We start from the raw sequence: 71,753 nt of genomic DNA, 5'->3' as shown, positions 1-71,753 counted from the left end.
TGTCAAATCTGAAGCACACCAGCCCGTATCTTGTCCAAACAATTATCTAATCCATCAAGAAAAATATAGACTCTATCTTCCTGTAAAGCGGAGTTATACCTCTCTACATATGTGGGACACTCCATCGGGTTAGGGCAACTCAGGTCAATTTGTCTCCATAAGAGTTGAAGACCATTCTAATATGTTTCAATGGGCCCTCTGAGTTGTCACGTTCTAGTTACACGTTTTTTCAAATCATACACTAAAGAGGTATCATTTTCATAAATTAAAAAAAAAAATTGTGGCAATTGAACCCCGTAGGATTTTTGCCGTTGGAAAATAAATAAAATTGCTTATCAGGGCTAGGTCCATGGAATTAATCAACCATCCCTCCACATTTACATTTTCACCAAATAAATTCTAGGATACATGTCATTCTTCCTCCCAACTTGCTACATCTTCATAAAAATTCCACGTTACTCCAAAGCCCACGTTTAACGCCTCAGGCTATAATATAAATATTCCACGTTACTCCAATGTCCGCGTTTAATGCATTAGGCTATAATATAAATGGACAGACCCGTGTAATAACGCCTCATGCCATTATATAGTCTAGACCCGCGTAATAACGCCTCGGGTCGCTATAACCCGCGTTTAACGCCTCGGGATAAGATAATACACGGAACCCCGCGTTTAACGCCTTAGGATAAAATATGCTCTTATAAATACAAACCCCGCGTCATAACGCCTCGGGGTAAAATTCCGCACTTTTGCTCGATTATTCCTCATAAAGACCATATAATAACAATAATTCCTCAATCGCCCCTTCATATACCACACGGTTTCATATAAACCTCTCGATCGATCCATCTTCACCACCTGATCTTGCTAAATTCCCCGATTAGCAGATCGAGACCATACGATCTCACCAATTTTTCTCTAATAAAAGATCGAGACCACACGATCTTTCTAATTTTTCTCAACTGCTCAATCGAGATCACTCGATTTAATTATACTGAATAAATATTCGATCGGGACCACATGATTTACTCACGTTGAATAAATAATAAATCGGGACCACCCGATTAAATGACACTCAAGCCGTTGGTCAATCGGACCACACGATTAATTTATGCTACCACAAAAATTAATCTACGCCAAATAATTAAAATTATGCTAACGTAGCAATTAATAATCACCGTACGATCAAAATTATACTAACGTACAATTAATATGTACCATACAGTTAAATTATGCTAACGTGACAATTAATCGGGACCGTACGATTTAAATATTCTAACGTACATTTAAACTCCACCACATGATCTATCTTCATAAAGCAAGATGCAATCTAGGTCATCCAATTAAAGCATGATTCAATATCAACCGTACGATCAATCTCGATAAAGTCACTTTCAATCTTGGCCATCCAAATCCAATCATGGATCACTATTCACTTCAAGAACACAAACTCTCTCTCTTCTCCTCTAAATTTTCGGCCAAAGCAACTCCAAGCACAAATCCAACAATTTTTCATCAAAACTACACAATTCTATAATCCATTAGCATCCTAGTTACCTAATCAAAGTTTTGGATCTATCTTACTTCAAGATCTAGCAATTTCCTTTGGTGGAAAAGTTGAGAAAGCTTGGACCGAGCGGCGGTTCCGGCGGTGCTCCTCACGGCCGAGGCGGTTCCACGGCGATCCAGCAACCCCGGGTAGCTCACGGTGGTAGATCGGCTTTGGTGATTCAAAGTGAGGCCGGTGGCGGCTCGGTACAATTTTCGGTGATGGTGGGGTGAGGATGATGAAATTCAGCCAAGTAGAGAGTGAGTGAGGTAGTGAGAGAAAGCTTCAAGAAATTTTATGAAGAAGATGATAAAAATCATCAATATAATAGGTTAGGATATTTTAGGAGTAGATATTTTGGTCTTGAAAGGCAAGAAGGGCAAGTTCGTAATTTCCATCAACATTGACTAGTCAATTTCGGCCATGGGGGTGATTTGACCGAAATGCCATTTGGCCAAAGTGGAAAAATGGATATTTTCCAAGGGTAAATCGGTCTTTTCCTATTTCCGGTCCAAATTTTATTTTCCTGAACACTTTGGGGCGAACCGCGAAGAAATCGCACTCTGGATGAGGAAACGTCCAAAATTTAATTATTGGAACCCCCGAAGGTCCGACGTCAAATTCCGAAGCCCAATTCGCGATCAATCTCAATCAATTGAAATTTCAGAGTATCTCAAACTAACGGACGACTTTTAGGAGTTACGCGTATTGACCCGTGATTAATATCACGTTTAAGAATTTCTCGAGCCATGACGACTTTGGTTGTCATTCAATTGCAATGGTCAATCACTAGTCCCGATGGACACGATTGTTAGAAAATAATTTAGGGACGTTCGGAACCCATACAAGGTCAAACGGAATCACCCGTGATCCAAGCGTAGGGTATTACCCAAATCATTCCTTAACCATTCTAGGATCGGTCTATATTGGTCCAAAATATTCCCTCGACAATTTTCATGGCCAAAGAGTTAATCCAGGATCAAGCTCTTAGGTCTATGTACTTGATTTTCCTAGCTAGGCATTCCCATTTGGTTAGTCTGCTCAAGAGGGATCAATTTCAAGTGAGATTCGACTAAAATACATCAATGAGACATTTCATTCATTCCGAACTTCGAAAGTGAGTCGAAATACAGGATGTCACAACCAAAGTACGGCGCTCACGTAAGTGCCATAACTTTTTTTCCAAACACTTGAGTGCCACATAACTTTTCAATCGATCACTTGAGTGTCATAACTCTTTAAAAACATCCACCACAAGTGATATGCCACGTCGGATTTTCAGCACTTGGGTGAATGTTTTAAAAATAAAATTGACACTTAAGTAATTGATTAAAAGTTATGGCACTCAAATGAATATTTTTTAAAAGTTATGGAACTTAAGTGGTAAAAAAAAAAAGTTATGGCACTCAAGTAAGTGTCGTGCGAAAGTTATGACACTTGTGTTATACTTATCCTGTCTCAAGTATATGTTTTGCCCTATCATGATATATATGATCTTCGGTAAGATATATAGCACTCTGACTATCATAACGAACTATAACTACACCATGATATATATTGAGCTCTCCAAATAAGCTTCTTAACCATATGGCATCTTTAACTGCATTTATAATAGTCATATACCCTACTTCTGTAGTAGAGAAATCAATAATATGCTGTAAAGTAGCTTTCCAACTGATTGCACAACCTCCAATAGTAAAGATGATTCGGTCAAAAGCCTCCTCTTATCATTTTTACCAGCTCGGATCAACATATCTTATAAGAGGATCACTAGTTTTCCCAAAACTCTAAAATATAATCTGAAGTACCCTTCAGATATTTCAAAATTCACATTACAGCTTGCCAATAAATTTCACCTTGGCATGATAAATATCTACTTACCACGCTTATGGTATGTGAAATGTCGGGTCGAGTGCAAACTATAGCATACATATGGCTGCGAAATGCACTAGAGTATGGAATACGTGACATGCATAAACTAGCTGATAATATAAAATGAGTAGCAAGAGGAGTAATTACTGATTTGGCATCTTTCATGCCAAAACGATCTAACATCTTCTCAATGTAGCTTTTTTGGGAAAGATACAATTTTTCCAATTTTTAATCACGCCGAATTTGCATGCCTAAGATTTTATTCTTTCCACCTAGATCCTTTATCCCAAATTCAACGTTTAACTATGCCTTTAAATTCTGGATGTTAGACTTATCTTTTGCTACAATCAACATGTTGTTAACGTATAATAGTAGATAAATGAAATATCCATTTGGAAGTTTGCGTACGTATACACAATTATCATATTCGCTCCTACAATAGCCAAGTTGCACCATAAACGAATCAAGTTTTTAATACCATTGTTTAGGTATTGCTTCAAGCCATAAATATTCTTTTTCAATAGACAAACATCATCTTTTTTTACTTCAAATTGAAAACCCGCTGGTTAACCCATATAGATATTCTCTTCAAGTTCACCATGCAAGAAAGTTATTGTCAATCAAGTTATTCCAACTCTAGATCATGTATAGCAACTAACGCAAGGAAGATCCAAATGGAGCTATGTTTAATGATAGGTGAAAAACATCATTAAAATCAACTCCCTAAATGACTATAGCTCTTAGCAACTAGACGAGCTTTAAATCTGATGTATTCAACTCCAAGAATACATTCCTTTTCTTTTGGGAACCCGTTTTGTTACCCACAATTTTCTTTACTTTTGGTGTCTTGACAAACTTCCAAGTCTAATTTTTTTTTCAAGAGATTTCATTTCTTCATTCATAGCAACTAACTACTTTGCTGAATATTTTGAAGAAACAACTTCTTTGTACATTTTAGACTCATTCTGCTATACTGGCTCTACAATTGAAAGAGCATAAGCAACAAAATTTGAGTAGTCATATTTTTGTAGAGATTTCACTATCCTTTTCGATCTATCTCTAGCAATAAAATATTGTTCCTCTTCAAGTTCTTCAAACTAAATATTATTAGTGGACAACTAATCTGATTGCGAAGAAATTACTTGAGACTCTTTCAGCAGTACTTTTCATATTTTCACGACAAGGAACAGATGATTCCTTGTTAGGATAAAGCATAGCAGACTCATCAAAAGTAACATCTCTACTTATAATAATCATAGATGAATCAGAACACCAAAGTCTATGATCTTTTACACCGGAAACATAACCAAGAAAGATGCATTTTTTTGCTCTAGGCTCTAGTTTCCTCTCATTGGCATGTGCATATGTTGGACATCCAAATATTCGAAGAGAAGAATAATTAATAGGTTTATAGCCCGTACCTCCTCGGGTGTCTTGCACTTGCTAAATGTGCAAGGAGAACAATTTATCAACCAAGAAATTGTGTTAACAGTCTCGGCGTAGAACTCCTTGCCCAAGCCAATGTTAGACAACATGCACCTAGTCCTTTCTAATAAGGTTATACTCATGCGTTTTGCAATACCATTTTTTCAAGAGCCATAGAGGAGCCATCGTGTGTCGTCATTGCCTCGCTGTTGGCGGGCGTGTGCCATCAGCCTGAGACCCTTGCCGTCGTCACCGCAGTCCAACCATGTATCGAGGCTAACTATCCTACCGAAGGTCAAGAAGTTCTGTGGTCGTGAATCTCCATCGCCGATCGCCCGTGATCCATAAGCCGATCCACCGGAGTTCTAAGTTGGAAAGGTTATCCCTAAGATAAGGTAAATCCTTTATCTTATTTAATATGAATATTTGTTGTCTAGTCCTAGTTTATTTCATATGAAAAGTTAAAATAAAAAAAAAATTGCTTAGCACATGCTCTTTGCTTATATTTATCTGGAGTTTTGGGTGTTTTATTTAATTGATTGCGCACCCGGATTTTAACTTATGCACAAGTGACTTAGGTTAAAATCAATCAAGCTGCTTGCATAAATGTTTTCATAAAATGAAATGGTACCGAAAGGACATTAGAGTAATTTAGTGTAGCCAAGTTCTAGAATTCAAAATCTTTCATAGAAATAAAATAATTCTCCAACTACTTTATTTAGGTGTCTAATCGACATACTGTAAAAAGATTAGTTGCGACTCTAAAGGTAGATATTTTGCATGTTAAGGTATGACTCGTAAGTTGCTATTTGATACGGACTTGGGAGAGTCCGAGTTAGGTCAATTGAAAAATGAGCTTATCAATTCATTTGCCCGAATGACAATTTTAGGTGGTCGCCACATACACGTGCTACCAAAGATGAGCCAATAGAATTGAGGTCACCTGTAATGAAAGAAGAGCTTGTTCCGGGCTGAAGTGAACGCTGTACAAAAGTTATGGCACTTCTATTGTACTTTTTTCGAAAGAAGGGCTTGTCTACGAGGTATGTCACAGGCCTCTCTTTCTTGTCTGCAAAAGTTTCTTTATGGTACGGAAAGTAGTTTGCATCTTCTTGTTTACTTGGCATAACCGTTAGCAAAAATTACGGGCATCGAAGTGATTTTTGGAGCAATTCTTAAAGTATTCTATCAAAGAATATTTAATTTGGAAATGCGGCTTTCACCGCTCTTAGCTTGTTCGCATCATGTGAGAAAGATTCTTGAGTTATGAGCCCCTTGTGCCATTAGATTACTTGTTTCAAACCAATGCTAGGAATACTAATATCGGTATTCAAAATTGGTATGCTAAGTAATGTACTAGATTTGTAAGTTTTCATCGACCTAAGTCGGCCATACTCGAGACTCAATAGGAGTCCGTCACCTGCATCACTTAACATACTAAGTTTGGCAAATTAGTCCTGATGTACCTAGTATTATTCAAATGTTGTTGGACCAAGTATTATTCAAATGTTGAGAAGTGTACATTGGATTAACGGGGAAAAAAAAAAGGAGGACGTAATGGAAGCGGTTGTCTGTTTTCATTCACTATGCTACTGATGATTCTATGTGGAACAGAGATCGCTGTGCAACTTGAATTTTAGGAATCCACTGTCAATGATCGATCATAAAGACACGAGCTGCTTCATCTTATATCTGTTAGCATGATGAAGAATTAGGAAAACTATTGCTCGTTACTCTAGCCAGGAAAGAGAACATTGCAGCTATGTATATGAGTCGACTAAAGGAAATCCTAAGATGACCTTGAAGATCATTCTTTCGGCGCTCTTTGATCGTAAACTTCGCTCCTGAATCCGATGAATTTCATTCACCATCATCTGTCTACCGATTTGCATGCCGATATTTGTGATCAGAATATCACCATGAATGAGAGGTGCCCCTACGTCTGCCGAAATCCGTCGTTTTCCCAGAGAGGAAGATCCAGTGGACCCTTAAATGTCGAAGTACGACGCAAATGAAGCCAGCATGTTCAATCTGATGACACGCTCGGGCGTTTCCATTTGTGCCCCAACATGAATTGTGAACAAGCACAACGAGGAAACTAGTTATTCTGTATCATTTGTCTATTTGCTGCCGGCTGCACGTGGATTTCTCTGGGATCGTCAAAGGGTTATTGCTCTGTTCAGTATTCTAACTTTACTTCAGTCTATTTCCTTTCAGTTCTTGCTTGTACCTGCTCATTCTGAGAGTCCTTCATTATGACTCTTTTTGCCCAACATCTAGCGGACGAGCAACGCCAAATATTTTCAGCAAAGAGAGAGAGAGAGAGAGAGAGAGAGAGAGAGAGATTCAAAATCTTGTGCTTGGCCAAATATATATACACAAGCTGATGATGTCCATTATTGTTTGAAACTCGTGAGAAATAAAATAAATTCATTGATTTACGTATTTGTTCATGTACTTGAAATGTTTGTAAACCTTATTTTTCAAGCATAGTTGAGGAAGGAGAAAATGATTGATATTCTTTAATATCCTTGCTTTATAAAATAGCATAGATTAGCTATGTTAGATCACGCCCTCGTGTAAGACTTGTGTGTATTCCTATAACAACACTAAGTTGAACCGGGCAAGCTTAGAGGTCAAGTCCACTTTGCATTATATAAGCTTTTTCGATAACTATAAAATACTTTAAAAGCTTGAAAATCATATAAAAATGAGGGAAAAGCCACACACAAAAAAAAAAATCCAAAAGAAATCCGAAACTTCTTTGGGCTAAATTTGATCGATCAACGGTATTTTTCACCACAAATTTCTTAAAGACTAAATTACGGAGCACTTAAAGCTTTAGAAATTGAACTAAGACGTACTAAGGTGCCGAATCTAAATACGGGGCCTGCCGAAGCATTTGAAGAAAGTCTTTGGACTTTAATATGGTGGATATTTCATTAACGCATCGACTAATTGAGCCTAAGTAACACTTCATTATTCACGGGAAAAAAAAAGATTATTTTATTTGGTATTATAATTTCTTGGCCCAATTCACCCGACCCAATCTCTCAAAAGTCATCCATAAATAATGCATATGTTTGTAAGAAATCTGGTACAAACACTGACATGGACTCCTTCGACAGAGAGTTCCGGCATCTCTGCTCCCTGCCATGGCCGACTTCCGGCGACTTCTTCTAGCCGACAAACCAAGTATGCCCTCCTTAGTATGCCTCGTTGTGTAGTGTTTTTGCCGAGTACAAAACGCCGAACTCAATTGATGGGCTCGTGATTGAATCATGACAAACTGAGGTCGATTCATGATGAGTAGCATCAATTTTGAGCATTATGTGTCACAGTTAGGCCGAGAACTGCACTGAGTTTGAATCTGGAACTTTTACTCAACACAGCATATCACTTGTTCGATAATATGCTTGGATAAAATGCTAAAGCTATGTTCGTGCAATCGACGTTCGGAACTAGGTTGATACATGATTGCCTCGTCGATTGTTGAACTGCAACTAAATCTGCGTTTTTTCATTGGCGTTTCTGGCATGATTTCTGTGGTTCCCCGGAGCCGGTTGGGCACGAACATGTGAGACGGAGCTATTGCGTGTTTTCTGGCGATGCCTTGGGTTGAAGTCCCACTGTGTCAGTTCATTACTTCCTTTCTCTGATATGAATACGCAAACGTTGGCTGTTGATTGCGAAATCTTAGTTTGGTTGTCGGCGTTAGTCGTTTAATGAGTGGAATCGTGACCGAAAGTGTGGTCTGGCAGCGGCTGTGAATGGACGGCGGCAAAGGTTAGCTGACGGCAGTGACCGGAGGTGTTGGTCTGTAAGCGACGGCAGCCAGAGGAAAGGTTGCTCCGGCGAGCTCACGTTGAAGTCTCGCTGCCGGTGGTGGTTCTCGGGAAATGCACGAAGGGGAAAAAGAACCAGAGAATAAATAAAAAGGAAAATAGAGAAAAGGAAAAAGGATTAAAAAAATATGAAATTGGAAAATAGAGAAAATGAAGGAAAAAAATAGAAAATTAGAATTGCTGAAATGTGGGCTGAGGAGTTTAGGAGGTCGGGCCGGGCCTAATTCACAAAGTGGGCTGGAAAGTTTAATGGACTAAACGAGAATTGGGCCTGAATAGGCCTTTTTCTCACCGGGCCTTCGGGCCAGTCGTCGGGTCTAATTTAAGAAGTGGGCTAGAAAGTAAATGGACTGAACAAGAATTGGGCCTGAATAGGCCATTTTCTGACCGGGCCTTAGACCTACCCGGACGGGGCCGGATGCTAGTAGAGTGGGTCGGGTCCCCTAAATAATTAGATCCAAAAAATAGAGAAAAAAATTCAGAAACTAGATTGTAGTCAGTTTCTTTTTTCTAGATCTTGAGTGTTAATGAAAAATAAGAAAAAAAATTATAGAAAGTTTAGAAAACTAGATTTTTATTAGTTTTGCTAGATTTTGGCGTTAATTCTAGTTTAGAATGACATAAAATTTTTCTAGATTAGAATTCAAATTATTTTCGGAATTTAATAAACATTTTAGGCTTAGTACAAAAAATGTGAAATCTTTGCATGCAAATTAGAATCAAAATGGAAGAAACTCGCTTAGTGGTTTGGATGTTCTTAGAGACAAATGGTAAGTCGTTGTTTGTGCATTTCCATTTTGATCTTACTTGATTACGCGTTTTCAATACATTGATTTGTTTTTTTTTTTTAACCTTTTTAGCATGGTTAGGACATAATAGACCCAAAAACATTTGCATGGACACCTTAGCAGATGAGAACTTTAGGTCTCATAATTGGTAAAAAGACTACCTGGACATTCAGGAAATAAATAATCAAGTTTAGGTATCAAAAGGGTATTGGTTGGATAGTGTAATCAAGTCCCCGAACCCATCACAAAAGTAAAGTACTCTATACTTTACTTTGGTATATAATTGACCCAACAAAAGCTGATTAGTGGCGACTTCTATTGAAATAGATTTTGCATGTTAATTACCTTGAAAGTTGCGAATTAGTATGGGCTTGGGAGAGCTCGAGCTAAGTCTTTTTGGCTTAGTAATCCATTAGCTCTCCTTTGGGTGGTTCACCTTCGAGAAGGTCACGACGACTATGATTGTGATTTGAATCGCTGTGATTTACTGTATTGAGAGTTGTTATTTTTTGTAATCTAAGATTTGACTTGAGTACAAGTGTGTGGTTAGTGTTGAGTTATGAGTGTATGATATTCTAACTTTGGGTAGAATTGTACCTACTCAAGAGATTGCTAATGGATTTATGCCCGTCGATGGTTATTAGCGTGGGAGAATGAATCGTAAACTAGTTTATAAGTAGAACCACTATAAGATCTGCGTGCATCATCTTAATTATATTTATTATGCCATAATATATAATAATATAACTATTTATGATAGAAGCACCTTCGTCATGATATTATCAAACTGATTATGCATCTATCAAACTAAACCTCTATTATTTAGTGAAGAATTGTTAAGTTTTGTAAATCGACATGTCGGGCCTCTCTAGATTATATTGTTAGCTACAACAAGTTTGTCCATCTAGTTTGACTAGTAAGTGGATGACAAGGTGGGGCTAAAATAAGATGAAGAGCTTGGGCTTTCCATGTGTGAGAGAAGTACTTGATGAAAGTTGGAAAGAGTATCCCAAAGTAGTTTCACCATCAAAGAGTAGAGAGCGATGTGAGTAATCTCATCGAATTAAAGACGAGAGGAGCCAGCGCTGTAAGTAGACAGAAATCAGAACAGAAATTTGAATTTTGTTTTTATGGGTCAGAAAATAGATATTGCATATTGCATAGTGCTATCATGACAACTTACACAATAATACCATATTAGAATGTTTGGTTAACATCATCACTTCTTATTACTCCTCCCCCCAATTCCAATGGGGCAGAAACTGACATTGTGGCTCTATGTGTTTCACGGAATATGACTGATTTGAAAAATATATCTTTCTCACTACAAAAAAACGACATTTTAGCGACGAATTTTGCCACAAAAAATTCTGCAAAATCCGTGGCTAATTGATTTTTGCGACGAATTTTGCCACAAAAAAAAAATTCGTTGCTAATCTGGCGTCGCAAAATTTAGAGACGAAAATTTGAATTTTCGTCGCTAAATTTACCGACGAAAAGAGATTTTGTAGCTAAATTTGTCGCTAAATTTAGCGACAAAAATCTGATTTCGTCGCTAAATTTTTGCGATGAAAGAAAATTTCATCACTAAATATAGAGACGAAATAAAATTTTTGTCGCTAAATTTAGCGACGAAATGTGTTTTTGTCACTAAATTTAGTGACGAATTCTTATTTCCGTAGCTAAATTTAGCAACGAAAAGTCAAATTTTCGTCACTAAATTCTACGACACCATGTTAGCCACGAATTTTTTTCGTGGCAAAATTCATCGCAAATATCAATTAGCGACGAATTTTGAGGAACTTTTCATGGCTAAATTTGTTGCAAAAAAGTCGTTCTTTCGCATTAGCGAATTTTTTTCGTTTTTTTTTGTAGCTACACGGGCCTCGCTGGGCACTACGAATCGGTATGGATCGTCGGTGATGAGGTCAACTTCCACCGTTGGGTTACTCCTTCACCGCCATCGCCGGCGCCGCCGCGGCCGCTGTGGTGAAGGAGCACTTCACCCGGAGGGCCTTCAAGGATCTGGCCCTCGGGATCCCGGAGGCCGAAAGCCGTGAACTTTAGAGCGGTCTCGAGGAAATGAATGGTCTCTCCAAGAGGGTATTCACGGCGGTGGCGTGGGAAGCTAGGGCAGAGGCCGTTGTTGGGTTCTAGAGAGATGGAGTAAAGCAGGTGATGGGTTGAGAGAGAGAGAGAGAGAGAGAGAGAGAGAGAGAGAGAGAGAGGGTGTGTTTATAGAGGAGGAAAAGAGTAGGAAAGTCCGCCGAAGGGGGCGATGAAGAGAGAGGGAGTGGCGAGTGGAATGATAGAAGGAGGACGGGGGACCTTTATAGGCAAGTGTGAGAAGGGAAAATTTTAAAAGGAGCGCCATGTTGTAAATTAGCGACGAAAATTAGTGTCGTCGCAAATTTAGCGACAAAATTCTGTTTTCGTCACTAAATTAGCAACGAAAATCTGTTTTCGTCGCTAAATTAGCGACGAATCACTTTTTCATCGCAAAATTTGCGACGAATTTTTTTTTTTTTTGTCGCTAATTTAGCCACAAAATTACATTTTCGTGGCAAAATTTGCGACGAACATGGTGTTCATCGCTAAACCAACATCCGTAATTTAGCGACGAATTTTTTTTTTTTTGTCGCTAATTTAGCCACGAAATTCCATTTTCGTGGTAAAATTTGCGACGAACATGGTTTTTGTCGCTAAACCAACATCTATAATTTAGCGAAGAATTTTTTTTTGTGGCTAATTTAGCTACGAAATTCCATTTCCGTGGCAAAATTTGCGATGAACATGGTGTTCGTCGCTAATTTAACGACGAAAATATGTTTTCATCACTAAACCAACATCTGTGATTTAGCAATGAATTTTTTTCTGTCGCTAATTTAGCTACGAAAATCATATTCGTCGCTAAATTAGCGATGAAATTCCATTTTCGTGGCAAAATTAGATTTTCGTCGCTAAACCAACATCTGTAATTTAGCGACGAATTTTTTTTTTTTGTCGCTAATTTAGCCACGAAATTCCATTTTCGTGGCAAAATTTGCGACGAACATGATTTTTTTCGCTAAACCAATATCTATAATTTAGCGACGAATTTTTTTTTTTGTAGCTAATTTAGCTACGAAATTCCATTTTCGTGGCAAAATTAGCGACCAAAATCTATTTTCGTCGCTAAACTAACATCTGTAATTCAGCGACGAATTTTTTTTTGTCTCTAATTTAGCCACGAAATTCGATTTTCGTGGCAAAATTTGCGACGAACATGGTTTTTCTCGCTAAACCAACATCTGTAATTTTGCGACGAATCACTTTTTTGTAGCTAATTTTGTGACGAATCACTTTTTCGTCACTAATTTAGCGACGAAATATACTTTTCGTCGCTAATTTAGTGATTAATAGTTTTTATCACTAATTTCATCGCAAATTAGTGAAAAAAACATTATTCGTCGCTAATTTCGTCACAAATTAGCGACGAATTTTTTTTCGTCGTTATTTTCGTCGCCAATTAGTGATGAAAAACTATTCGTCGCTATTTTTGTCGCTAATTAGCGACAAATTTTTTAGTCACTATTTTCATCACAAATAACGACGAATGTTTTTTTCGTGGCTAGTTTCGTTGCAAATTAGCGACAAATTATTTTCGTCGCAAATGTTCCGTGGCTAAATCCTTTTTTTTTTGTAGTGTCTTAAAATGATCACTTGAATCGCTTACAAAAGTAATAGAATGAAAGTTTTTTCATCATATGTGAAAATATTTAGGTATAAATTATTATCAATAATGATGATATTTTTTATTGACTAATTATTTCAAGCGATACAAGTGGTTATTTTTAGAAAAATATTTACCAAATCATTCATTTTCCGTTAAACAAGCGTAGCATGGGCTTGGATCAAATGAAGGCAAAACGCTGTGAGGAGCGTCTCTTGGTAAGAATATCAACAACTTGGTCCATGGTACTAATGGAATGAACATGCAACTGAATTCTAGATACATTCTAACAAGCAAAGTGGCAGTCAATCTCAACATGCTTCGTCCGAGTATGGCAAATGGGATTAGCAGTAAGGTAAATGGCTGAGAGATTGTCACCCCATAGGATCGGAGGATGCAGGAGATGGAGACCCAACTCATCTAGCAGAGAGTGAACCCAAATGGGTCTCTATACTTGGACATAAGTCTCTAACCTCTTCTAAGAGGGCTTTTAAATGTTCAATTAGCACTGATCCACCTGAGATAACTCTTCACCTTTTGTCTTCGAATACCCTTCAAAAGTCAGCAAGCTCCAAATTAGTTGCAGCATTGAGCAAGGTATCACCATTGACTAATTGGAGCCTATGGAACACTTGTTCATTTTTCATGGGAAGAGAAGTTTTGCTTAGTTCATTTTTCATGGGAAAAGAAGTTTTAGTGTCTTCTCTGATCCATGTGAGATAAGTCTCCAAATGAAGTTTGAGATGACGACCGCGGTGACCCACTCGAGGGAATTCGTTTAGTCTCGAAGGGGTTTTGTTGGGCGCAAATGGAATCTCTCGTGAGGTGGCGCTTGCGTTTGGCACGAACTCTTCTAAGCCGTCCGATACAGTTGGTTCTCTCACCTATTGTACCTTTTGATTTTAAATACGAGTCACTAGTAACCTATTATGGCCAGTTTTGGGCCCAATAAAACGTGGAAACCTGCCTTACTTCTACGGATCAAAGATTCTTGAATTCGGGAACTTAGTTGCGCTCATCTAATGCCCGTTTTTGGAACTTTTTTCTCTTTTATAAGACGCTTCTCATGCAAATCTTTTCAATTTTATTCCATAACATGCATCTAAATGTTCTTGCATAAGTGCTCAAGCAATAAAGTTTTTTTATTTTTTTTGGTCAAATTCAAGCAAGCAACAACGTTGAACAAAGGTGAAAGACGGACAAAAAAACCTCGGAACTTTATAAGGCCTTATATAAAACACCAGACGGAAAGTTAAATTTGCTTCCATCTAATTGTTTTTTTTTTATACTACCACGTTTGTTTTTTACGCATTTGCATATAACAAAATGATACCTCGTTTGTCAAAATCTAACTTATATGCTCTCGGATTAACTATATGTTAGTTAATGCTAGATACTGAGATCAATTTAATCATGTCAAACCCTGATATTTCTAATATTTACTATTGATCTCATCATGATATGTGGATCCATAAATGAAAATGTAAAATTTTGATCGCAACACGATCGAGTAATGTGGATTCCAGAATTCCTAATAAAAAGAAGGTGAACTTATTATGACTACACTCTCTTAAACATAGAGTAACAAGCGCACCGGAATTGATAACATTTGAGATTTTTGTTGGAGGTTTTGAAGCAACTTGGACTAATCCTATAAGTAAATAATTGAACTTTCTCTCTCTTTGGGGACATTTAACATTCCATTACTGAGATTGGTATTTGAATATTCTTAACTGCGGAATCTGTCCCAAATTCTAAAGTTCCTCTTTTCTTGAATGTAGGGTGTACATCTATCTGTACTATATTCCAGTTTTCTAAACTTCTCTCATCGTCTTTTATCATTATTTCTTCCAAAATTATTGAACCATTTTGCCTATCCATTATATATTTCATCCATTAAGCGGATAGTTCTTTTTCGATGAATTCCGACGAAATGGTCTAATCGGCATAACGCTTAAAGTTGAGAAATTCGGTGTCGTGTTTAGGATATTCTTGTCACATAGATATTGATTTAGATATTTTCGTGATACTAACCTAAAAAAAATTAGGGTAATTCCTTCTGTTGATTACGCAGGATTCCCCGTTGTATTTCCTTTCTCTATCTTGGTTTTTGTGTGATGCACAAGGGGACAAGGACGCAGCCCGTGGCCACAACACGTGGAGTTCATCAGACCCCAAGAAGATCTGTCAACACAAGAGCTTTGTCATGTCCATGCAAAACATTTTCTCGACGTCTACAAAAAATCTCAATCGTAGTTGTTCTGGTCGGATGGCGAAAGAGCTTTGGTTAACAAGGAGCGAAGCCGAAAAGAAGGGGGAAAAAAGAAGAAGAAAATCTGCGGTGTGTGATCCGAGAAAGACTTCGAAATCTGCCGCCAAACCTCCACTCACCACCACCAGTTTGCTGGCTCTTTGTGTGGCTCGTGTTTCTTCCTGTTGGCATGTAGATTGCTCTATCATATTGTTTTCTAGTTTGTACAAGATGGGAGATTACTTTATTCCGATGTGCTAATTCGATATTATTCGTGTTAAGACGCGCGTGTTATGTTAGAGAAGTCCAATATCAAAGAATTAATATAGTGTTGAGCAGTTAATATATCATAATTAGTCCGTAACTTATTGGTTTAAGCTTTTGAGTGAAGATATGTCTAACTGGATATATTGAAGGGCTCGGATTTGAGCTCCCTTGGCACTCTCCTCGAGCGAAGGTATCAAGCTTCTGCTGTGTGCTCCTAACAAATGGTATCAAAGCCGATAGTTGATTGGTAACCCACTCCCAATACGTATCGGCCTTTAGAGAAAGGGGGAGGGAAGTAAAGCCGATGGTTGATTGGTGGCTCACTCCCAATATGTATCGACCTTTAGAGATCGGGGGAGGGGAGCAAAGGCAATGGTTGATTGGTGGCCACTCCCAATGTGTATCGGCGTTTGGAGAATATATTAAGGAAGGAATCCGGTGATAATTCCGCATGTTTGGATTAAGGGGGCAAACCTAACCCCTAACACTAGAGCTCACACGTGAGGGGAATATTGTTAAGATGTGCGTGTACGTTATGAATGTAGTATTGAGCAGTTAATATATCATAATTAATTCGTAACTAATTAGTTTAAGCTTTTGAGTAGTTAATATATCATAGTAGGTTTGTAATTCTTTAGCTTAAGCTTTTAAGTGAAGCTGAGTCCAATTGGATATATTGAAAGACATAGACTTGGGCTCCCTCTTGACCATCTCTCCGTCGAAGGTATCAGATTTCTCTTGCGTGCTTCCAATACTTCGGATGAAAGCTGCTAACGTGGCAATCCGAGTTATTTCCGACCACTTGATCTTCTAATTAATAAGTGCTTCATGAAAAATATGCAATGATGGTGTGTGGATCTAATTATAATTAATGAGTGCTTTATGAAAAATACACAATGATAGTGTGTGGACCTAATCTTATAATTAATGAATATTTTATGAAAAATATCCGATGATAGTTTATGGATCGGCTGTTGATATTACAATGTCTCTAACAATATTATTAGGGAAGCATTTTTCTTATCCAGATTGTGCGGATCTCTTAACATGTCATTTCTTTATCTTGTGTTTTGTGTGATGCACAAGAGGACAAGGACGCAGCCTGTGGCCACAACACGTGGAGTTCATCAGACCCCAAGATGGCCGTCAAATCGAATTGTCCACGTCCCAGAGTACGGGAGCTTTGTCTCGTCCATGCAAAGACATTCTCTCGACGTCTACAAAATCTCAATCGTAGTCATTCTGGTCCGATGGCGAAAAAGCTTTGGATAACAAGGAACGAAGTCGAAAATAAGGAAAAAAGGAAGAAAATTTGGGGCATTTAATATGAGAAGCCTACAGTAAAAGCTCGATACCTTCATTGAGAAAAATTATATGAAAAAAAAAAAACACAAATCTAAATCCGTCAACATACCAATTAGATCCACCATATATGCCAAATTAGATATATTAATTGCTCAGCATCATACTAATTTTTTTATGTAGAACTTCTCCAACACAACACATACGTATATTTTAACAATCTCTTCATATATAAGCTCAATGTTTGGTATGGCCCCCTTAATTGTCCATAGTCTCTTCTTGCCAGACTCGCATCACCCGATCAACTGTCCATGGTCTCTTATCACCAAACCAATTGTAACAGCAATTTCCACTCAAAACAAGCATCAATCATGGCATTTGTTTGTTAATATATTTATAAAACGCCGAAATTGATTGGATGTGGAGCACCAATTGACCATTGCCACTCAAAGCTTAAAGCCATTAAGTTATGGGCCGATTTAGATATATAAATTGCTCAACTGTCTAACATCGTACCAATTCTTCAATGTCGAATTTCTCTAGTACGATTCTCATGTATATATCAACATTTAATGCAGTGTAATCGAAATCTAACACCAAACCTCCCCTCACCACCACCAGTTCGCTGGCTCTCTTTGCGTGGCTCGTGTTGCTTCCGTGTTGGCAGCTCGGTCGTCACTCGTTCAATCTTTAAATCCCTCGCCGGATGCCCTAAATCTTCTCTTCACTCACTCGGCTCGGAGAGGTGGAGTCAGTTTTGGCAAAGATGCTGGACGTTTGGACGTGGATTTCTGAGTTGCCCGACTCAGCGGTACGGGCCGAGCCAGACTCGAGCTCGCCACAGGTCTTCGAGCTCGCGAGTTCCAAGACGGGTGACGGCAGAGCGGCTCGCTCGATCCGGATTAGGGCGGACTGGACGTCGAGACCCGGTTCGGAACCAGCAGTGACCTTGGCGGTCCTTGCTTGCGGCTTCCAAGAATCTGGCGAGGAGAGGACCCTCTGGGTGTCCGACGCGTGCCCTCTCTCCTCGGACAAGCCGTTCCTCCCGCTGCTGCTCCAGCTTCTCCGAGAGACGATCTCGCGGTCGCCGGCCGCCGCACATGGGAGCTCGTGCCCACGCTCCCAGCTCCAGAAGCTCCGTCCCGACCCGGTCTCCTGGATCATGGACTCCCACTCGCCCGAATCCCTGTCGAGCTTCTTCAACCTGGTGTTCCTTACGCGCATGTTCTGGGCGTGCTCGTTCAACGCGCCGAGCGAGGTTGGGTCCTTCTACTTTGAGTCCCTGCTGGCCCCGAACCTGGAAGTGCTGTCGTGCGAGCACGCGCCCGTGCTGCGAACCTTCTTGCGGTCAGTCGGCGTCGACGCAGAAGCGTGTTTCATGCGCGCCCTCGGTTACATGCTAGCGAAATGGCTCATTCTGAGGGAGGTGGGCGTAGGATTACAAGCCCTAACGCCGTTGCCCGTTCAGGGACTCTCGTTCTCCTACGCGACGGAGGCTCACGGCCTTTGGATCTTGAAGGGCTACTCGCCGGTGGCGGCCATGAAGCTCACATGCTCGAACGATCAGATGAAGTTTCCGGTCAGACAAGCGAAAGATTCGATACTAAAGTACGTGCTGGCGCACCAGCAACTGGAGGCCGTTGTCCAGTTTGAATATTTGGTCAAGTTCCATGACGGGTATATCCAGGTCAATGCACGCGTCGACAACATACGCCTCCACGTGGTGAATCTCGGGTTCGGCAAGGAGAGTGGTGGCGATGACTTGGCATTCGCCGGCGAGAGGCATTTCCCTTCCAGGGCCCGCATCTGGGTCGGACCGGAGGTCGGGGCGACGTATGTGGGCGGGCTCAGCCTGGGGCGGTCCACAAGCAACGGGGAGAGAGAGCTGGAGACGCACAGGGTCATGAAGAGCACCTTGGGAAAGCCCAAGGCGACAGAGGTGAAAGCCGCCGGGAAGACGGCGACGAGGGTGAGGCTGAGGAACTGGAGGTGGGACCAGGACTCAGAAGGCAATGCCGCGGTGTTCGACGCGGTCCTCTGCGACAACACCACCGGCCAGGAGGTAGCCGCGTGGCATCCGCCTGCCGGCGGCGGCGACGGGTTCCGGAGGAGGTACGCCACCGCGAGCCGGCCGTTCACGAAGTCCGGAGGGTTAGTATTCGCCGGAGATGAGTACGGAGAGAGCGTGGGGTGGAGGCTGAGTAGGGAGATGGAAGGGAGTGTGCTGAAGTGGAGGATTGGAGGGCAGGTGTGGCTGAGCTACTTGGCCAACGATGTGAAGAGCTCATACTTTGAGACTAGGGTTGTGGAGTGGTGTGATGAGATTGACTTGCCTCTCATTCCTGGCAAAGTGGCATAGGAAAATCTGAAATTTATTGTTTAGTATGGTCAATATATGTAAATGCTTAATTCATATGTATTGTTATTATTCTATCTAGCTTTGTGGTAAATGTAGTTACACCCAATAATGTACCTGAAATCTAATTAGAAACTATGGAAGGAAACCTCTATTTAGTCATTTGGGGAGTTGAATTCCATCTGGCTATATTAGTTAGATAGATAAGGGCTTATTAAAATTTGTTTTAGATGTGGTACGTTGACCCAATTACACATTATGACCACTCTTGCTAGTAGTCTACATATTTCTCAACAATTAAAGGGTTAGTGCAATCAATTATGGAGAAATTTGGTAAAAAATCCCAAACATATTGCACTTTTGCCAATTCAATCATAAACTTTTCAATTTCGCCATTTAAGTCCTGAAACTTTTAATAGTTTTCCAATTGAGTCTGTTTGGGTGGAAATCGCTGATGTGGATTTCGGGGCACTGCTAGCGTCGACATCGATAATTTTCTAATTTTCTTTCATTTTTATTATATTTTTGAATTCTTTTTCTTTTTTTATTGTGCCGGGGAGGGTCACCAACGACCCTTGCTGGCCACCAGCGAGGCCGCAAAGAACCTAGGCAAGGCCATGGCCGTGGGCTGAGGGCTTTGCGCCCTTGCTGGCACAATTAATAAAGAAAAGAGAAAAAAAGGACAAAATTGAAAAATGCAACTTAAAAAAAATTAAAAAATTATGTAAATTACAAAATTATCCATGTCAGCGTTCATCATGTCACATAGAACGATTGGTGTCCATGTTATCAATTTTTGGCCCCTAGGACTTAATTAACGAATTCTCAAAAGGTTTAGAAGTTAATTCATAAATTGAAAAGCTTATGACCGAATTAACAAAAGTGCAATAGATTTAGGATTTTTTGGACAATTTTTTCCATTGATTAAGTGATATTTCTATCTTCTAAATGTGATTTAAAAGCTAATGCTATCTCTCTGTATGGATGTTAGAATTTTTGCTATAGAACCCTTATTTATTAATTATAGAAGATTAATTGACAAATATAGAATCACGTATTTTATCTTGGGTGGTTTTCTATGAACATTGAACTTTTATTCATGCATAGGGTTGATGTTAAAGTATTTTGGTTTAACTAGGTCTGTAATTTTCATTGGTTTGATTTTTGGGCTCGGGTTAACATTTGAAAATTTTGAGTTCGGTTTGAGTTGAATTGTTCAATTTTTCAATTTTATTTTACTGCTATGTGTTCATGGTACATTTCAGTTTGCTCTGGAGATACTTTGGATATCGATTAGGAAAAATTTCAGCCTACACCCAAGATAAATCAACAAGATCATAACCCAAATGGAAAACATAATTTCAATTTGTTGTTAGTTCTTATGTTATGCTTGAAACCATAAATGTTGAGCTCAAAATAATATTAAGTATTGGTCTATTTAGAAAAGGGGAAAATGCATAAATAATTTTTTAAACGTTTGGCCCCATGCACAATAAAGTCCTGAACGTTATTAATTAGCTGCAATTTAATTCAGTCCTTCCATCTAGTTCACGGCCAAATTTCTTGACTTCCCACCCCAGAATTGGGCCAGGTTTTTTCCCATTTCTTTTTGCATACACAGTGCCAACGTGGTGTGCCAAAAATTAATATAAGTGAAAAAAAAAACCAACAAATCTGAAATTAATTAATAGAATTGCATAAACAAACCGAACTGTGAAAATGAAATATTAAAGTCAAAGTCATGTGCACCCATGCCAAAGAATTAAAAAAAAAAAAAACATAGATGCGTCGGGTTTCAATATGCCACTTCAGCAAATTTGGCTACGAGCTCGACGGAAGGATTGAATTGCACCTAGTAAAAAAACTTTTAGGATTTGATTGCACAGTGGCTAAATCATTGAGGACTATTATTGCAATTTTCCCTATTAAAAAAATTGGTCAAGAATATTATATACTTAGAGTTGACGTTAAATACGAAAGATAAAATTATAATCAGAAAGCACAGGCACTTTATGGACGTTGAGAATCAAGCTTTTCGCTCCAAAAGTCTTCTTTGAATTTCATGAAAAGTTAGGGATTGAATCCTTTGATACTGTTGAAATTCAACCTGTAAAAAAAAACCCTGTTGCATAATTCAACATTCTAATTTCTCACTGCATTTTATCGTATATAGTAATTAGAGGAATTGTAGTTTTATGATCTTGTACCCCACATCAAGAATTTAACGTCGGCGAGGACGTCGGAGCTTCCGAATCCCTCAATTCATTGTAAAATTCGACCTTTCTCTCGTTTATCTTTTTCCTGGGCCCTAATTCAGTTAGATAAAACTAAATGTAGAATCCGCACGCCTCCACCATGGACCAACCATGAACAAAGGTGCAGCAAATGGCCGAACCGAGACGGGCACATATCAGTCACTCTCGTTCCTTCTTGTTCTTGAGGTTCACGACCTGCCCGATCATGGACATTGGGAAACCACACAAGCCAAATTAGGAAATATATGACTAGAAGACATCTCGTGACGAGCGTTGGTATGGCCCTCAGGTTTTTTTTTTTTTTGTATAAGAAGCAAATTTTCATGAGTTTCTAATCTCAAAAAGGTGTCCTTCAAGATATATCATTCATTGCAGCGATATAGTTACAAGTAGAGTTGAAAGTCCCATGAAACCTAAAAGTCAGATTTCCTTTCTTTTAAGTTTTCGGGTTAATATTAGAAAAATCTCAAACTGATGCATATGTGATAAATTTACCCGAACTCTTTTTTTTTTTTTTTTAACTAAGAAAAGCCCCAAACTCGTATACATGTGAAAAATTTATCCCAAATTTTTTTTACCACTAAAAACCTTAAACCGATGCACATGTGACAAGTTTACCTTGAACCAATTTTTTTTACAAATAAAAATCCCAAACCAGTACATCTATGAAAAATTTAACCTTCATTAAATTTGATTAATACCACGAAAAACCCAAACTAATACACATGTGACAAACAGAGAATGAAAATCCCAAATTGGTACACTCGTCAACTATCATGTGTCATCTAATTCAGCAATTTGACGATTAGATATAACGAAAACTAACGATGGATAAATTTATCACCAATATATAAATTTGGAGTAAATTCATCACAAGTGTACCAATTTGAGATTTTTTGTGATAAAAAATAATTTATGATAAATTTATCACACTAGTATGACATTTTTCGTAATATTATCTCAAAGTTTTTTTTTTGTCAGAATATTATCCCTAAGTATACAAGGTTTAATTTCATATATTTTTTCCTTTTCAAAGAAAGCTCAGATTTTTTTTATTTTATTTAAATAACTTCATCGTCAGTTCCATTCGTCTACAGTTCGGATTAGTTTTCGTCATCTCTGACGGGCATGTTGGATTTTTAAGCCTGTTCTAATGCTTTGGACAGGATTCAGAGAGTAAAATCTAACAAGTGCCCATCCAAAATCCCGGACATGAACTGTACATGACAAGAATCATGAGCTAACAACTGAAAGTAAAAATTCTAAGCAACGAATGACAACTGCATACATCGAATGCAATAGATGTAAAATTCTCAGGTGGTCCATGGAGTACAAATGTAAAATTCTCAGGTGGTCCATGGAGTACAATGTAACGTTAGGCGGCATCGCTATGTTACAACTTACAAGCTCATCGTCGAGGACGGATTCTTCTCGGTCCAAGACTCTCCGGTAGCTCTCCCCGGTTGTACATCAGACATGCGGTATCCACCTATGGGATTTAATTTTCTCGCAAGAAACAAGCAGGCACCTACAATGGGGCAATTGCACCGACAAGATCCTCATAGAAAACGTCAGTTGGCCGCAATCTTGCCTTAACCAGCCATTGAACAAAGCAATTGCCACGATGAAAATCAGCAGCTCAGACAATGACGGTCAAAGGACTGAGGATCAGAAAACCTAGGACTCCTGAGACAACGGTTAATGGTGACTGAAGGAGCTATTCCGAATCCTAAACCGGGAAACCAAGAGACAGTTTACCCTCATGGAAAAAGTCATCTTTGCATGCAGGACTGTTGAATAGGGCATCTTTCCCAGCATTTCAACCGGAAGAACTCTCCAGAGGCTCAAAAAGTTTGCAATTTCGTCAAGCCTTTGATTTGCTTCTGGTCTGTTTTCTGCTGCTAGCCTGAGGCTCTGACACTTTAGCTGAATCATCTTCAATGGCCTGTGCTTGATTTACTTGATCCGAACCTGACACCACGTTATCTCCCTTTTCCTTTCTCTTTCGAAGAAGTGAACTGTTGTAGCTTTTATTCGTCTGTGGACTTCCCACTTCGCTGTCCTTCACATCCTTGTAAATGCACTCCGGTATGGAAGCAACTCCACTAGGTTCGGCATTTGGTATTCCATTACTAGGGGCATCATCCGTAATCATTTCCGTAGCTGAGCCACTAAGTCCAGTATTGGGTTGAGGCATGGGGCTTTCCATTCTCATATCTTTAGCAGACACTGTCACTTTCCTACCACTTGGGTGGTTGAAGGACCAGCGAGCATTGCCGAACCACTTCCTCACCTGTAACCAAATCCATAGGCAGAAAGAACTTTAGATGATTTTAGTGGCCAAAACTTAAAAGGAAATAAAAAAATAATCAATATTGCGAGTAAAAGAGAGGCTTACCTGAAGAGTAGTAATTCCTAGCTCCTCTGCTAACTTCTCTGATGCAGCGCGTTCTGGATAATGATTTTCCTTGAAGGCTTCTTGGAGTCTCTGTCAAAGGAACGATTTTCCGATCAAAAAATATTGTACTCCTCACACTGCACTGTCTCCTAAGTTCTTTTACGACACTCGGATCACTTTGTAGCCTAAAGTGTATTATCTCTTTATCCCCTGTTTTTACAAAACCTATATCAATTTGCCAGAGGCCCTGCTGCTGGTGAACAGTTGTCCAGAGAAAAGCATGTGACGCAAAAAGCAGGACAATTGTGGGAAGAGTGAGGGTTACCCCCTTTATTATAACAAATGTATTACCCAATAGGAATGCATTCTCTATGAAAATTTGGTACGAAACATTGGAACCTTCACACCATTTCGGCACCAATGTGTCACATACTTGTGTGTAACCATAAAATATTTGTCGGTACGCCGGATATATGAAACAAAAAAAACTTCAGGGAAGTAATGATATTTAAAGGAAAATTGACAAGGAAAAGTGTATTAGTTTCCCCTATTCCTCAGAGTCAACATCCATAAGAATCAAGGTACAAGTGCAATCACTGAAATCAGATCAAAACTCTTTCAATTGCAAAAGTGCCGACCCATGAACTAGACTCTTCTTAAAGAAGCGACACAGATTGTGAAAAATGACGTAGCCACAAAACCGAAACTGCAATTTGGTACGTACAATATTGGAAGGAGAAGGCAGAGAAAGGAACATGAACGCTTGAAACCATCATAATACCCGGGGAAGGATAAATTGGAATAATTTCCCCGAAGCTAAGACAGACAGATATGCAAGGCATGTACATCCTGAAGCGACAGTGAGAACACCAGATATGAGTCAAGTCATATGTGAATGGTCTGGAAGCACTTTGCATTGGCTCAAGTTATTAGCTTATCCAAGTTCTCCGATAAAGAGGCTTGTCCAAGGACCCTCTGTATATAACGTGTGATTACATAACACACTACTCCTTAGTCACAGACAAACACCTTCCGACAATTTGCAGAAGTATTTATGCACTTGACTTAAACTGCTTCAGGATTGCCATCAATGTTCACTATACAGATGGAATATTCATCGTTTCAATCATCTTGCATCCTACTTCACTAAATTCGTGTGTGCGCGCATGAGAGAGAGAGAGAGATTTTGTTATATCCTGAAGAGGAACTTTAGAAATAAATTAGCTGTGCTTGATCACCTGAGTTATAGCCTCTCCAAGTCTTCTATTAGTTGATGATCGAGCTCTTCCACCAGTCAATCCAGGTGTTGAAGAGCTTTTACGTGGTTTGGCTGTAATACTACTAGTACCTGGGGAATCCATCATGTTACTTGTCCTTCTCCTTGGAGTCAGTTCAGTCCCATTTTTGTTGTGCTTTATATTATCTCCACTGGTGAAATTTCCATTGTTTGATGCCAAAGTAGCCTTATCAGCACCTCTCTTCCTTTTCCTTGGTGCAACAGTATCACTCCAACCTTCATCATCACTTGAATCAGAAGATTTATCTCCTCCAAATTGATCACTCCAATCTTCATCATCACTTGAATCGGAAGATTTATCTCCTCCAAATTCCTCCTTTGGGAATAACACACGAATAGAAATCATGTCAATTACAAAAATACGAAAGTGATAGCAATATAAAGAAAGGCCTTAAAGGGATTTGTCCTTGAAAACTGTTTCCTGTTCTACATATAGAAAACAGATAAATCTTATAGAACTGTTGTATATTCAACCATTTCATTTCTTCTAATGGTTTCGTCTTCTTAAATATCGCTTCAATTGCTTCAACCTTTCTCCTCCTCAATATATGAGGAAATAAGTGCAACACCCACAACCAATATAAAGAACATTTTCAAATTACTAAAAAGGATCAATTATTTTTATTAACTATGGCATGGCGTGATAAAATGACGTGTAAAAGATGAAACTGTAAACAAGAAATAGAATATAAGTTCAAGTTAAACAACTGCTTCTTGACTGCTAAAATCCGTAATGCAATCTAATTGTTCACCAAAAACAAAAAAATGTACTATGGAAATTCAATCCAAAAAGCAAAAAAGAAAGGAAGGGTGGTCCTCTCTAAATGCATCTGCGCCCTCAGAATCTCCCAACTCAGCATTCATCTTGTGCATGGTAAGATCAACCCATCTCTAGGGTGCAAAGACACATAACAGTGCTATCAATGAGGGGAAAGTAATAACTTACTGCAGGGTACTAAGAGGACACTTAGTATGCAATAAAATTTCACACGTCATTTGATATGCTGATTTTAATACTCCTTCCATCCATAATATTTTAGTTTCCTTCAGGTTTCTATTAGAAATATCCAGCACGACCACCTTAGTATTTGCCACATCAATTAAGACTTTCTATGGTTTCCAATACAAGATGGACAGAGGAGGAGTTAATACGACTATGAACAGTAAAAGGACTGCAGAGACTACACATGCCTCAACAGAGAGGGGTTGGCTGCATATTCAATGTGCACATTTGATATTACTAAGTCATTAAAAAATGCCAAATTTGTGATTAACAGATAACATGACATTGTCAAGAGGTCAAGAATTTAGATCAGCCCCATGCCAGATCAAAGCATCTGAATGTCAGACATTTGCAACTCCTTAAGTAGTGATTCACTTCTAGAACAAGATAAAAAAGAGAATGCTTAACCAAGCTCTCTTAGTTCAATGGGTGAATGGTCTTCAACAATGTCATCTTCCACCCTCTAGTATAATCTTCAATTTTCTTGCCATTCCCCTGGTCCACTCATGGCAATTAAGCACATCCTAGCATAATAAAAGGGAGGGAAGGAATACTAGTTTCAATTGCCTTGCCATTCCACTTCTACTCTCAGGACTATTAGTCAACGAACAAGCAATAGAAAATGCAGAAGAAAGGCAGTCATCTTCCAAAAAAATCATATGGAAGGATCCAGCCAATGTCCTAAAAGGGCGAGCAGAGATATTTTCTTGATATATCTCAATGGAACCCCAAAGAAAAAGGATTAAATCCACAAAGAGACTAGTTCTACTATTGTGGTCCTGTGGATCACAATGCTCCACGCAGATGAGCTTACAGAAAGTACTTTAATCAAACATGAGGCACTTGCACTAGCAACCACATCACTCTTTCTATGATTTAGTTCATCCTGGAAATGGCAATTGTAAATTCAAGAATCATTATACTGAAACAACTGCAAAGACTCACATCATAGAGCTTTTTGTAGTCCAGCCTCTCAACATGTCTTTTCCCAGGCATGTGGACAGAGATATCTTTGTCAGCATCTCCCTCCATCAAAGATCGCAGTTCCCCCTTCATGATTTCCTCATTTTCGAAACTGTTTCTAGAGCTTATTCTACCACCACCTCCGTAGTAATTAACCTCATCCACTACACCTCCTACGGTGGCTGCAAAATCCTCAGAATCAGAGGTAAAATCAGAACTGGAACTTTCCTCCTTAACCTTCTCACTGTCCGGAGCGTCAGGATCAAAATCATCATCTTCCGAATCCTCAGAAGGCAGACCCAAGCAATCATCTTTTAAAGCAGCCCCCAATTTATCAGATGCAACATTAGATCCAGATTCATCAGAAACAGATTCATCTCCCTGATCTTCATCAGCCTGAGGTGCATCTGGGTCATAATCAGCATCGTCCGAGTCATCAGAAGGGAGACCTAAGTTTGGGTCCTCATCATTTTCAGCTATTGCAACCTCAGGAAAAACTTTCTGCATAGTGAAGAAGAATGGTAAGGGAAGCAAAGCATAATGGAACAATGAGAACTAGTTAAAACCACAAATGGAATGACTAAAGTTTCCATTTCTGACCTCCCAGCTGTCGGTAATAGAAAGATTTGTTCCTTGTGATTTGTTCAGCAAGTCCATGCAATCAACTTTACAATCACACCCAGGGCATAGCCAACCCTGGTCGGCAGGAGGAACTGTGCAATAACCAAACTATTAGGTATGAAAGATGCCAATTATCAACAAACAAGACCTAGCTTATTGAAAGGAAATTACTGTGTTCTTTATGCAACGGTGGTTCCAGACAGTATTGATGGAACCCACGATCACAAGCCCCATCGCACAGAATTATATCGTTGTCAGCAGTCAAATCTTTCGAGCCACACTTTGCACAGAATATCTGCCAGGAAAGCATCCCATGTTATAACATTACCAAAATTACTGTTATTGAAAAGAAACAACGCTTAGTAATTTTTTATATATGTTTTAACGAATTCCCAACAGACACTTGTTAAGCAACCAGTTAAGCTTTGTAATTTCCAAATGGACCCATTTCTTCGTGCTATGCACAACCAATGCTTTAAAATTTGAATAACTCCAAATTAAGTATACTTAGCAAGTGCCCAGAGGCACTTATTAACAGGACCCATTTTAAATATTGGATAAAAGCCATTTTAATCAAGCTTCTTCCGTACATCCTCACTGTCAATCATTCCTTCTGAATCAAATAGAGCTTCTGGCAGCTTTCCTTCTGCACATAATGAATCAATCCGCTGAAATAGATCCCTTATTCTCAGCTTGCGTTTTCCAATTTCTGATGTGGCCCGCTGAAGTTCCTTCTCTGGCTTTATCTTTTCCAAGCTGCCACAAAACATTAGGCATAAGCAGCTACATCATCAACATCACCTTTATCCCAAACTAGTTGGGGTCAGCGGTCGATGAACCCAAAAATAATAAAATAAAAGCAAGACCGATTGAGGGAAAATAAATAATTATATAAAAATAAAATAAATATATAAGCAAATACGACTACAAATTTTTATCTAGGCCTACTAACAGTCATAATGAATAGCAGATGTAAACTTAAAGGCTGGTCATTGTCAGACCAACCAAAGAAAGTTCCCACAACAAAATCGATTGAAGTTCACTGATTTCTGAACTTCCCTGAATTTATTTATTAGGTAAAAAATAAGTAGGAACTCCACACAACTATAAACAGAAATGAGATGATAAGAAAGCTGACTATCCGGAATGCAAATCATAATCCACAAGACCTTTTAACACCATCAAATCTATTGCAATTTAAAAAAAAATACTCACAAAAATCTTTTGGTTTGAGTGATATTAGTATGCGTAGATCTGCGTAGATGTGTGTGAAATTTTGTGGGACAGTCAACTGTTCTAAAAGCTTAAACTGTTAGATGAAAGCGTGGTTTCCTTAATGTTGTAACACTCCCCCTTACGCTTAATCCGGTCCTTTTGCCTAGTACTAAGCGTGAAATATTTAATCGGGGAGGCAAACGGGGCCTGAAAAGATTTGAAATCAAGACCTTCTGCTTTGATACCATGAAAAATTTAGAGAAAAGAATTGTGATAATGCTCATTTCATCTTGTACCACAATGACAAAGCTATTTATAGAACTATTTTAAGTACAAACTAGGAAAAAAAACCCAATTTGGAGTCAAAATTAAGAGATTTAGGTCAGATAATGCCCGAGACTACTTTAATCAAATCTTGTCAACCTATTTTCAAAAGGAAGGAATCATTTATGAGTCATCTTGTGTAATCCCATCACAATAAAATGGGGTTGCTAGGAAAAACAGTCATTTGCTTAACACTACTCAAGCATTGTTGTTTCATGGGGATGTCCCTAATTCATATTGGGGGGAAGCCGCTCTTACATCTACATACATGATTAATAGATTGCCATCAAGAGATTTCAAAACTCCTATGGCAATTCTTTCCATCTTTTATCCTCATTTCAGGACAACAAATAATCTCACAGCTAGACTTGGATTGCACCTCATTCGTACATGTTCATAAACAACAAAGGAGAAAACTAGATCTCGGAGCAATCAAGTGTGTCTCTCTTGGTTATTCCTCCACACAAAAAGGGGTATAAATGTTATCATCCTCCTTCAAGAAAGGCCTACATATCAGTCGATGTACATTTGTAGAAAACAAACCTTACTTTCCACAGTCTTATCTTCAGGGGGAGAAATCATTAGTGAAAGATAAAGACTTTGAATACCTTAATCTTGAGTTACCTCCCGATAATTTTTCAATTCGAGCTCCCACTTCTATTCAACCAATCCCTTATCAATCAACTCTTGACCAATCAATTTTTGATGAATCAGTTCCTACAACTTCAATCCCGAACTCACTCCCTACGTCCGAGTCTATTCCGGAATAAGTGTCCACTCCCGCATCTACCCATATTTATGACTATGAGGTTTCCTCTAGTGTTATTTACTTGTTTCTTTTATTCTTTTTCCCTCTCTTTTTTTTTCTTTTCTTTTTTATTTCTCTTTTTATTCCCTTCCATCATTCCTTAAGTCCCATAGGTTTGATCCCATAGAATTTGACCCATTTTATCATTAAGAGAAGGGTACGAAAGATTGATTTTTCGATCAAAAGAACTATGTGAATGAAATCTTCAGTTTTTTCCTTTTTCTTTATCCCTATCCCATAGGTACAACCTTTGAATCAATAGAAAAACTTTTATTCTATATCTATATGAATCGATATTGTTACATTCTAATTCTTCCCCATGCCTCCCATGGGACTCGAGAAAGGCAGCTATTACAGACCAAACACAAGTTTAAGATTCCCATCCGAATTTTGCAAATGAATTTCCGATAAGTTTCGACTCTCCTTTACATGAACAATCAATTGATATGCCAAAAAATGACTCACACCTTCCCACTGCGGATAGAAAAGGTACAAGAGAGTGCACAAAGCGACCCTTATATCCACTATCTCATTATGTGACACTTGAACGCCTAAAGAGTGCATGACAACCATTCTACTTCTCTGTTTCTATTCCAAACCTATTTCAGGAACAGGTTTGGAGCAAAAGCTCGTTTGCTAATATAATTCTATTTTTCTATTTCTGAAACAAAAATTTATTCCAAAAATATATTTGGAAGGGAAATCAGAAACAAAAAATTTTAGTTTCTCGACGAACAAAAATCAGAAATAATAACCTTACCAAAAAAAAAAAATCAGAAATAATAATCCCACTTTTTCTCAAGTACCCGCCGCAGCCGACCACCACCCGCCGCTGCCCGCCGTCACCCCTCACCTCACCGACGGCTACCGCCACCCACCGCTGGCCACCGCCGACGCTGTCCACCGCCTATCACCAACCATCGCCCACCGCCACCCTCCCCGGGCTGCCTCAATCATCGCCGGTTGCCGCCAATCGCCGCCGACCTTCGCCTCCGCCAACCACCGCCCTCAATTGCCCACCGCCGACCCACAACCGTGACCGCCGCCGCCGCCGCCGCCCACAACCATGACCACCGCCGGCCACCGCCAACCTTCCTCGCCGCCAACCACTGTACTCGGCTGCCCGCAGGCAGCCACCGCCGACCACCACCCGCCACGCCCCACTGTCGCCTCCCCCTCACCGCCGACCGCCGCCACCCTTCCTCCCCCGCCACCACCCGCCACCAACCACCACACTCCGCCGATCGCCGCAACCATCGCCGGCCGCCACCGACCACTATCGACCTCCGCCGCCAGCCACCGCCCACCACCTTCAATCGCCGCAACATTTGCCGCCGCCAAAGTAAAAAATAAATAATATTTTTTTATTTTTAAATAGTAAATAATAATTTCTAGAAGTAAAAATTTTTAACTGTTGTCAAACGATCTTATGTTCCATAATCAAAAATTTTATGTCGTTATCCAACACATTTTTTTGCTCAAAAACTCATCCAGAAAAAGAAATAGAAAAATCTATTTCTCGAACAGAATGGTTGTAATGCACCCCCTCTATTTATCACCTCATAGAAATTTCATTATGAGTCTAAACACTATTGCTATTCCACATACATTATCCGAGGCATTGTCTAAAGATGAATGGAGGACTGCAATGAGAGAAGAAATGGATGCACTAGAAAAAAGCAAGACTTCGGAGATTGTCGAAAAATTGAAGGAAAAAATCTTGTGGGCTGCAAATGGGTTTTTACCTTAAAATACAAAGCTGATGGTTCGCTTAAGAGATATAAGGCAAGATTGGTGGCAAAGGGTTATACTCGGACTTATGGAGTAGATTATCATGAGACATTTGCTCCGGCGGCCAACTTTAATTAGCAATTTCAACAGTACAATGTGAAAAATGCATTCTTACATGGAGACCTAGAAGAGGAGATCTACATGAGTTTTTCACTAGGCTTTGAAGGAGAAAGGATAATAAACAAAGCATGTAGATTACAGAAAGCACTATATGGGCTCAAGCACTCGCCTAGCGCCTAGTTTGGGAGATTTTCCAGAGTAATGAAAGCTTTGGGCTACAAACAAAGCCAAGGCGATCATACCCTCTTCATTAAGCATTTGGCAATAGGGAGAGTGACAACACTTCTAGTGTATGTCGATGATATTATTGTCAAGGTGCCGATGATAAGAAGAAATAGGAGCTAAAACTCTGTTTGATTAAAGAGTTTGAAATAAAGGAGTTGAGAAAATTCAAATACTTCCTTGGCATTGAAGTTTCTAATTTAAACAAGGAATTTTTGTCTCACAACAAAAGTATGTCACTGATCCCTTGAAGGAAACTGGAAAACTTGGTTGTAAACCAGTAGCTACACCTATTGAGCCTAATAAAAACTTGGCGATGCAAAGGAAAAACCTACTGTACATCGAGAAATATATCATACATTGGTTGGGAAATTCATCTATCTGGCTCATACTAGGCCCAATATTGCCTAATCAGCGAGTTCATAGTAAGTTTATGCATGACCCAAGAGAATCACATTCACAAGCCGTCAATCGAACGCTACATTACTTGAAAGGAAGTCCCAGAAAAGGAGTTTTATTAAGAAGAAATCAAAAAACCAGTGCTACAAGCTTATACTGATGCTGACTATGCAGATCCTTGGTGGACAGAAGGTCAACATCTGGTTATTGCACATTTCTTGGTGGAAATTTAGTGACTTGGGGAGTAAAAAATAGAATGTAGTTGCAAGATCAAGCACTGACTCAAAATTTCAAGCAACGGCCCGACGAATATGCGAGCTATTATGGCTCAAAATCATCCTAGAAGATTTGAAAATCCAGTGGGAGGGTCCTATGAAGCTGAATTGTGACAATAAATCAGCAATTAACATTGCTCATAGCCCTGTACAGCATGATAGAATGAAGCATATTGAAATTGACAGACATTCATCAAAGAAAAGCTAGAAGAGGGGTTGATCTACATGTCCTACATACCTTCTGGAAATCAATTGGGCAGATGTGCTGACCAAAGGACTTAATGGTGGGATCTTTCACAAAATAATTTCCAAGCTGGAAATGGAAATCTACTCCTCAGCTTGAGGGGAGTGTTGAATTATCCTAATGTTTTTGGTCCTCATTATTAGGAAATACCTAATAGCTATAAATGATTAATTAGGAAATGATTGCTAAGTATCCCTTAATTTGTGGGATTGGTCCCTTAAATTTGTGGGCTTATTGCTATATTTTTCAGATTTGTCTTTTGTTGGACCACTGCTAACTGTTCTAAAAGCTTAAGCTGTTAGATAAAAGCATGATCTATTTAATATTCTAATACTCTCCCTAACGCTTAGTCTGGTCTTTTTACTTAATACGGTACATGAAATATGTAACTAGAAAGACCAATGAGACTTGAAAAGATTTGAACTCAAGATCTCTTGTTCTGATATCATGTGAAATTTTGTGGGACCAATGTCAACTGTTCCAAAAGCTTAAGTCGTTAGATAAATGAGTGATTTACTTAATATTATAATAATGTGAAATAGTCTTAAAGCTTCCCGATCCCCCATGCTAAGAAAAAATGACAAGATTCTAGTGATCGACAACCATAACCCTATGCGGACGAGCTACAATATCGAATGTTCACAAGGAACTGAAATGCGTTGTCAACGTGAAGCACTACCAGCATATTGTCGACCCTATACATAAAATGCATCAACTTGCCAAAACCATGTCCATTTTCAGAAGCTCAAGGCTAGCATTTGGATTTCTATTTTACCAACACGACAATCTATTGTCCAAGATTCATTCAGCCAAGCAACCCATCATGTTAAAACCCTTCTAGGCTGGACAACGGAAAACCGGAAAAGTAGCTATAGATTATTCATAACCATAATTCCAAGGACTTAATTATGCCACTTAACAACCTATATCACCTTGACGTGAAAGTGGAATTGGGTGGTGTTCTGACTCACCATTTGAGAAAATAGACTCGAGGACTCATCTAAAAGGATCCACAAAAAAGGACGCATATATGGGGACACATCATTATACTATAACATACATTATCTAGTGCAAACAAAAACATTTCTTTTAGTTCATATATTGTAATGCTTGACAGCATTGTATCAATAACATTATTCAAAATGTAACGAATAGCACAGTTATAACAACATAACAACTATCTCAATTATTTGTGAGTTTAATTAATAATACATACTTAGCTAGAACTGAATAATTTTGTATATAAAATGATTCGACTACATATTAAAACCGCCATCTCATTAATTTGCATAGTATTATATTTTACGAACATAAAATAAGATAATTACCTACACATAGTACTAGTATATCTTGATGGAATTGTGCTGTCCAAATATGCTGTACATTGGTCAGTTTAGATGATGTAACCAAAGTTGTTGTGGAGAAGAGGTTCTTCTCCCATAGTGAGCAACATAGGTTTCGTTCATATGAGAAAAACAAAGTCATAGTAATCAAAATGCATGTGGATTTTGATGGTGCCAATGAAAAAAATTCCCCTAGTGGTCCTGATCTGCAAATAAAGTGATATTCACTGTCATTCAATCTAATTCTGACTTCAGCGGTATTTTGGGCAGTTTGATGCTATTTTTTTCTTATTCCATGTCATTCATGAAATCAGTGTCCGCGTAATAACTGAACCGAATTAACTAATAAACATTACATTAAAACCTTATTTCATTTCTGCAACCACACGTGTTATTAGGTCACTGGTTATCAAGTTCATAAAAAATGACATGTTGCTGCACATAATCAGCAGAATAGAATTTTATGAAGCAATCTGACAACCACATACCTTAGCCCCTTCCACCCTTCACCAGAATAAGCATCAATCAAGCTTCTCTCATAGCTAATTCTGTTTAACATATAGCTTAGGTTTTTCCTAATTCTAGAAAATTCATCAGCGATAGCTTCCCTTGCTCGCGTCTCCTTTCTCTGCTTTCTTTTTACTTCTTCACCAGTATATGGCTTTACAACTTCGTCATTAGACTCAGCTTTAGAACTGTCCTTTGATCTCGAGCGAAGAACTCTATATGGCTTTACGACATCATCATTAGACTCAGCTTTAGAATTATCCTTTGATCTCGAGCGAAGCACTCTGTTGCTGTCAAGTGACGACCTCAATGTGTGCATATTTTTCAATCTCTTAGAAGTTCTTTTGTCCCTATGCTCTGACCCGTTGGAGTTTCTCGTAAGATTCTCCTGTTGCAACTCCGATGGATCATAACTTAAGCCATTGGTCAGTTTCTCAATGTGGACTTGCAACTGCTCATTAACAACAGAATCTCCATTAAATCCAATACGTTCTAAAACAGTAGAACCAATCTCCAGATTAGATTGCAATCCAGTACTTTCAGTTTCAAGTCTATCAGACACGATAGTACTCACTTGAACTGATACATTTTTAACATGGTCAAGGCCAGTTAATTGATTGCTTACACTACCAGATCCACAATGGGTCTCATGTGATTCAAGATGTTTAGGGCACAGACCACTTCCAGCTTCATGGCTCATTCTTACGTTTGGAGAAGGCAGCATCCTGTGTTCAAAACTCGAATTCTCATAAAAAGGTTCGTGCAATTGCTCAGTAATATAGCTGCACAATGGACTACTAGTTTCTTTTATTCCAAGTGTGTGTCTTCTTTCTTCTTGACCAACTGAATATCTGGAACCAAAATGATGTGTCGTTTCATAAGTATCTTCCTGATTCATCCGATTCTCAGAGAAGGCATGGCCAGAAGGCATATTTGTTGATCCTTCAACGCCAAGTTGACACTTCTTTTCTTGGAGGGAATGTGCACCATCTATACATTTTGAATCGAACTTATGAATGCTTTCCCCAATATCTTCTCCAGCACTTCCAATTTCAGTGCTCTTTGTATTGTCTATCACATTTTCAGGAGATACTGCAATATTCTTTACCTGGGATGGATCTTCAGAAGGCATCCCCAACCTCTTCATTTCAAGAGTCTTAGAGCAATGCGCTTCATTATCCACAATGTCTGAGCAAGATTGACTCCCCATATCCACAAGCCCAACCTGTAAACCTTCTGAAACAAGACCCTGTCTCTTTTCCAGAATACTCTCCTCCAGTCCATAAGCTTTACTACTTTTTGTCATCTGTTGTGCAGAAAAATACTCCATCTGCTTATCCTCAGCCATAATCAAGGATCAATCCACCATGTAATTGATGCCTATTAGGCAGATCGGGGATGCTCACATAATAAAGCTCACTAAAAGACAGCTTTATTGGATGCTTCAAGCAATTTAATGTGGAAGACTTCACTCATCTACTAAGTAAAGCAGCCTCAGGAACAAATGCAATTGAGTTTTTCCCAGGAAATTATGCAGAATGAATCTGCAAATCTTCCCCAAAAACAGCAATGATGCCGCCTACCTGCCCTCCAAAAACCTGGCAAAAGGACAGGATAACAGTAATCAATAGGAGGAGAAGTCACCCATTACGAAGTCACCCATTACTGAAAAGGATAAACACGCACCCAGGGATTATATTTCCTTGAAATCACAAAGTATTGTCTCTTCAGCAGTTTGTAAAAGATAATACACTCTACTAACTTAAAGAGATTCATGGAAGTAAACTTTCACTTACCTCATCTACAGGATTAAACAGCTTCCATGATAATGATTTTAATGGGAAAGCAATATTAAAAACTTGATGGCGTGATGGAGTAGATAATAAAGGAAAATTTTGGCAAGAAAATCTCAAACAAGATTCTTCTGAAGAGGGTGAATTCTGCTCTTGCGCAATTAAACTTGCAAAGCTTAGGGAATATCATGTACATGTAGCTCTCAACAACTTACTATAAGGTTGTTCTCCCGTCAATAATTTTCTTAGTCTTCCTTAATAGCTCTAACAACTTCAAAGGGATTTCACGTGACGACTCTCCTATTTCTGATGTTTTGTTGTGTAAGTTTAACAAGGATATAGGTTCAAACGCACCTCGGCAAAACTTGTACCCAAAGGAGGAGAGATCAATAGAGAACTCCCTGACAGAGTTCGGGTGGGGTGGATAAAGTGGAGAAATGTGCTTATTATTTTGTGCAATGACCAAATGTCAATTACGAACAGCAATAAGGCCAGAGATGCCTTACAGAATGGAGTTCTGGATAGTTACACATCAAAATCTGCACAAATATGAGCATGGCATAGATGAGGATGCTTTGTTAGATGTAAGGGCGCATGAGAAAAGATGAGAAACGAATCTATCTGAGAGATTGAAAAAAAAAAAAATAGCTGTGGCTGAAATGAAGGATAAGATGAGAGAAATCAATGTGAGAATTAAGATGGTTCGGTAGCATGGATTTAGAGGTGGTCAGTTCCAAGGTGGGCAGCTTCCCAACCTAGAACCAGGAAACAACCCTGTGACTCCTGGTTCAAATATATTTTGAAACCAGCAACTGCACCTATCAGTTTTGGTTCCCAGATCTACCCAGTCCAAAGTAGAGATCTGAAAAATGTGCAAAGTAAATGGGAATGTGCAGAAACATGGCACCCACAACTCTTTAGGACACTGCATGAAAAGATTCGCCTTGACCAAACAAAGGTGCCTTTTCATTGAAAAAAAGAACCTTTAATCTCATTTTAAAAGAGAATTAAATAAATGACCAAAAAAGAAAAATGAGAAGCCAATAAGGAGATGAAATTACCTTCTTCTTGAAGGTTGAGGGATCGTGGATTGAACTTTTTTTAGCAGGAAGGAAAAGAAAACAACAATGAGAGAGAAAGAGGTGCAGAAAGACAGGCAAAGTTGCTTTTACATCCTGCCCTACAAGCTAAAGAGTGATTTGTGTTCATGTCCCTGACGGAAGTGTCGCCATCGAGGAGATTCACAATTTTCCTGAAATCAGTGCCGCTAATATAGTGACGACATGGAGGAGCATGTTCTGGTGCTTCCAATTGCAAGCTAAGGCTAGGTCTTACTTGGATAGCTCCAAGGGCCTGGACACCTCGGCATGCAACAGTGGGGCGCTCATAGAGGGAATGAACACAGGTGGGGAAGCAGACGGAAGAGCAAGCATTTGGGAGAGGTCGTCAATCAGCTTGCCCAACACTCCACCTCAATTGGCTTCTCCTTCAGCTTAGCCATTCTGAAGGATGTTTGTCACTATTCTTTGTGGGTGTGTTAATACTTGTATTTTGGGTGAAAAACCAATTCTACCAAGGTAGAATTGGCGGTTCCGGCCTTGGAACCAAAAACCGAATCAATTCTAGCCGGTTCTAGATTTTTGGAATCAGGAACCAAATCGGTTCTTTTTGGAACTGTCCTTAAACCGGTCGATCCAAGCCAATTCGGTTTGGTTCGGGGTTGAACCGAGACCAGTGCTCGCCCTTATATGAAATCAGGAAATTCAAATTTGCCAATGAGGATATGTGATCAACGGATGGATATACTCGTTAAAAGTGGCAGGGAAAGACCTAGAAGAAAGTGGAAGGAGATTATAAGGAAAGATATGGAGCATCAGAGAATCTAATAGAGTATTGAGCACGATAGGATCATACAGCCAACCCGACTTAGAAGGTAAAGGTTGGATTCCTGTTTGTCATACTGTTCTATGTATGACATCAGTAATAATATAGTAAGAGAGACACAAGACTGGTGAAGCAACAGCAATGGCAATTGCAACTGAAATTGGTGACGATGGCATCTTCAAATAAATGTCAACCCAATACATTGCTATGAGATACTATGAAAAGCTAATAGTAAGCATTATTCGATATGATGACCCTAGTTACATCTAGATTTCTTTATAACCGGAAAATAAAAAAGATACCTCATGAAGAATAAACGCAATAGGAAAGAAAAGACAGACAAATGATAATGATATCATGATGATGATTAAGGGACACATAAACATGGTTTCTTCAAATCATCCTACTTCTCAGAATTTATGCAAAGTATTCCTACTCTAGTAAGAGGATGTCATTTCATGGTGCGATGAAACTTACTAGTTTAAGGATAGGGGAAAAGTCAAAATAACATGGACATTAGGCAAGAAATTGCTTGGAACTTGGTAAAGATGCACTCCGACACATGGTGCAAGGGCATAACAGCAACTATATCACTAATAGCCCGTTTGCTACAGATTTCTCAGAGTAGCTTCAATTGTAAAAAGGAGCATAGCAGCTTTTATAAAATGTTTGACAAACACCTCATAACTGCAGTATCTCCAAAGCTGCAGCGATTAACATCTTTTTAGGACATCCTTACCAAAAAAAAAAAAAACATCTTTTTAGGACATTGTCCCACCTAATCTTAAGGTGTTACTGGAAACAAAAATCACAGCTATAGCACACTATAGCTAAACAAAACAGGCTGCGGCCTGCTCACAAAAAAAATTTAAGTGGCCCACCTAAGAAAAGGTTTTCATGTTGTCACTGTTGTTCATGATGAAAATAACTATCAAACAGCAATGCACATTGACATGCACGGTACTCAGTGGCAGGAGTACGGATGTTGAGCATCCAGTCCCCAAAAACCCAACAGGCCCTCAACTTGTCAGAAACATCTATATGTGGCCAGGTCAGCATAGTTCAAACATCAAGTTCAACAGAAAACCCGTCAAGGAAGCTTGAAAAGCTACAGAATCACGCATGCTGAAAACCCAACAACTTCTATCTAAGAACATCCCCATTGACACAAAAGCCACTGCCTTTGTTGACTAAAGAGCAACGCCAGCCCTCAGAACCCACCAAAGCTGCATGTCATCCTAAACAAATTTCACAAATTCGAGGTCCCATTTTGGCAACAACTCAGCTAATCGAAAACGGAAATGTTGACAACCCAATTCGATTCCCTAGTCAAAACGTCATGCCTCGTGTCGTTTCCAAGCAACCAGCACAGCTGAGGTTAGCTTTTCACCCGAATACGGAACAAAAAAAAAAAAAAAACCGCGACGGCACATCTCATCCACAGCATAAACGAAACACGGCAGCAAAAAATGAAAACGGGCAGAAAAAGAAAGGCAACTCACCTCTTGCGGGGCACTTGAAGAAGCATTCCCCTCCCTAATCAAAACCAAATGATACAGTAAAATCATTACAAATTCGTACAACAACCCAGTACAAACATACATGCAGCGAGCGCGAAAAGCGAGAGATAACAGACAGGGAGAGAGAGGGGGAGAGAGAGAGAAAGAGAGGATAGAGATGAAGATGATGAGGGCGGTGGCCGATTGTGCGTTCGCGAGAGCTCGCACCGGCGACAGAAAGAAGCGGGGAAGATCTCCCTCTCACTCCTACCGTCTCACGCACTCAACTTCTCGGGGGGGTCTAAAGGGAAAGACAAAAGCGAAGGCCTGGGGCTTAAGCGGGCTTTCCGGGCCGGGCTTCGTCGAAATGGAGCCCGACCCAAGTAAATCGGGCCCGCTATCGTACAAAATTCGATATTTCCTTTTTGTTTTTTGTTTTATATAGTAGGTAGGTTTCAACTCTTTTTTTTTTTTTGGTGGTAGGTTTCAACTTTAGAATCTAGAGTCTATCGTGTTTCCAGTTTTTAAATCCGAGGATGACCTTGTCGCTACCAGAAGTGGCGTGGAATCAAACCAGTCGAGGCTTTTTTTTTTTTTTTTTTGGTTTCATTTTATTATACGTAGAGTATGCATACGTAAAGCATGATCTATTTAACAGTAACATGTTAAACGTATTTAATATCAATGGATAGTTTCAGCTTAAAAGAAGAGTGCAAAATGAATTACCTTAATGTAAGAGTAAATATATTCAAAACCGATCAATTTGGAATTGGCCTCAAAAGTTTTAGGTTTTAGATTTCAAGTTCCAAATAGAACTGGTCGGTTTTTGAGAGTTGAACTAGTGAGGACTTGTTCTTGCTTTTTAAATTCATCAACCAAATTGATTTCTTTGTGAAACAGAGCAAGCCCTTGTATCTAAATTACAATGATAAAATCGAAGCCCAAAGTCGGATCGATTTCTTAAAAACGATCCTTCAAATTTTCGTTATCGATAATTATTTACGTCTAAATATTTTTGTGTATGATGAAACTATTTTTCATCATTTGTTTTTGTAAACAATATGAGCTATCGTTAAGCCGTATATCGATCCGAAACGAGTTATAACCTTGAACCGGGTTTCAGGTTTCCGGATAGAATTGGCCGGTTCTGGATGTAGGATCGAACCGGTCGAGAAAGTTCCCAGCTTGTATAATTGAAGGCCAGGGCCGACGGGCCGTCTGAGATTCTTGGACTCCGCAAAGCTTGCGGCCGACGTTGGCCTGTCCCCTCCGATTTGTGGTCTCCTCCGCTGATTGTGGCTGCAGTTGGCGAGAGCTTCAGCTGCAAGTCGATCGAGAGAGAGAGAGAGGGGGCGAGAAGGCGACGGGTCGGGGCGGTCGTGGTTGTGGCAATGGCAACCTTAGCCTCCTTCCTCTCCTCTTCCCCCTCCCTTCCTCGCCTTCACCATCCCCACCGCCACCCCTGTCCCCATCGCCACGGCGTTGACTCTCTCTCCTTCGCCGATCCCCCCGTTCGCATCTCCATGATCCCTAGGAAGGGCCGGGCCTTGATAGCCGCCTCTTCGTCGGCGGGTGGCTCCTCAATAGATGACCTCGGCCCCGGGGATGATTGTCGGTCCGTCAATTCGCCTCAGGTTGGTGTTTGGTTCCGTCGATTGATATGGTAATTCACCTCAGTAAGTGTGTGATTTTCAGTAATGATGCGTTGGAGTGGGGGTCGGCTGCTGATACCGTTGCAGAAATGTTGCAACTGCGGTGTTCTTCTTTAGGAACTAGAAATTTGTTCTTTTTTATGTGTCGCTGGGGGAGTTGACCTTTTCTAGTTTTCATGGAGATTCTTGGCATCGTTTACCATAACAAGTGTGGATATCTAGTTCGTTTCTAGTGTGTGGCGCGGATAGATTACAGAAGGAAATGGAATTTTGCTCGGTGAGGGTGTCTGTGGCATGAGATGTAAAGATTGAGTTGGAGCCTACAAGCGATTGCTTTTGAATTCAAGAGTGTAATGGTGGAACTGAACCGCATGAATTATCAAAGAACATTGTCATTCTATCTCAGGAACAATTAAGGAAGTTGAGTTAGCGAGAGAAAAATTTACTATGGAGGAAGGATAAAGTTTGTCTAGTTGCTAGTGACTTCTAGTTCTAAGCATTCAAGAGTGGGAAGCTTTTGCCTTAGCAAGATTCATTTGGCAACTCAGGACATCCATTTTTCTTAGATGTTTTGGTTTCAATTATTAAATGCACTGTTAGAATTGCGCATTTCAACTCTAGTCTTACTGCCAAAGTTTCTACGCTAAGCTGTCGGGATTATGCTCTTTCCAGAAATCGGTTCTCTCAACTCTGATACAAGAGATAGAACCACTAGATGTGAGCCTTATTCAGAAAGACGTGGCCCCAACTACTATTGATGCGATGAAGAGGACTATCTCAGGAATGTTGGGCTTGCTTCCATCGAATCAGTTTCAAGTATATATTGAAGCTTTGTGGGAACCACTCTCAAAGTTGTTGGTCTCTTCAATGATGACAGGGTATGTTTATCTTGTGTGATATGCGTTGGCATGGAGGTAGTTTATATCTTTGTAATTTTGCCTGTCAGGTCGGTATGGGCCTTCATGTGAAAAACTAGTGGAGCTCGCTCTTTTGAATTAATTAGTATATAATGTCACTCTAAAAACATGGTTCATTTTTTCTCTACTTGTTTGCTTTATTAGTTATGTCTAGACCGTCTGAGAATTCCATTTCTTTTCTTTGATCCCAGATTTTGTCTCCTCTTATGCATTAATGATGGTATTCTTCTGGATGCAGTTATACACTGCGAAATGCAGAATATAGGCTTTGCCTTGAAAGGAATCGTGATACGCATGAACAGAGCTTTGAAAATCGGACTGAAGACCGCTCGCAAAGTGGCTTGCCAGAAATTTTACTAGACAGTGCTAGAAAAATCAACTTTTCTGGAAAGACTGCAGTATCACCCAAATATGAAAAAGTTAGAGAAGAGACAGTTGAGGATATTAAACGTCTAGGCAAACTTTCTCGTGAAGCTCAGGAATATATTGTCCATTTACAATCTCGTTTATCATCTGCCAAAAAGGTGTGCATTGCAGCTCATTCTACTTAAATGTTTTACTTTTTATCAGTAACTTTTTTGTTTAGAAGTTATGACATATAGTTGCATATTTTTTTCCCTTGCAGCCGACTTTTGCATACATGCTTAATCGTGTCTCTGATAGCATAACCAAATTGTTGTTATTAATCCTGGAGTCCCATATTTTGGGTTTTTAGCTATAACATGTATTGGGCAGGCTGAGCGGTAGAAATTCGGTGGCACTGAGAACCGGAAGGTGGGCAAGATTAGCAAGAAAAGAGTAAATAACTAGAGTAGTGTGGAACTTAGTGAAATGAGGTTAAAAAAACGAGTGACAAGTATTACCAAAGGTGACGGGAAGGAGCTCATTGTGGGGGCACAGGACCTGACGTAACAGCCGGTTGCAATGGAGATGATCTTTCGGATCTATTTTCGGAGGGAGGCTGATTGTTGGTTTCGACGCACCAGACATTCTCTATCATTTTCACCACATCAGCCATCTTAGCTCTCTGATCTGGCATCCTGACGACACAGGCCATTGCTATCTGTAACATCTCCACCAATTCCTCCTCGATATTTGGATACCTCATCAGCTCTATATCGAATACTTCAGCTGTCCACTCTTCTCGCACCACTGAATGAACCCACCTCACCAAGTGCACCTGGATTAAGGCAAAGCTTTGTTCCTGTTAATGAGAATAAAGTAGCTGAAGGAGATGATGAAGTGTGATAGAAGAGAAGCATTGGCCAGAGATTATGTTTCATACTAATGGTGCTGTGAAACTCGTGCCTAGTTTTTTAAAGCAATTAAATCTCCACTTACGTCATATTTAATCTTAAGTTTTTATGCCCGATGTCCTCACTGAAATGGCTAGATATGTTGCTTTGAGGCATGGTTGAATTTAGTATTAACTGGAAGGTCCATGTTACGATGCAGAAATTTTCATTCGTCCTTTTTTTTCTGAAGGAACTACATGAAGTCAAGAGGAAAAGTGCTGCTCTCCAAATGCAACAGTTCGTCGGGGAGGAAAAAAATGAGTTGCTGGACTACTTGAGATCGCTAGAACCCGAAAAGGTTTCATCATGCTAAAATTAAATTCTTTCCAAAGGGCCACTATGTACATAAGAATATTGTATGTACATACGCGCTCCCACTCCCCCCCAACCCCCCCAATGTTTGGCTTCTGTTATTAACAATCGCTTTGCAATTGACTGTCCAGTAAATAATATGGGTAAACTACTGTCACCCTTGTTTTTTAACAAATTACTTGGAGTCACCCTTGTTTTTTCACTCCAACATCCTCCAATTTGAATCAAACTACTCTGACACCGCTGCATTTCCATTAATTGTTCTGACACCCTCTTGTATTTTGGAAAGCTACTATGATACACTATCTGTAGATAAATTAGATAAAAACAGTAAAACCATGAAAACTATTTAAAAAGATATGAATTACTTTAGAAATACTTGCAAAATACTAAAACTTAGTTAAAAAAGTATAAAATCCTAGAAAATAGCAAAACATGCCTCATCAGCGTCGTACTTATTTTGTTTTCAATACCTATTGATGGGGTCTCAAGATAGTTTTTGTACATACAGAGAGTGTCAGAGTAGTTCATGAAAATACAAGGGTGAACAAGCAATTTGAGCAGACCAGGATGGGTTTACACTAATTTGTGATAATACAATGCGCGTTAGAGAATTTGGTCAATACTAGAGGAGTGTCAGAATAATTCCCATTTAGTTTTAATTTAACTAAGAAAACATCTTCCTCCATCTTTTCTTCCCAAATAACTCCTTTTATTTGCCTCATCGAAAGTAGATAGCTACTCAGTTCTTCCCAAATAATTCTTTATATTTGCCTATTCAAAAGTAGCTGCTGAACTTTACGAAGTAGAAGCAAAATTTTTTGAAGTAGCGATGCTCCTTTACCACTTGAATGTTCTCTGATTTGACAGAAAATTATTTCATGAAATTCAATGTGTCTTTACGCATTCCCAGTCAATCTAAGAATGATTTCGTGACAGGAATCTTGGCTGATGACAGAACTTTAGATGCTATAATAGGACAACAAATATCATCTCCTGAATCCTGATCCTTTCATTATCGACCCAGATCCAGCACATATATTTGATGGTTTTTAACTTAGCATATGCAGCTTACATGGTATTATGGTTTTGAAAAGTGATGGCTTAGCATGGCATCATGGCTTTCCATGTCATTTACCTATCTAATCTTCTTGGTATATGGCTTTCCATTTTCTTTACCCATCTAATTTTTGTTTATTATGAATTTAATGTGTTTTTCATTTTTATGCTGGAATAGCCACAACCTGCACTACTCAGGACTGTGAATCTTGAGTCAAAGTGTTACCAATTCGCCATCAGTTTTCTCTATCTATCTTCCTTCATGCGGGCATACTGTATGCACCTATTAATCGATGAAACTCTTAACTAGTGAACTTCATGTTTGGTGCGAATACATGTAGCAGCCTCTGATATAAAGCTTCTCTTGAAGTGCTTGTTACTTTCATTGTACAGATAGAGTAATGATATTTGTGTAAATAGGTGGCTGAGCTATCAGAACCTTCCATGCCTGAATTGAGGGAAACAATCCATTCAGTTGTTCATGGTCTTCTTGCGACTTTGTCTCCTAGAATGCACTCTAAGGGTCCTCCTTTATCGGAGTGCTCATCAAATCAAGAAATATGTTCTGGCGATGATGATCACCCTGAACTTGTTGAGAATGTGTCACTCCAGTTCCAGCCAATCGTCTCATTAACTAGGGACTATCTAGCACGGCTCCTCTTCTGGTTAGTCCAGCTCCTTTTTATCTTTTGTGTAGTACTGTAGTCTATATTAGTCAATAGTAGATTGCTTTATTGTTTGCCTGATAGTGGGAGCTTAACATGTCCAAAAAATCAAGGAATAACTTGTTGACATGATCCAGTTTAAGCAAATTCTGCCAATTTACTCTCCGATATACCATTCTTTCTTGCTTGAACTTTCATAATTTATCTTCATCTCAAGACCTAATCTTACTGTTTGTGATGTCGAGAATCACATCTAGTGTGATATTAGACACTTTTAGTCAAGTTCATCAGTATCTTACTTTCTGCCAGTCCCGATGACATAAAGTAGATACAGATGGACTTGATAGCTGACAGCCTGGCTGGCAATATTTTCTGAGCAGAAACACTTTGAAGCTAGAAATTTAGCATTCCGTTGTCCTTGCTCTAAATTAAGTATCACAGATGACTATGGTGCTTCGCTGTTTTTTACACAGTGAAGTCTGTTTTATTGTTGAAACTGACAATAATGCGCTATTCCCATCCATCGCTTTGCTTCTCTAGGTGCATGTTGTTAGGGCACCATCTGAGAGGCCTTGAATATAGGTTGGAGCTTGCAGAGCTTCTATCTCTGACAGTTGACGCTGAAAACGACACTTCTGGCAGTGGACAAGTTTCTTGAAGAGTCAGAAGTGCCTCGTCATTGTTCCCTCAACCTGTACATTAATGCAGGATAGAATCACGAGGGAAATCGATTTATATCAATGAGACGCAGTGGCCGTTCGCCTTTCCTTTCCTATGATCGAGACAGGCTATATCTCGACATTTGCAAATTGTCATAGCACCATAGAATGAATAGATTCTCCTCCTGTAAGTAGATATGTTTATGTCATTGTCAATAATAAGTTTTCCCAATCTCTTCATGAAAAGCTTATAAGCATGATGATAACCGAAACTGTTGCACTCCTTTTTGCCAAATCTTACCCGCATCTGCTGTACAAAAAATGTGAACGTCCTGGTCTGCTGGTTAATTGTTCTTTTCCTTGTGCCCCTATTCTAGGCCCCAGTCTTTCCAGTCGACACTTTTGGAGATGTTACAAAAATTCAAAGCGAACGCATGTGTTTTTTTTTTTTTTTGGTAAGGTAAAGCGAACGCATGTGTTATTTTGTACAGTTGGGAAAAATAACTTGAGCATAATACTGAATTCGATACGATGGCTACAGTACATATGTGAACTGTGGAATGATATGTTTTGAGCTCAAGTACTCCACATATTGTCTGCCAGGAAAAATATTCATGCATGGGCAAAATAAGTGTAACATTCAGACAATGTATAAATTTATAACTAAAGGAGCATGGAAAGGATAAGAATGATGTAGGGAGGAATTTTCGGAGCACAGTCAATTGGTTGTTATTGTGGGGGAAAGACGGCGAGATCCCGACAGAGTTGCCTTGTTCGGAACTACGAAATTACCAGCCTGATGAAATTCAGCTGTAGAGTCAAACCTTAACTCAATCTTTCATGTACTCATTTCATACGCAACCAAACATAGAACTGTTGTTCCTTCGCCCAAATCGAAAAATAGGATCCAGAACCAAACGGGCGACGCAGGAACAGAGTTACAGCCGAAGTGGTTTTGTTACAAGCAGCACTTGCTCCTTTGTATGCGTTTCATGATTCTACATATATTAATGATAATAATAATAATAAATCCTATTTAAATTTTTCTATTTGAATCTTTTTTTCCTGAAAAATACACTCACGAACTTATCGCTTAAAGAGATATACTTGTAATTTGTTCTTATGGACCGCCCGTGTTTTCAGTTGACTGAGGTCGATTAACACAGTGAACGTGATGATGAGTCGTGGTAGCAACGAACAGAACATGATAAAATCCAAGCAAAGTAATGTGGGATCAGTACATATCATCGAGGTGTGAAGACACATGGCAACAAACATAAACAAACAGAATCTCAAGAGACATCTCATAATCAACAACCGTGCTAATAAATTCTATGTGAAAACACGCTAAGACACCCAAATTATCAATGGTCTTAAAATCTTCAGGGGCTTGTGGCTGGAGGTGGGGTGAGGAAAGGAATAGAGGGGACTTTAGGGAGAGAAGTAGGGATGCTTGGCATCAGCAGCAGAGTAGTCTTGGGCAGCGTTGGCTGGGTGGCGGGTAGTGGCGGGCAGTGTGGGCTGAGGGAGGGTCGTCGGGACGGGGGGCATGGGCGGTATGGCGACCTTAGGCAATGTCAGCATGCCCGGCAGTGGCGGCATTGATGCCGGGTTCAGTGAAGTCGGTATGGTGGGAAAAGTCGGTATGGATGGCAAAGTTGTTTGCAGCAGATGACGAACTCCGATGTTCATTTTCAAGCTAGAGAAAATTAGGGCAACAAAGAGTACAAAGCTCTTTGAAGAAGAAGCCATATTGGTAAGTGAGCAATAGATATTATGTTTGTGGTAGGCTTAAGGACTTAGAATTGATGAGCTTAGAGGAAGGGGATTGGAGGAAATTTTTTTTTTTTTGGTTGGGTCTAGAAAGGGGATTGGAGTTTATATAGCAAGAAATATTGAGTAGAAATTGGGTTTGTGAAGATAAGTTGGTGACTTGCCCTTTGGCTTTTGGTTCTGTTGGGAAAGAATTGGAGATGATCTCTTGATTGGTTCTTTCTGTTAGTTCACCTCCTCATCCCAAATTTGTCCTGCCAAATGGCATTACGTTCATGAATTGAAATCTTCACTCGAATCTTTGTCTTAAGAGAATGTGACTAAATAGACAACTTATTTTTTGTGAATGACTAAGTAAATAACTTGCTTCCGACTAAGTAGGGTGATTATTATTCTATCAACTCAATTCTTGATTCTTGAACATATGGAGTTAGGACTTCTATATTTTGTTACTTTTGAAGATTATCGATCCTAATATCTTACTCTTGTTTACTTTTGATTTGCTGGATCACACCCTTTTGTAGAGATGGGCATTGGGTGCGAACCTCTCGTGCCTCCATGAGGCGGGGTCCCAACTCGTGTGAGATTTATCTTACCAAAATCGAATGTGAAGCGGATCGCAGAGTAAAGATATCACTTTTTATGCTATTTGATTTAAATATTGTTATATATTTTGCCTTTATTGATTTTATAAACGATTTATGTAATTCGAAATAAATAGAATCAAAGTACCTAAAATATCGTTCAAGTGATCACATGAAATATGAATATCGGTTAATATATTATTAATCATGATTATAATACCCATTAATACTTGGGCTATATACCATTGGTTGTTATCTGATGTTTCTCTATTGCAGACGCCCAGTCTCGTTGGTCATTGCCATTTCTAGTTTCGACTCAAAGATGTGAACTTTAAGGAGTCTCCGACATGTTTTCTGGGATTCCGAAGTCCCCAGCGAATCTCGTACCTAAAAGTGGTCGCTCATCTCGCGCTGCAGCGGTAACCCCGCTCGTGCATGCTTCTGATCTTTCCACTCTCTTACAAGGGCGCGTTCCCCGCCTTCATCTTCTTCAAATCCACGCCCGCGTCTTCAGACTCGATGGCCAGCAGGACAATCTGGTGGCGGCCCGTCTCATTGGCCAATACCCATCGCGCATTGCGTTCGAAGTTTTCAAGCAGCTGAAGAGCCCCAACATCTTCCCCTTCAACGCCATCATAAGGGTCTTCGCCGAGGAGGGCCTGTTTCCAAAGGCTTGGTCCCTGTTCAGAGCCTTGAAGCAGCGCCAGCTCTCGCCCAGTGATTTCACTTTTTCGTTCCTTCTCAAGGCGTGTTTTCGATGCGCGAGCGTCCGTCAAGTGAACCAAATTCACACCCATGTGCTCAAAGCTGGTTTCTGTGAGGATCCTATCGTGTGTAACGGCCTTCTCTCTGTTTATGCCAAGTCCGTTAAGGATTTGGTTTCCGCGTGTAAGCTGTTTGATGAAAGTCCCCAGAGGAATTTGGTATCTTGGACTTCTTTGATATCTGGTTATGCTCAGTCGGGTCAGGCTGAAGACGCGTTGCAGCTTTTCGTTGACGTTGTCCAAGAGGATTTGAGGATTGGAGATGAAATCCTCGTAAGCGTCTTATCGGCGTGTTCTACTATTCAGGTCGCCCATCTGGAAAGATGGGTTAATATTCTGTCAAAATTTGTTGCAGATGTGAATCTTGATGATGTTAAACGGGATTCGATCAATATTGTTCTTATACATTTGTATGGAAAATTGGCGAGAATAGATAAGTGTAGGGAAAAATTCAATGAAATAACTAATCATGGAATTGGAAGATTGCTTCCTTGGAATCTCATGATAACTGCATCTGTTCAAAATGGTTGCCCTATGGAGGCCCTGCATATTTTCCACCAAATGCTGGAGGATAGCAACCGAAAGCCTAATGAAGTTACTATGGTTAGTGTCCTTTCTGCTAGTGCTCAGGTTGGGGATTTGGATCTTGGCAAATGGCTTCACAATTATTTGAGGTCAGAAGGAAGCAAAGGCATTCTTCAATCGAACAAAGTTCTAGCGACCGCATTGATAGACATGTATTGTAAATGCGGGAGGCTGGAGGAGGCTAAAGAAGTTTTTGATCAGATGATATGGAAAGATATTGTCTCGTTCAATGCTATGATCATGGGTCTTGCAATGAACGGTGAGGGAGAAGAGGCATTGCGGCTATTTTCCAGCATCCGAGATTTAGGTCTGCACCCTAATTCTAGCACATTTCTTGCAGCCTTATGTGCATGCAGCCACTCAGGCTTGTTGGATGAGGGACGGAGGATCTTCTCAGAGATGCGGATGATGATTTCAGTCTCTCCCGGTTTGGAGCACTATGCCTGTTACATCGATCTCCTTTCACGTGTAGGTCATATTGAAGAAGGTTTAGGAGTTGTTGCCTCTATGCCTTTTGAACCTAATAACTTTGTGTGGGGAGCTTTGCTTGGGGGTTGCCTGCTCCATGTTCGGGGAGAACTCGCTCAGCATGTATCGAAAAAGCTTGTGGAAGTCGACCCTGAAAACTCTGCTGGTTATGTGATGTTGGCTAATGCATTTGCAGCTGATAGGCAATGGGATGATGTCTCAGTTCTGAGGTGGTTCATGAGAGAAAAGGGGGTCAAGAAGCAACCGGGACATAGCTGGATCCAAATAGATGGTGTCATGCACGAATTTCTTGTGGGGATGCCAGGGCATCCGCAATCGGGGTTGGTATATGAAACTTTAGGCACATTAGAGAAAGCAATGAAGGTTCCTTAGAGCTGTACTTTTATGATAGAACAAGTTGATTCATTCAGATAGTGATGGCTTGCCGGTGGCGGGCGTGGCTCGAAAAAATTACACTCAGTGGGAAGGAGTTGTCATTTGAAGGCGAGATGTTGTCGCATCTGAGCCATATGCTTAACCTCAGACAACCCAATTCAAGTACCTATGAAAGAAAGGTTGTGCAGATTAAAAGAGAATGAAGTATTCACGTCCTTTGAGTAACCCCCCTTTTATCACTGTCCTAAGTTTTGAAAAGTATTAAACGGCAATAACTTTTCTTGTCCAGCTTGGGTATCTTTCTGTTTTTTGCTAATGGAACATTGTGAAGCTGTGCCAGGAACGCTTAGCCTTCTTCTTTCTTCCCTCTTTCCACTTTTCTTGGCGTATCGTTTCAATGTCAAAGTTTTTCTAAATACTTCATAGAAAGGAAAATTGTCCAAAAAAATTCCTAAATCTATTGTGGTTTTGCCAATTTGGTCCTAAACCTTTTTAATTTTTCTAATTAAATTCTAAACATTTTCACCTTTTGAAATTGAGTCCATTCTTTGAAATAAAAAAAAATTTTAGTCCATTCAGTCAATTTTAGCCGAAAATTGCCGATGTGGATGTTAGCAATCCTTCATGGCAATGCCGGGTGCTGATGTAGACTTGATCAACGAGCTGAGACTAAAGTTCCTTATCTAGACTTGTCGTGATTGAAGAAAACATTAAATTTACTATGTACTAATGATCTTGCCTATGAACAATTGAGCAGGCCAAGATGAGCCAAACTGGCAGCAGAAGGGATTCGCATGCCCAAAATTTGCCCCTTGCGCTTTGGGCTTGAAAGGGCTTGCCAAAGTCCAATTAGATTTAAACCTATTATCTAATATGATCTGATTTCGATTTTTATGTTATCTAAAAATGATTCATTATGTATCTTATAATAGTCAACATGTATTGTATTTTCTGACCAAAAAAAAAAAACATGTATTGCATTTCATCTCGCATGTACTATTTTCCTTGGTTTTACAATCGAAACGATCCATGCAAAATACTTAATTTTGTCTACTGTTCATGTAACTGTTACATATTCACCATTTAGGCTTCCATTAGATTAATATCTGAAAAGACAACTCCCCAATAAACTTGATCATGGCCATAATAGCTCATGGGCTCGCCGAGGCCCAGCCCGTTCCATATGGGCCTAACGACACCATTGGAGGAGTTTAGACAAGGGCCCAGTTACATAGCCTGGCCCAACCATCTTTCGTAATTGCTATATGTATTCCTTTCGTGATGGGGGCCTGAATGATACTATCGGCAATATTTTTTTTTATGCCTAAAAAAATTCTTCAGCGAGACTAAAGCTCGGTCGTTCCAATAGGAACTAATTCTTTTGGTCATCAGTAAAAGGATTAAATCAAGAAGCTATTGGATACTTTAAAGGTTCTGAAACACTCAAAGCCAACGTTCTGTAACGGCTTTACCAAAAATTACGACCGCGATCGATTTGTAAGGGCTTTGTAACGCTTAATTTAATTTATTCTGTTAGATCTACAAAATGGGCAACAAATTAATACCAAAAATAAGAAATTCTCTCTTTTCTTTCAATTTATTAGTCGGGTTTTACTTATGAAGTTGTTTCTATTCCCTTTATATATTCCATGCGAAGTATATAGTAAAATTCGTTATATCCCGAGAAAATAGCCATTACCGCCTGCCGCATTAAGTTTCATAGAATGCTCGCACGCCTTTGATCTCTTCTTCCGTCGGAAGCAAGTTACTATCAAGACAAAGATCGTCCATGAAGCCTATACATTAACGCATTGCCACGTGGCGAGACGGAACCACAAATTTTGACCTTAACAAATCAAAACAAAGAATAAAAGAACAATTTTCGACCTTCTTCTTTTGCCGGTGGGAGATTGACCCCGAGGTGTTGAGCTACCCGAGTACCAATTAAGAGATCGTCTTCTATTTTTTTCCCAACTATACCCAAAGGCGAGTCACCAACTTATCAACACAACCCTAATTCTACACATCCGGTTTGTTTTCTAAGTTACACGACATCTCTTGCCTTATAAAAACTCAAACCTCTTTCCCGTCGTCTCATCAATTTCAAGTCCTTGAGCCTTCCAAAGCACAAAATTCATTCTCCACTTACCGGTATGGCTTCCTCAAAGTGCTTCGTTCTCGTCGTCGCCCTAATTTTCTCGACCATGAACGTGAGCTTTGGAGCTCGCCATCCGTTGCAAACGACTATGCCTACGATCCCATCTTTGCCCACCATACCCACTTTGCCGAACCCGACATCTCTGCCATTGCCGACCATGCCGACATTGCCGACGGGCGCGCTGCCGCCTATACCCGCCATCCCGACCACCTTGCCTCAACCCATGATCCCGACGTTGCCCATTGCCCAGCCAACGCTGCCCACGGCCACTTTGCCGCCGCTTCCGACCATGCCAACCGTGCCGACCACCGTCCCGGAGTTAACCTTGCCGCCGATGCCGAGCATCCCTACTTCTCTTCCTAAGATTCCTTCCATCCCATTCCTCACTCCACCTCCAGCATCCAGCCCTTGAGAGATTAAGCAACACGTGTAGTTACAACTCGGTGTATTTTTAATTTGTCGGAGTGTCCCTTTCGTTGTTGTAGAGTTACTTGCATGCGTGTCTGATGTTTATGAGATGTACTGTGGATTGTATTGTTTGCTCATGCTATTTCTTAGCGATCCGATATGATATGTACTGATTATTAGTGATTACTTTGCTCAAGAACGCGCAGAATATCCAATTGATCTTTTGTTTGACCGGTTATTACAAAGGTCTCCCCCAATTGAAAGGGGAAACTCGCTTTGTCAAATTGTTAAACCAATTAGGAATATGATAATGCTTTGGGGGCGTCGACGTTGGGTGCCCCTTCTCAAGAAACAACCTAGGAATATACCTATAAGCGACAAGAAGGGGAGAAAATGTTCAAATGGAGAAACCTCTTAAAAGGAGTAACAAATTGTTGAGTTCTTGATACCGTACATGACGTCTAACCGCCGGTTCCGGTTCAGGAACCGGCGGTTCCGGTTCCAAAAAAAGGTGGAACCGGAACCGGCCCTTGAAGAGCCGGTTACTGTTCCGGGTTTGGAACCGCCGGTTCCGGGCCGGTTCCGGTTCCGGTTCGGAACCGCCGGTTCCAAAGCCCAAGTGCTCTTTTTCACCCAACTTGCTTCCTTTTTTTTATTTATTTATAAAACCGGGTTGGAACCGTGGGCCCGGTCAACGGGCCGGTTCCGGGGCGGTCAACGGGCCGGTTCCGGGCCCACGGGTCCATTTGGCCACCTCTAGTCTTTACCACCATCCCTTTTTATGACAAGGGTACCCTGTTTGTACCGAAAAAGGAAAAGGGAAAAAAAAATACATGTATCTTGGGGTTTTCATTGCAGTATCAATAGCCGGTCAATCCCACGGAAAATGACTAAAATACTGTTCCGTATGAAAGAATTCCAACAAAAAAAAAAAAAAAGCTTCAAGAGTTAAAAGACCCTTGTCGACACATAAATTTCTGCTCAAGGATTTTTCTATAATTCATACAATGCGAGAAGTTAAGGGATTGAGTTCAACCACCATATGGCAGAATTCTGGAGAGTTGTCCAATCAATCATAAACCTATTGTGTGAATGTCAATTTAATCATAAACTTTTTAATTTTATCAATTTAGTTTTAAATCTTTATACGAAATTCGAATGTAGTCCTCTCAGTCAATTTACGTTGGAAATAGCTTAATTTAATCCTAAACATTGACGATTTTCTAGTGATTGTTGGCTAGAATGACAACATTGAAATTTCAAAGAAAAGTGACTAAATTGGTAAAATGAAAATTTTAGAACTAAATTAACATGAATACAATAAGTTTAGGGGTCACGCTTTTTCCACTCCACGAATTAGTGTTTTGACAACAATATCCCTTGTGGGTCCCTCCTTTTAGCATATCATCCTTGATTATTAAATGCAAATGTGGGCCTTATTTTGTGTTTACCTTTTTTTTTCTTTTTCTTTTCTATCTCTCTCTTCTCATTCTTTGGGTGTTGGTCGCATACGCCCTCCGACGCGCCTCTGACCCAAAGGCTCCATTGGTCGCACCATTCGCTCACTTCTCCACCTAGCCACCTCGACTCGCCATCATCGAGACATTCTCGACTATTTTTTATTCCACTATGAAGAGGCGACGTTTTTACCTTGAGAGCATCGTCGGGTTGGCCGCTTCTTTCTCATCTCTCCCTCTCTCAAGTTCCTTAAGTTCGTGATGTGGTTAGATCTTCGTCTTCAAAATCGTTCATACTCACGATAGGGTCGAGCTAGCCCTCGTCAATCTTGTGCCCTTTCGCGGCGGAGTAAATGATGGTTAAAAGGTCTCGATGACAGCAGTTTGAGGCCACGAAGAGTGGTGAGACGGAGAAGCGAGTAAACAGCGCGGCCAATGGAACCTTGGGGTCGGTGGCGCGATGGAGGACGTAGGTGAAGAAGGCAACAAGAAATAAAACAAGGAACAGGCAAAAAGAGAGAAGAGAGAGATAGGGAAGAAAAAGAAAAAAAAGGAAAAAGTAAATACAAAATGGGGCTCACATTTGAATTTAATAATATATTAATGGGAATGATATACTAAAATGTGGGATCCACAAGGAATATTGTTGTCAAAACACTAATTCAAGAAGTGTGGTAGCCAAAAAGGGAGTGAAAAAGCGCGACCCCAAGTTTAAGACTGATTGGATAATTTACCTCATGCCATTACATTCCTCGACACCCTAGGACTGCGTCTGGTCTTTTAGATTTCTAGCTAGGATAAGATTAGATATGATATGAAATTCAAGGATTTTGTCATATTCTATCAACTGTTTAGTGAATCACCATAACAAAGTCGGATATGTTCATGTACTATCATATTCATTGTTTAGTATTTATGGCATATTGATGTAAATGAACCTAAAGATGCACAAACGGAAACATAAGAATCTCTTATAATTTACTGCCAAATCTAGTAAAAGAGAGAAAATATGATCATTCAACTTTGCTACTACGAAGAGCTTTATGTTCTTGCTACTTTCGATAAACTTCAGCATAAACCTCAAAATTATGGAGGAGAAGAAATTTCGACTCTCTTTATGATGAACTAGAAACCTATGGTGGAAAAGAAATTTCGACTCCCTCGCCGTTTTCGTAGAATATTGAGGTGAACTAAAAAACTATGCATGAGTCGTGAAACTTCAATATGAAACAGAGATATAGGGATAAGTAAACTCGGGGGGTGAATGACAACCATTCCGTTCCCGAACTAGATTTTTCTATTTCTATTTTTGGATGAGTTTTTGAGCAAAACAATGCATGTGATAACAACATAACATTTCTGATCTTGGAATAGAAGTTCGTTTGACAACAATTGAAAATTTCTACTTCTAAAAATTGTTATTTACTGTTTAAAAATAAAAAAATTTATTTTTTATTTTTTATTGTTTATTTTGGCACAAGTGGTTGCGGTGCTCGGCGAAGGTCTGCGGTGGTTGGTGATGGTTCCAACGACCAGCAAAGGGTGGCGGTGGGCGGCAGAGGTTGGCAATGGGTGGTGGTTAGCGGTAGGTGGTGGTGGTTAGCGGTAGGTGGTGGTAGGCGATGGCAGCCAACAAGGAGGCAGGGGACGATGGCGGGTGGTGGTTGGCGGCGGCCCGCAATGGGCAATTGAGGACAATGGTTGGCGATAATGAGGGTCGGCGGTGGTCACGGTGGTGGGCGGAGGCAGCCGACGGAGGTCGGCGTCAACGGGTGATGGGTGTGGCGGCCGGCGGTGAGGTTGGGGCCGATGGCAAGCGAAGGGGTTGGTGGTGACCGGCGATGGACAACCGAGGGTAGTAGTTGGCAGCGGCAAAGGTCGGCAGTGATTGGCGGAGGTTGGTGACGGCTGGCAATGGATGAGGCGGCTGTCGAAGGGTGACAGAGGTTGGCGGTGGTTGACGACGGGAGATGGTCAACGGCGGCGGGGTCGGCGGTGGCCGGCGGTGAGGGGTTATTATTTTTTATTTATGTTTCTCTAATAAGCTACAATTTTTTGTTTCTTATTTCCCTTCCAAATCTATTTATAGAACAACTTTTTGTTCCATAAATAGAAAAGTATAATTACGTTACCAAATGAATTTCTGTTCCAAACCTGTTCCAGAAATAGGTATTAGAGGCATTACGAACTGAATTAACATATTTGGGGCGAGCAAGGGTCAAATCGGTAAGAAGAGGGCTAGGTAACGGATTTCGTCAATTCAATGGGTGGTTCGGTATGTGAAACGAGCTTAAATTCAAGTTTCGAATTTTCTTGGAGCTTCAAGATGGGGGATTGGTCACAAACCAAAAAGATGTGGTAATCCTTGATTTGGACAACGTGGATGATGTTTCCAAGATGGGTGGAAAGTCTAAATCAATTTGAATTCAAGATTGATGCCAATTAAGGGCACGTTCGACTTTGACTAAAGGAGGAACCAAGTTGGCGCTGCTTTGACCTAGTGTTCGAGATCCCAGATTAGATCAATATTTGTCAAGAAGGAGAATCCTATTTTCATAGGGTCATCTCTATCTCATCTTAATTTGATAGAGATAAATGTACTAGAAGTCATACAACTAATAGATAAAAGTCTATGACTTTTAAAGTACAATTAAATCTTAAAACTTATCAAATTAATACAATCAAGTCCTTTTGTTAACTCTGTCTAACTTTTTTTGGTAAGATCTTTGTCTAACTTGGCTAATAGAAAATGTTGCCATAGCTTTTTCTATTGTTCTCTCTTTCTTACGTGGCGATGACATGGCTAAAACATGAAATACAAGCCTATAACGATGTGATTTTTGTCCAAATATATTTTTTAATAGAAATTCTATTTAAACTATATTAAAAATAAGCAAACTTTAGAAAAACACTAAAAAGAAAAAAAAAAGGAAAACTCGGGTGAGGTAACCTGTCGCCTACCTTTGCCTTCTTTTTTTTCCCCTTTTTTTATTTTTTAAATTTTCCTTTTTTATTTTATAAAGTTGATATTTTTTTGTATTAAAAAATTAGATTTGAATCAAAACCGTCTTGTTTTACCTATGCTAGCACCACATATAGAAAATAATAATAATACAAAGCTATGTCGATATTTTTCATTAATCAAAATGGACAGAGTTAACATAAGGATTTGATTGCACTAATTGGCAAATATAAAATTTAATTGCACTTTTTAAGGGCAGTTTTACAACTTATTTATAATTTCATGATGAATTTTAAGACTTTTAGTACACTTACCCTTGTCTAATCAAATCTACCTCTCTCATCTCCCATACATGCACACGGATCACTCTTATCTCACATTCTCACCCACGGGCACTCGGGTTGGAGTTTTTTTTTTTTGCAATATTTTGGTCCGAGGGAAAATTTTCATTTCACATGAAAGAAATGTACATAACTTCAATAAAGAAATGCAAATCCCACAAAATATGTAAATATGAAAAGTGAATCAACTTGGTACAATTGCAGAGACTTGCTCATCCCACAAAGATAAGGTGGATCTAAACTAGCATCAAAGCACAATTGGCGGCCGTTCACCAAATCTTACATCATTATCGGTGATGGGTACGCGTTGAGATTTTCTTCTCCAGCTATAGCTTTTTCAAAAGCCGATGGACGCCTATATTCGACATCTCGGTACCATCATCATAAAGAGATACCAACAACATCGATAGATTAGTAGAACACACATTGTAAATCTCGGATCTATCCCCAAATCAGGATATAAGAACATTCACATTTAAATTTAATTCTAGACCAAAAGAAAAAGTACTGCAAGACTGATATTAGTTAATCACAAAGTCACTTTCTAATACAGGGGCCGGAGTTCACGGGCACACAAGAAGACCGCACGGAGGATCGATAAACGAGGAAAAAGGAAATCAGAACAGTTGGGCAAAACGAAAAAAAAATGGGAATTGGAGAAAGATTCTCGCATGCTCGAACTAGATGTGGCCCGAAACCGAGGGCTCGAAACTGGTCCATTGACCGAGCCCATGGTTCCGACCCGAAATCTGAACCGGCCTCAAGGGCCGGTTCCGGTTTCACAATTGTCGGAATAGGCCCATAAAAATAAAAATAAAAGAGAGGGGGGGGAAGAGCCCCCTTTTGCAACGGCCAAATTGGCCTCCCCTAAAATTTTTTTAAAAGTTAAATAACCCTCCTCTTCTCTCTAAATACCGATCCTCCCCCTTTCATTTTCTCACAAATCCTCTTAACAATTCTCTCAAATTCTGGTGTAGCCTAAGATAGGCTATTCGAACAAAAAAGGATTGGGAGAGGAACTTGCACACGCGGACCAGAATGAACAGTAATTACAGTCTTTGATGGTTGCTCTTCTAGGCCTCCAAGGAAGTTGATTGGACAACGATTCTTCTAGATCGATGACTGCAACTCTTCAAGGATGCAGATTTTTGAAAACCTCCGACTCTTCAAGGACGGAGTGAAAACTCTTCTAGGTTTTCGGGGGAGGTATGAACTCTTCAAGGTTCGGGATAATTACATAAAGCAAATTTTCATTAATTATGATTGCCTGCCATCTACAACAATTAGATAGCATTTTATAGCCAAAAAGACACAAATGAAAATACTAAAGTCAAATCTAGAAACTGGAGAACATTAAGAACATAGAAACCATAAAACATTGAAGTTCTTAGAAACTAGAAGCCATTAAGAGTGAGATATTTCCCAACGTCTTCGTAACTATCCCAAGGTATCTTCAAGCTTCCAATGCATAGGAAATGACAAAGCCTTTATTATGGGGTGGACTCGCGGATGCGATTTCCGATTTGTGTTCTTTCGATATCGGTAGGACTTATCGAGCTTGAATGCAGGCCAATCTCCTCAGCCGAGTGAGCTCGTCTTAAATGCGAGCTGCATCATCCTCCCCTTCTTTAAAAGAATTCGTCCTTGAATTCATGTCATCATCAATTGAGTTACCCACATAAGGTGTTAAATGCCGAACATTGAATACATCATGTATCTTCATGTGAGACGGAAACTTCAATCGATATGCATTAGGATTGATGCACTCAAGAACTTCGAGGGGACCAAGCTTTCGATCACCGAGCTTGTTGTAGCTTCCGACGGGATGATGCTCCGGTGGCAGATAAGCCCAAACAAAATCTCCTAGTTTGAAGATAACTTCACACGGCCGCTTATCGATGTTCATTTTATGGGACTCATTTTGCTCTCCATCCTTTGGCGCACATTTTCATGAATTGTTCTCATTTGAGAAACAATATCGTCGACTTTACCACTCGACCTTGCAGTAAAAGGAATTGGTGCAAGATCAAGAGCAGTGTTTGGTTGTCGTCCATACACGATCAGAAAAGGGCTATATCCAATGGTACGGTTCACAGCACAATTATATGCAAATTCGCCAAGTGACAACCGCATCTCCCAAGAGCGGGGATTATCATCGATCAAAGTCCTCAAAAGATTTCCTAATGTTCGATTGACGACTTGAGTCCGCCCATCCGTTTGGGGATGAAACACATTACTATATTACGGTTTAGTACCGACATTCTTCCATAGTTGCCGCCAAAAATGACTAAGAAATTTAGTGTCCCGATCAGAAGTAATAGTCTTCGAAATGCCATGCAACTTATAGTCTTCCTTGAAAAATAATTCAGCAATACACGAAGCATCCATAGTTTTGCGGCAAGGAATAAAATGCGCCATCTTTGAAAATCGATCAACAACAACAAAGATCGAATCCATACCTCTGAGTGTGCGTGGTAGTCCAAGGACAAAGTCCATAGAGATATCTTCCCATGGTGCTTGCGGGATCGGCAAGGGCAAATAAAGACCAGCATTAGTAGCTTATCCTTTCCCAATTTGGCAACGTCGACACCTCATCACACCTCATCGCGTTTCAAATGAGGCCAAAAGTATTTGGCTGAAACAAGTTGCACGGTCTTGTCACGTCCAAAATGTCCTTCGCGGTGAACTTCATCGATCACCCTTTGCCGAAGAGAACAATCAGGCACACATAAATGGTTCCCTTTGAAAAGAAAACCATCACATTCGGTGAAATCAGCAAGTTTCTTTTCTTGTGCTTCGGGAATGATTTTGGAAAACTAAGGATCTTCATGATATAACTTTTGGAAAGAATCAAATCCCAGAACAGTAGATCGCATTGTATGGCGTAAGCTCTTCTTTCTACTAAGAGTATCGGCAACCTGATTTTGAACTCCAACCTTATGCTTAATGATGGAAGTGAACTCCTGGATGTATTCAGCCCATTTTGCACACCTGGAGTTAAGCTTTTGCTACCCCGAAATATACTTAAGAGCTTCATGATCATTGTACAAAATAAACTTTCGATGAATGAGATATTGCCTCCAATGTTCAAGTGTACGAAATAGTGCATAGAACTCCAGACCATAGGTGCTGTAACGAAGTTTTGCACCATTCAACTTTTCGCTAAAGAAAGCAATGGGTCGACCTCCTTGACTTAGAACTCCTCCTATACCAGTACACGATGCGTCGCAATGCACTTCAAAAACAAGATCAAAGTTAGGTAATGCAAGTACCGAGGCTGTGCTCAATTTTCCTTTGAGCTGTTCAAAACTTTTTCGAGCCACACTTGTCCATTCAAAAACTCCTTTCTTCATGCACGAAGTGAGTGGAGCTGCAATGGTGCTGAAATGCGCAATAAACCGCCGATAGAAAGAAGTGAGACCGTGAAAGCTTCGTACTTCATGCACATTAGTTGGAGTCGGCCATTCTTGAATCACTTTGATCTTGGAATCATCCACCGAGATGCCTTTCTTTGAAATATGAAATCCCAAGAAAAGGATTTGCGATACCATGAAGTAGCACTTGTCGGGGGCTGCATACAAGCACTCCTGCCTCAACACACGTAATACTTTTCGAAGATGCTGCAAGTGCTTGTCGGTAGACTTGCTAAAAATTAAAATATCATCAAAATAAACCACGACAAATTTTCCCAAAAAAGGCTTCAAAACATGGGTCATGAACCTCGTGAATGTCGATGGTGCATTCGACAATCCGAATGGCATGACTAGCCATTCATACAGCCCATCTTTTGTCTTGAATGCTGTCTTCCATTCATATCCGGGCTTGATTCTGATTTGATGATATTCACTTTTCAAATCTAGCTTTGAGAAGATAATCGCACCAGAAATTTGATCCAAGAGATCATTAAGGCGAGGAATAGGAAATCGGTACTTGATGGTGATCTTGTTGATTGCCCTACTGTCAATACACATCCTCCATGTACCATTTTTCTTAGGCACCAAGAGAGCTGGAACGGCACATGGATTGAGGCTTTCTCGTATAAAACCCTTACTCAGGAGTTCTATAACTTGTTGATGCAATTCCTCATGTTCAATCGGACTCATTCGGTAATGAGCTAAATTCGGTAGAGAGGCTCCGGGCATCAAATCGATTTGATGCTAAATGTCTCTCATAGGAGGGAGACCTACTAGTAAGTCTGTCGGGAAAACATCTTGGAACTCTTCCAAAAGCGGCTGAACTTGTTGGGGCATGGAAGAAACAACTTCGTTCTCCACACCTATTTTATGAAGTAAAACATACATAATATGAACCCCTTTCAAAGCACCTTTCACATCCTTCATTGTAAGCAACATAGGGGATGAATAATTTTCAATTGTAGGAGTTTTTAGAGGCTCCTTACTAGGTGCTAATGTAATTTTCTTCCCTCCAAACTCAAAAGAGTACGTGTTACGATAACCGTCATGAGTAGTTCTCCTATCAAATTGCCATGGTCGCCCAAGAATAACATGACTAGCATCCATCAGTAGAACATCGCACCATATTTTGTCATAATAAATAGAACCAATAGATAGATTAACAAGGCAGCGTTTGGAAATGGTTACCTCGGTACCTTTCGTCAACCATGACATTTTGTAAGGCGTGGGGTGCGCCTTCAATTCCAACTTTCGCTTGTTTGCCGCTACCTCAGAAATTATATTCTCACAACAACCAGAGTCAATAATTAATTGACACACCTTCCCCTTTATTGTGCAGGCGGAATGAGAGATATTGGTGCACAGCCACCTATCTCCGACATCATCACGAGGAGTGAGGAAAATTTTTCTCACCATGAGAAGTTTGCCAAAATCAGCATACACTATTTGTTCGTCAACCGCAGCTTCTTCGTCATCGTTCAACTCTTCTTCAAGCGGATCCTCCACATGCTCATCATAATCATTATCCACCAAGAGGGCTCTGCCGGCTGGTCGATTCTTGTTAACTCGACAATTGCTAGCACGATGACCCAACTCCCCACGAGAATAGCAACGTATATCGGATGTTGTTGGTTGCTTCGAAATGTTGGGCTGAGTGGAAGACTTACTAGTGGTTTACGTCATAGCCTCAGCAACTTGGGTAGTGTCCGTGGTACTCCTAGTAGTCCGGCTCGACATGGTAGAGGATTGTTGCCTCCTAGAGCGAAAACGCTCCACTTTGAGTGCCCGTTGGTGTGCATCTCCTAAGTCCTAAATGTTGAGGAATTCCAAGGCATCTTAGATGTGGAGTTGAAGACCGTTCAAGTACTTGTTCACAAGCACCTCCTTCGGATCCTGGATGTTGTTACGAATCACCAATTCGTTGAATTCGTTGGTGTCTTGGTCCACCGTTCGCGTACCTTGTCTTAGATTTTGGTACCGTTGGTAGAGCTCCCTTTTGTATCCTTTAGGTAGAAAATATTTTCAGATCTTGTCCTCCATTTTTCTCCATGAAGTGATTGGAGCTTTGCCAACGGATTGGCGGGTTTGCTTGTCACGCCTCCACCAAGCGATGGCCTTGCCTTGGAATCGCATAGCGATGATCCCGACTCAACAATCCTCCGGAACACTTCGATGCTCAAAAACTTCATTCACAAGTGTCGGCCCACCAACAATTTCACCAGGAGAATCATTACCTGAAAATTCTGGGACATCTTTTTTAACTTCCTTTTCCCACTCGGGTTCGCGAATGTTCTATACGCAATGTTGAGCATTCCTCCGACTGCAAAAAGATTGAACACTCTCTGAAGATGAAGAGTCACCATAGGAATCTTCAGTCCTAGAATGGGGTGGAGGATTGTTTGCTTCTACCCTCTGACGCCGAACTTCCCGCGTCAACTCCTCAATTTGTTTTTGCATGTGTTGCTGTAAATTGTCAGCGAGCGTGTGCACTTCATCTAGTCGGATGGTTCTGCCGCTACGACGTCCGGCTTGTCTTGGGGGCATTGGTCACTCCTCAAAAGCTCTGATACCAAAAAGGTGTAGCCTAGGATAGGCTATTTGAACAAAAAAGGATCCGGAGAGAAACTTATACACGCGGACTAGAATGAACAGTAATTACGGTCTTCGATGGTTGCTCTTCTAGGCCTCCAAGGAAGTTGATAGGACAACGATTCTTCTAGATCGATGACCGTAACTCTTCAAGGATGCAGATTTTTGAAAACCTCAAACTCTTCAAGGATGGAGTGAAAACTCTTCTAGGTTTCCGGGGGAGGTATGAACTCTTCAAGGTTCAGGATAATTGCATAAAGAAAATTTTCTTTAATCAAGATTGTCTGCCATCTACAGCAATTAGATGGCATTTTATAGCCAAAAAGACACAAATGAAACTACTAAAGTCAAATCTAGAAACTGGAGAACATTAAGAACATAGAAACCATAAAACATTAAAGTTCTTAGAAACTAGAAGCCATCAAGAGCGAGATATTTCCCAACATTTTCATAACTATCCCAAGGTGTCTTCAAGCTTCCAATGCATATGAAATGACAAAGCCTTTATTACGGGGTGGACTCGCGGATGCGGTTTCCGATTTGTGTTCTTTCGATATCGGTAGGACTTGTCGAGCTTGAATGCGGGCCGATCTCCTCAGCCAAGTGAGCTCGTCCTCAATGCGGGCTACATCAAATTCTCTCAATTTGCTCAATTCTCTCAATTCCACCTCAATTCTCTTAATTGGATTTCCGATCAATTTTCTCAAAAAGGGCAAGTGGAAGCAAAATACTTGGAAAGACCAATATAGCGATGGGAGATTCCGAGTATCATATTCCTAGATATGATCCTTGTGAGTATACATATTGGGAAGACGACGATGATAATATTAACGTTGTTCCCATTTCGAACATTGAGCACGTCCCACTACAAGAAAGTCTTCATCTTCCTACGGGTGTCGAAGAAACGTTGACGGCAAATGAGCCAGAACGGAAGGGCCAAGAGAGTATATTTGACTTGTGGCTACATTTCGACAAGGTATATAATGAAAGCGAATATAATTATAATATAAATTGTAAATATTGTTTGCAAACATACAAATCTACCAAAGGAGATGGCTACGAAACATTCCGTCGGCATTTGATGAAAAAACATCCAATGCAAGCGGGGATTGACACTAGGCAACAACAAATTTTCGGGTACGCCAATCTTAATACTCAGCTTTTATTCCGTTACACTAATGCATTTTATAAACAAACATTAGCTGAATATGTTGCCCTTGATCATGCTTTGTTTACTACTGGTGAAGATTTTAATTTGAAATATTTGATAAATACTGCGTTGGTTCCGCAAGCACCAAATATTCTGAAAACTACTCTTAAACACGAATTTTTGCATCTTTATAAAAAACAAAAAAATCTTTGGCAAAATTTTTTGCGAAATTCAATGGACGTGTACATTTAGGTAGCGATATTTGGAGTAATTCTTGGAAAATTCATTCTTATATGGGTGTCACATGTCATTTGATAGGTGACGACCGGACCATTCAAAAAAGACTTATTGCATTTCGAGTTTTTGATGAAAAAAATTCGGCTCATAATATTTATAGAAAAATTAGGCAAGTTTTAGAAGAATATAATTTGATAAATAAAGTATTTTCAATTGGTTTTGATAATACCGCCGCAAATACCGCTTCCATTCCCGATTTAGAAAATATTTGTAAAGCTTCTTTTGGCGGACAATTTTTTCACATTAAATGTGCTTGTCATGTTTTAAATTTATGTGTATAAGATGGTTTACGAACTCTTGAGACTTCTCTCGCCCCAATAAATGGTGCAATTAAATTTTTATGGAGTTGTGTCCATTTTATAAAAGCATGGGAAAAATTTTATAAACAACATGGGAGAAGGGCAAAAAGGGTTCCAAAAGATATTCCGACTCGTTGGAATTCTACCTACGAGTTGTTTCGTCAAACTTTTGATTACAAAGATTTATTATGTATGTTTATTTTGCAAAATATTCCCGAAATTAATTTACTTTCACAACATTGGAACGTTTGCAAAAAAAATTTAGAATTTTTGAAATTTTTAAGTGATGCTACTAGTACTTTATCTGATATTTATTATCCTACTATGCATTTATTTTTAATAGAGTGTGTTAATATTGGTGGTGATTTTAGTGAATATGAAAAAGATACTGAATTAGCTCGAACTATTTTAGTAATGTGAGAAAAATAGTTGCATTATTATTTCAAAATTCCTCTTGTCTATTTAGTTGGTATTATTTTTTATCCATGTATTAAATTAGATGGTTTACTAGATTATCTAAATGTGTATTATTATGATTGTTTAAATTTGAAAGATGCAATAGATATTTCAAATATACAAGGAGAGGTTAAATAATCTATAGTAGTATTATATGGAGAATTTTGTAGTAGATATGGTTGAAGTGATTGTGGATCTTTACAATCTCCTGCCTCACGAAGCAAAGCTGGTGGTTCACTTAGTAAAAGGTATAATATGCTCAAGAGTAGACAAAAAATAAAAAATAAAAAGGGGCAACATGTAGTATTTCTGAATTAAAAAAATATTTAACCGCTCAATTTGAGTTTCGTGATGCCGAACACAGTACATATTTTCAAATCCTGGAGTGGTGGAAGAGTCACTCAATTGATTACCCAGTTCTCGCCCTCATCGCTCGCCAGAAATTAGCAACCCCTTCTTCAATAGTTGCAGTTGAACAAGCATTTAGCGTTGGAGGATTAGTTTTGGACTCTCATCGTTCAAGATTAAGTTCGGAGTTTGTGGACGCTCAAGCTTGTGTTGGCGATTGGATGAAGGGTAGATTTTGACACCAAGAGCTGGATCGAGAACGCGAATTCTTTAGTGAGTATTATGGAGATACCACCGGCACGGGTACCACAACGGGTAGCCACGATTGACGATGAGTTAAGTTGGGGTTATCAAAGGTAAAAGAACTATATGGGGTTTGATTTTTCTATCCCCAAGAAGATATGTAGGCGCTTAATGATAATTCATTAAGTTTAAGCCCATTTATCGTCTCTCTTTTTTTTCTCCAAAATTTATTACAATGTATAATTTGATTATAATTTATAATTTATTATGTTTATTTCATTATTTATTATTTTAAAAATTAAATTTAAAAAATGGAACCGAAACCGGCCACATCTAGCTCTAACCGACAATGAATACGGGGAGCTTTCAAAAAGCAAGACGACAACCGTTCAGATTTTCAAAAGCGATAAGGAAGATAAAGAAAAGTACAAAAGATTCGGTCAAACACGAGGGGCTCGAAGTGACAAGGACCAGGGAAGATCGAGGATGTTTCCAAAAGGCTACCATGGTTAGGGTAGAGTTGACTCTGGTTGAGAGAAAGGAAATTAGCGAAGATGCTTAGCTGCATTTGATTGTCGAAATTTTAATTAGCTAGGATAGAATGGGATATCAAATCTTCTGGATAATAAAAATGGACCTATCTAATCGTATAAAGTGTTTGGTACACTTTAAAATAAGATTATAAAGAAAAATTTATTCGTCTAAATTATAAAATTAAAAATAATAGGAAAAACCTTAGATCTAGGAATTGTGTCCACCGCTCCCATGATGGCCACGATCTAAAACAGCGGCCACCAATATCGCCATGCAAAGGAGATGCAAATTTGGATTACTAAATGCAGCCTAAGAGATAAGAGAGAGAATGAGAGAGAAATTTTACCTTTTCGTCTATGATGTTTCTAGTTTCTCAATATAGATTTTTGTTGAAACAACATTCAAATTCACACGTCATTTCTATTAATTTTGCTTTCTTTTTGATTGATTACATATAGTTTGTACTATATTTTATGAATATCAACAATCAGATATATATGCGCGTGCTTTCAAATGGATGCTTACATTGAACCACTAATCAAAGGTATAATTGGACAATACAAAAAAACACGCTTTTTGCGACGAATTTTGCGATGAAAGTTTCACCAAAATTTGTCGCTAAAGTGTTTTGCGAGGAATTTTACGACGATCGAAAATTTCATCGCTAATACAGCGTCGCAAAATTTGTGACGGAAATTTGCAGATTAGTTGCAAATTTGCGACGAATTTTGCGACGAAAATAGGGTTGTCATAAATTTGCAACGAAAACACTGTTTGTTGTAAATTTATGACGAAGGGTAATTTGTCGTAAATTTGTAACGGATTTTGTGAAAAAAATAGGGTTGTTGCAAATTTGCGACGAAGACACTATTCGTCGTAAATTTACGATGAAGGATAATTAATCGCAAATGTGCGACAAAATTTTATTTTGTCACAAATTTGCGAGAAACAAGGCCTTCGTTGCAAATTTGCGATGAACCGGACTTTTGTCGCAAATTTGCTACAACCCTATTTTCGTTGCAAAATTAGTGGAAAATTCGTGAGGAATTTGCAAATTTCTGTTCGCAAATTTTGCGACGCCGTATTAGTGAAGAAATTTTATGTCGTCGCAAAATTCCTCACAAAACATATTAGCGACGAATTTTGGCGAAATTTTCATCGCAAAATTCCAGATTTGCGATGGATTTCGCTTTACGTTACTAACTAGTGACCAATATACGAATTTTTATTTATTCTTTAGCAATGAATTTAGCGACGAAACTTGTTAATTTTTTTTATTTTCTGATTTGAAATCTAATTTAAAATAAAATTAATTCTAAAATTTATAGTTACCATTAATTAAGCAAGTAATAAGATCTAAATATTATAATAATATAATATAAAATACATTCATCTGTTTCAATTATAGGAAACCGAGAGATCTCCTAGTGCTCTGACCATACAAGTGCACTGTGATAACTCAAAAGGAGTCCGGACAAGACAAAACGCAAAAGGTAGGGGCATCGGGGTCTTCGATCCCCAAAAAGTCTCCTTCGCTCAACATCCCTCGGATCCTTGATCACAATCGTCAATTTGACCTACAAAGAACCGGAAAATTGCAAAAGTTAAACGACAGAGCTCATACAAGTCCGGACATCAATCAGAAAAAAAAAAAAAAAAATCAACAGCCTGCATGATGGAAAGACACTGCATAATAAAGGACGTCCCTCAGATAGACCCAATTGTAACCAAAATCACATCATGTATGCTATTTAGCAGATGGAAGATACAGTCTAAACATCAACTGACTAAAAGTCTAGACATCCCATAACAAAGCATCCAGACACAACATAAGGTCACATAATTCAAGAAGAGGACCAAGACCGATCCATGGCACATGACTCACAAGGCATAAATTTTACTTCGAAATTGCACATTGCACGAGCTTCATTACAAGTAAAAAAAGTATTAACACACAAACAAACACCAAATTGGAGTATATCCCACCTCTAAAGTGCATTGGAAAACGGCGTCAAAAATGTGAGGCACATCCTCTATCATGACACTCTTGTACCTATATGAAGAAAAAAAAGGTCATCAGAAAATGGCGAATAGATAAGAACTTGCAAAAATCCATAAAAGGGGTGGAATTTATCTATGAAGCATGACTACTCTATAAGCAAGACCAGTGATGTTATTAACAAATTGCAGTAGACCATATGGGAATCAAATGAGACATTAAAAATAGCAGAAACTATTAAAAACTTCATACAGCAAAAGATGGAAAGAAACAAGAGAGTCGAATACACAACAAGCAGAAATATTAATCTATCTGGGAACAAATATTTCTTTAAGAAAGATCAGCCAGGTATACTCATTTTCTTCGAGGAAAGTAAATTCTCATTTGTTAGCATATGCAGGAGGCCATAGAATATCCACTACCAGCATATATCGTCGATTCAAAATAAAAGACCAAACCTTATGATCAAGTTCTTCGTCATTGCTCTCTTCCAGTAAGTTGATGATCTAAATCAACAAAGCTGAACTACTAAGTTTTGGTTCAACCATCCTACTCTTTCTAACTCATGACAACAACAATGAAACAACTAGGAGGAGAATCATTTTCAATCATAGTGCTTGAGACTTCACTAAGAAAAATTTAGGCTTAAAGGAGAGAAAAATTAAAATCCTAACTTAGAAAAAAACAAAATACCTTCTTCAGAAATTTAAATTGATCGTGTACCATTTCTTCATCTCCACCTCCTCCTCCACCTTCTTGTTTAACCATTGATAAGACTTCTAATTAATTCATCATCATCAGAAATCCCGTCCTCATTATGTCACCCATCATTTTTCCCATCACCTCTTTCATTAGTGGGAGGTACAGGAGGAACCCGTTCGTCATTTAGATGGAGGTGTTGCATGACCCTTTGCATCCGAGACCGCATTTGACACTCAAAGCAAATTATGTCGCTCATCCATATGTTTGATTTGCTCATCTTTTTGTGCAAGCTGGTCTTTGACCAATTTAATCTCTTCGTCCTTCTCTTCAAGCAAATGTCTCGGTTGGGTCATTTCCTCCTCCATACATGTCTTCTTTGAAGCAGCCGCACTGGAAGACAAACTTCCAGCTGCCTTTCCTATGCACGCCCTTGACATAGATTCCAAGCCATATATTTTCCCACCTATTGCCTCCATCCACAATGCCTATTCGTCAACTGCTGAAAGTTCATCCGCACTCCCACTTCCACCGCCACTAGCCGTACTCATTAACAGCTCATCATATTTTTCCTACATCAACAAAATATAACTTCATAAATCTAACTACCATAAACATTGAATGCATTCATTCATGGTTTTCAAACCGTGTTTCCATAAAGTCAAAAGTATATAACCTTACATACCTCAATACATTTCGTTCGGTTGTTAATCCATGTCTTATCTTTTTTTTTTAAAAATGTTCGTTCAAATGTAGCGAAATACGTTGGCTCCATCCCCAATTCATGTGCCTACAAAATTGAAACATAAATGAGCAATTAAATTAAATTAGCTTACCACATATTTATCAGAACTTAACGTCCTTTTTCTATGCTCCGCAACGTTGATGGAGCCCCGAGCATACATCGTGGACCCTTCGGAAGAACAAGAAGCTCGATTTTTCTTATTCTGTTCACTCCTTCCCTTATTTTTTTCACTCTCCCAACTTGTCTTCATTTCCGCCC

The 71,753-nt window shown here is 39.5% G+C and overlaps 5 protein-coding genes across 9 annotated transcripts; 4 read left to right on the top strand and 1 right to left on the bottom strand.

Annotated features, from left to right (window-relative positions):
• Positions 1–17,627: 17,627 nt before the first annotated feature.
• LOC115757169 lies at positions 17,628–19,527 on the top strand. Its single transcript, XM_030697287.2, has one exon. It carries the CDS (start codon positions 17,778–17,780, stop codon positions 19,368–19,370), a length of 1,593 nt encoding a protein of 530 aa, XP_030553147.1. The 5' UTR covers positions 17,628–17,777; the 3' UTR covers positions 19,371–19,527.
• Positions 19,528–22,896: 3,369 nt separating this feature from the next.
• LOC115757159 (homeobox protein HAT3.1) lies at positions 22,897–40,553 on the bottom strand. Of its 4 annotated transcripts, none has more exons than XM_048278553.1 (10): positions 40,272–40,553; positions 37,240–37,424; positions 35,074–36,690; positions 28,495–28,660; positions 28,076–28,199; positions 27,884–27,996; positions 27,266–27,784; positions 25,259–25,633; positions 24,021–24,110; positions 22,897–23,915 (listed from the first exon to the last, which is right to left on the bottom strand). In XM_048278553.1, the coding sequence occupies exons 3-10, from the start codon at positions 36,438–36,440 to the stop codon at positions 23,487–23,489; spliced, it is 3,183 nt and encodes a 1,060-aa protein (XP_048134510.1). In that variant the 5' UTR covers positions 36,441–36,690; positions 37,240–37,424; positions 40,272–40,553; the 3' UTR covers positions 22,897–23,486. The 4 variants fall into 4 exon arrangements, with proteins under 4 accessions (XP_048134510.1, XP_048134508.1, XP_030553133.1 ...); XM_048278551.1 differs by lacking the exon at positions 40,272–40,553 and adding an exon at positions 37,947–38,628; XM_030697273.2 differs by lacking the exon at positions 37,240–37,424.
• Positions 40,554–41,461: 908 nt separating this feature from the next.
• On the top strand, positions 41,462–47,073 carry LOC115757160. Its single transcript, XM_030697276.2, has 6 exons — positions 41,462–41,902; positions 42,593–42,798; positions 43,076–43,361; positions 44,323–44,430; positions 45,924–46,168; positions 46,709–47,073. Exons 1-6 carry the CDS (start codon positions 41,660–41,662, stop codon positions 46,824–46,826), a joined length of 1,206 nt encoding a protein of 401 aa, XP_030553136.1. The 5' UTR covers positions 41,462–41,659; the 3' UTR covers positions 46,827–47,073.
• A 2,361-nt stretch (positions 47,074–49,434) lies between these two features.
• LOC115757170 (putative pentatricopeptide repeat-containing protein At3g08820) lies at positions 49,435–51,601 on the top strand. Of its 2 annotated transcripts, XM_048278789.1 has the most exons (2): positions 49,435–50,897; positions 51,006–51,601. In XM_048278789.1, exons 1-2 carry the CDS (start codon positions 49,532–49,534, stop codon positions 51,392–51,394), a joined length of 1,755 nt encoding a protein of 584 aa, XP_048134746.1. In that variant the 5' UTR covers positions 49,435–49,531; the 3' UTR covers positions 51,395–51,601. The 2 variants fall into 2 exon arrangements, with proteins under 2 accessions (XP_048134746.1, XP_030553148.1); XM_030697288.2 differs by having other exon boundaries at positions 49,436–51,601.
• Positions 51,602–53,550: 1,949 nt separating this feature from the next.
• Positions 53,551–53,967, top strand: LOC125315230 (proline-rich receptor-like protein kinase PERK2). The gene has a single exon (XM_048279671.1). It carries the CDS (start codon positions 53,551–53,553, stop codon positions 53,965–53,967), a length of 417 nt encoding a protein of 138 aa, XP_048135628.1.
• The last annotated feature ends 17,786 nt before the right edge of the window (positions 53,968–71,753 follow it).

Source organism: Rhodamnia argentea, chromosome 5, assembly GCF_020921035.1.
Source record: "Rhodamnia argentea isolate NSW1041297 chromosome 5, ASM2092103v1, whole genome shotgun sequence".
Taxonomy (NCBI): Eukaryota; Viridiplantae; Streptophyta; class Magnoliopsida; order Myrtales; family Myrtaceae; genus Rhodamnia; species Rhodamnia argentea.
This window is presented reverse-complemented; position numbering and strand designations above follow the sequence as displayed.

What these genes read in the sequence shown, in the direction of transcription:
- LOC125315230 (XM_048279671.1), top strand. Translation starts at nt 53,551, where the DNA reads ATGGCTTCCTCAAAGTGCTTCGTTCTCGTCGTCGCCCTAATTTTCTCG.
- LOC115757160 (XM_030697276.2), top strand. Translation starts at nt 41,660, where the DNA reads ATGGCAACCTTAGCCTCCTTCCTCTCCTCTTCCCCCTCCCTTCCTCGC. An exon ending in GGTCCGTCAATTCGCCTCAG is followed by an intron (nt 41,903 to 42,592) that starts GTTGGTGTTTGG and finishes TGCTCTTTCCAG; the next exon opens with AAATCGGTTCTCTCAACTCT. An exon ending in GATCGCTAGAACCCGAAAAG is followed by an intron (nt 44,431 to 45,923) that starts GTTTCATCATGC and finishes TTGTGTAAATAG; the next exon opens with GTGGCTGAGCTATCAGAACC.
- LOC115757170 (XM_030697288.2), top strand. Translation starts at nt 49,532, where the DNA reads ATGTTTTCTGGGATTCCGAAGTCCCCAGCGAATCTCGTACCTAAAAGT.
- LOC115757159 (XM_048278553.1), bottom strand. Translation starts at nt 36,440, where the DNA reads ATGGCTGAGGATAAGCAGATGGAGTATTTTTCTGCACAACAGATGACA. An exon ending in GAAGGGTGGAAGGGGCTAAG is followed by an intron (nt 28,661 to 35,073) that starts GTATGTGGTTGT and finishes GTTTTGTGGCAG; the next exon opens with CTTGGAAAAGATAAAGCCAG. An exon ending in TTGGAGAGGCTATAACTCAG is followed by an intron (nt 24,111 to 25,258) that starts GTGATCAAGCAC and finishes TTCCTTTGACAG; the next exon opens with AGACTCCAAGAAGCCTTCAA.
- LOC115757169 (XM_030697287.2), top strand. Translation starts at nt 17,778, where the DNA reads ATGCTGGACGTTTGGACGTGGATTTCTGAGTTGCCCGACTCAGCGGTA.